Below are 72,089 nucleotides of genomic sequence, written 5' to 3'. Positions count from 1 at the left end.
AAATTCCTTCCTACCCACTTTTATTCCTTTTACCGCTTTATTTTCTCTGATATTATTCATTAGGATCTCCATCACTGAAATAAATAAAAGTGGCGACAAGGGACACCCCTGTCTAGTGCCCTTCTCTATATTTAAATCATCTGTTAATACGCTGTTGATTATTACGTTAGCCTTTTGTTCTTGATATACTGCTTTAATTCCTCTCAAAAACCTTTCCCCAACATCCATTCTCTCCAAAGTTTTTTCCATAAATTTCCACGATACGTTGTCGAAGGCTTTCTCGGCGTCTACGAATACTAAGGCTGCCTTAACATCAATTCTTAAATCTAGATACTCAATCACATCTATCACTGTTCTTATATTATTTCTCATTTGTCGGTCCGGTAAAAATCCTTGTTGGTCTTTATGTATAATCGTATTCAATACCTTCTTCCATCTGCATGCCAAAGTATCCGCGAAGATTTTATAATCCGTATTTAACAACGATATCGGGCGATAGTTCTTTATGTTTGTTGGATCAAGATCTCCCTTTGGTATTAAAGTAATGTAAGCCCTTTTCCATGAATTTGGAACTTCTCCTTTTACCAAGATGTCATTCATTAATCTTAACATTACAGGTGAGATTTCGTCTATCAACTCCTTATAAAATTTGGCTGCTAGGCCATCCGGACCCGGGGCCTTTCCTACTTTCAACCTTTTTATTACTCCTTGCACCTCTTCTATTGTTATTAATTCATTTAGGTGTTTTTTCTGTTCCTCAGAGATTGCTTTTGGTTTATGGTACTCTAGGTATCTATTCATCCCATCCTCGCTCTCTTTCCCTTTTTGATATAAATCTCTATAATACTTCTGAAATTCTCTTCTTATTTCTTTAGGGTTTTCAGTGATTTTCCCATTTGCCATAATTTTATTTATAGTGTTTTGTTTTTGTTGTTTCTTTATTTGCCAGGCTAACAGTTTACTGCTTTTATTTGCATATTCAAAATTTCTTTGTTTAAGCCACTTCAATTTCCATTCCACCTCCTGATTCACAAGTATTGAAAATTGGGTTTGTAACATTGAGATGTTCTGTTTTATCTGAGTACTCCCTGGTTTGCTAATTAATAATTTTTCATTTTCCATGAGATTTTGTAAAATTTCTTCTTTCTTCTTCTCTCTATCTCTTTTTTTAATGCTATTCTGCTGGATTAGGAAGCCCCTCATGACCGCCTTTCCAGCGTCCCAGACCGTCTTTAAGTCTGTCTCTTTATCTAGATTCCATTCAAAATACTGTTTCAATGTTTCTCTAGCCTTCTTCACTACGTCCTGATCCCTAAATAGACTTTCATTCATCCTCCATCTGAATGATGATTGTTCTTCTTTTAACTCCAAATAAATTGGGTTGTGGTCAGAGAGGGTTCTTGGTTGTATTTCTATCTTATGCACTTTCTGTATTAATTCTTTCGATAACCATACATGGTCAATTCTCCCTGCGCTTTGATTCGAGTTGGAGTAGTACGTAAATTGTTTTTTAGTTGGGTTTTTAAACCTCCAGATGTCTATTAACCCTAAACTCTCTACCATCTTGAAAAAAGTTTTAGGCAATTTACCTTCATACATATCCTTCCTCCTAGTAGTTCTATCCGTCTCAGGACTCACCACACCGTTCAAGTCCCCCAGAAGGATTATTTTCTGATCCATATACTCAAGTAGGTTTTTCTCCAATTTTTTGTAAAATTCCGCTTTTCTCTGGTTTGGGGCGTAAACGCCCACTATCAATACCTTTTCACCTGCAGTCAACATTTGTACTACCACCACTCTTCCCTCTTTGTCTTTGTACACTAGTTTTGGTTCATATTTTTCTTTAATATATACCACCACTCCTCTCTTTTTTTTTTCATCAAGCGTTGCAAAATCTATTCCCAATTTCTTGTTTGCTAATAACCTTTTATGTTTTTCAGAAATGTGAGTTTCCTGTAAACATATAACATCTAATTTTTGTTTACTCAACACATGTTCAAATTTGTTTCGTTTGCTCTTACAGTTTAAACCATTAACATTCCACGATTGCACCTTTAAAGCCATATTTTTATTCTGTTATTATCAATTTTAATATCGTATATTGTTTCTAATTATCTTTTTCCTTATCACTTTCTAACTCTATTTCCTTATCCTCTTCAGATGGTTCTTCCTCTCCACTTTCTCTTTCTTCTTCTTCCCCCTCCCCTCCTACTGCTCCTTCCTCTTCTTTCCTTACCCAACCTAGCTCATCTTTATATCTTCTTCTAAATTTTTCTAAATCAAGAGAATTTTTGATAATATGTCTTTTTCCCTTATAATAAAACGAAATTCCGTCCAGCGGTTCCCACCTGAAACTAATTTCATTTTTCCTCAAGATCCAAACTATTTCACGGTAATTACTTCTTTTGCGAAGAATTCTATTCGGGGTTTCCTTAAACACAATTATTTCTCTTCCCCCTATGACCAATTTTTCTATAAAGCTTTGACTCAGAATTGTGTTTCTAATATCCATCGAATTAAACATCACTATACAATCCCCGGGTAGTTTTTTTCTGTACTGTTAACCAAGCTATCCGTCTTCATGTAAAGATCAATAAGGTTTTAAAAGAAAATAAGATAATTAAACCCATATACATGCACTGTGCAAGATTAAGTTGCCTTTGGCGAGCTGACATCAGAAACCCCTCAGAATGTACAGCTGCAGAAACAACAAGTGCGGCGTAGTCAATAGTGTTTGAGAAGTGCTGGGGATAGCTGGATTCAAATCCTTGCTCTGATAAGATAGTCACTTATGCATTGCCTTAAAAGAGGACATAAGGGACATGAATTTGCATAAAATCTGCATGGTAAATTTATACATATAGATGTATATATACACCGTATATAATATATATATTCATATATTTAGAATTAAGTACTAAGGATGGCAAATAATAATAATAATAATAATAATAATAATAATTTTATTATTTATATCCCACCTATCTGAATGTTTCGGTATTAATTTTTCTCCGTTTCTCATTTTTCCAATATTACATCCAGTTCTTCACGTTTTCACATCAGAATGCCATTTTTTTAACAATGTCCTCATGAAAATTCATTACCATTTTAGTGTGGATTTCTCCTTATATCATAGCTGCCAAGTTATCCCTTTTTTTAAGGGAAATTCCCTTATGCTGAATAGGCTTCCTCGTGAGAAAAGGGGAAACTTGGCAGCTATGCCTTATATACACATTTTTGCTAAGTCGTTTCCCCTAACATAGTGCAATTTTTGTATGTCATTTGATTAGAACAAACGGGAGTGGAAACTGCCAGCATTTGTTTATTTGTCTAATGTCTAGAACGGACATCAACCCAGTAAATGTGTTCAGTATTTGCTGTGGTTGCTTTCAGTTCACATTGCATTTCCTTTGCGTTGAAATGAATAGTGTGGAATAATGTAACGACAACATAATTTACAAAATTAATTGCATAAATTATGTAAGATATGCAATTTTGCCACAGTGGACAGTGTGACGAATGGCATAGTCTTGGGTGGAAGACAAACCGCAGTGGAACAGAAGCAGTGCTGCAAGTAAGGAATACAGGACAGAATGGAGAATGGGACGCAGGCTTGGCCAGGACAGCTTTCCTGTTATATCTTGTACATTCATTGCGGCATCTGGGCTTGTTGAAGCATGTGAGTGTACTCCAGCTGATGAATCACATACCTCAGGCACCCCCAAACTGCGGCCCTCCAGATGTTTTGGCCTACAACTCCCATGATCCCTAGCTAACAGGACCAGTGGTCAGGGATGATGGGAACTGTAGTCCAAAACATCTGGAGGGCCAAAGTTTGGGGATGCCTGACATACCTCCTACCCGAGCTAGCGATCCTCATCTGGGCTGTGGGTCCTTGCCTGCCTTAGCCTCCTAGAGCAGGCTTGGGCAACCTTGGCTCTCCAGATGTTTTGGAACTACAACTCCCTGATCCCTGACCACTGGCCCTGTTAGCTAGGGATCATGGGACTTGTAGTTCCAAAACATCTGGAGAGCCAATGTTGCCCATGCCTGTCCTAGAGTGTACCTTCCGCAATCCTGAAATCAGAATAATTCCACCAAAATAACCAAAATTCCAAGCCCACCCACCCCCCAATCCAAAAGAATTAGTGCAAACTCCCTTTCTAGGTGTCATTTCCTAATTGCTTTGGGGACCTGAAGAACAGTGCCTGTCCTCTTAGGCAAACAAAGTTTTATTCCCGCCCCCCCCCCAAAAAAGACAGCTCATCAAGATCAACACATTTGGCCCAGAATGCCTATTTGCATGCTTTACATGTGATCTAAGCAATGAACTAATTAACTGCTTAAGGCTGCCCCAAAATAATGAATCAACCAACAAGAAGAAGTTGTCACCACAACTAAAGACTATGTCTTTAGCATGGCAACAGAAGTACGTTTCAAAATCCTCAAGTCACTTCCTGTGACTGAGCAAGAACCTATGGCTCAGGCTAGAAATAACAAAAATCAAGCTAGAAGAACACTTTGCAGTTTTGTGGCTTCCCAGAAAGAGAAGTTGAGACTTTCCTTTTCCTTTTTTTTCCAGCAGAAGTGCTTGGCTGAATCTTTTCCTTCAGGAACTCAGAAAGGCACCATCTTCCTAGAATGAGTTCACAGATTTACAGTACTTTCCCACTCAAAAGTACCTTTCATTTTGGGTGCCAAGACTTACAGATCCGTATTTCTTTGTGCTAGATCAGATTCATGATTTGATTTCTTTTAATGTCCATGAAGTCTCCACATTCCAAGATCTCTATACAGTGGAACCTCGGTTTATGAACACCTCGGTTTACGAAATTTCGGTTTACGAACGCCGCGGACCCATCTGGAACGGATTAATTCACTTTCTATTACTTTCAATGGGAAAGTTCACTTCAGTTTATGAACGCTTCAGTTTATGAATAGACTTCCGGAACCAATTACACCCATGCTTCGGGTTAAGTATGCTTCAGGTTGAGTACTTTGCAGACCTGTCTGGAACGGATTAATCCACTTTCCATTACTTTCAATGGGAAAGTTCGCTTCAGTTTATGAACGCTTCAGTTTAAGTACTCCGCAGACTGTCTGGAACAGATTAATCCACTTTCCATTACTTTCAATGGGAAAGTTTGCTTCAGTTTATAAACGCTTCAGTTTATGAACAAACTTCCGGAACCAATTGTGTTCATAAACCGAGGTACCACTGTACTTATTGTGGTGTTTTTTAAAAAAAGTAAAGTACAATAATTCCCTCTTAATCCTATTACAAAAGTCCTCCAACAAGTCGAAATCAAATACAGCAGGTGAGTTTTCCTATGAAAGCTTTTCCTAACTATACACAGATATGCAGGAGCATATTTCCAAGAGGAACTATCACTGCTATCTGAGTTAGGGTTGAGAGCTGGTGATAAGAATTTAACCTCACTACTGTATACAAAATCATATACAAAATCAACAAACCCAATTACATGAGCTGGAGTGCAGTAAAATGGAAAAGAGGAGTAAAGGGAAGAAGCATCTTCATTTAAGCCAAGCATCCCCAAACTTCGGCCCTCCATATGTTTTGGACTACAATTCCCATCATCCCTGACCACTGGTCCTGTTAGCTAGGGATCATGGGAGTTGTAGGCCAAAACATCTGGAGGGCCGCAGTTTGGGGATGCCTGATTTAAGCGTTTCAGCTTCTGTTCCACAGCATCAGCTGAGATCATGCTAAGCAACAGGTTTATGGACATAAGAAGTTCTATTCTTGATCTTGATGACTCCTGGAACTCCTAGAACTGGCATATCTATAAGTACATTGCTATTTCCAGGTACCTACATGGCAATTGAACTGATTGCACATGAAACGAATCCACAGGACTTGGAAACAAAATCTGCCTTGCTACAGTTGAAGAAATCACACACACACACACACACCACAACACATAATGTTATTAATCTAAACTTTCAAGATAGCCTACAAAAGAGAATCACAAAACAAATATAAAACAGATCAGAGACATCAGAAACAAAAGCAATTATCGTAGCAACAGTAAAAATATAAAAAACACCCAGTAGATATAGACACAGATATATTGCACCAAGTATCACTGGCAGAGGAACGGGATGGGGGTGGGGGGGGCGGGGGGAACGCACTGCCCCTGGCACCATCGGGGAGGGGGTACCATCGCAGCCGCCCCCAACACGCGTCACGCACCCCCCCCCACCGTGCTGGGCGCCAGCACATCACGCCCCCGCCTGCTCTCCGCCCCCGGGGCCGGAGCATGCAGCTTCGCCACTGCCAAGTATACCAGAGACATTCCTCCTGAGAGCAAATCTGTTGTCATTTAACCCCAGGATACTTGCTTTGCATAGTCAACTCTAGATAACATTGGAACGAATGCAGTGGAAGACTGAACACATCAAAATACTGAGGAAGCAGATGAGAGTTGCCGTATGTGGTGTAAATCTAAGTGAATGCCACAAGGTGGCACAAGCGCACAGAATATGTTGTACCCAGTGATGGGGAGTGGTGGAATCTATGCCATAGCAACAGAGAAAACCTCCAATTAAGTTTAAGAAAAGCACACAGAATAGGGAGTGCTGAAATATTATTCATTCAGAGTACAGGGGTAGCTCTAAGCATTTGTAAACTTCCTGTGACTGAAGGATCTATTGTTTTCCTATGCAGGAATGACCCACCCCAGTTCTTCCCATGCAGCTGACTCACTGAGAAACCTTTTTTTTTAATTTTTAGACTGATTTGAGTTCATTACCAAAAACAGGAAAAGGTTTGCAACTTTTATAGGGTGACTGTGTGTCTTACTGTAAAAAGGGCAGTCCTCTATTGGAAGGACTATTCAGTCGAACTCTAGAACAGGGGTCAGCAACCTTTTTCAGCCGTGGGCCGGTCCATAGCCCCTCAGAACATGTGGTGGGCCGGGCTATTATTGGGGGGGGGATTGAATGAATTCCTATGCCCCACAAATAACCCAGAGATGCATTTTAAATAAAAGGACTCATTTTACTCATGTAAAAACATGCTGGTTCCCAAACTTGGATCACCAGCTGTTTTTGAACTACAACTCGCATCATCCCTAGCTAGCAGGACCAGTGGTCAGGGAAGATGGGAATTGTAGTCCACAAATAGCTGGAGACCCAAGTTTGGGAATCCCAGACCCTCCAAGTGTCCCTTTTTTCCACGTGCGGCGAAAATTCCAAAGTTGAAACCTTTGGAAGTCGAGGCATTCGGAAGTCGAGGTACTAGTACTAACCAAAGTCTTCAAGACAGCTAGTTATCCCCAGATAAAACCATCATTGTTAATATGTTCAAACATGTCCTTGTCTGTTGAAGTACGATGGTCTGCCTACACAGCAATTCCAGCAAGACACAGGATCTAGATCAACCAGCAGCAGCAAACATTTGCCCCCTTTTGAGCACAGTGCAGCTCTTTTGCAGGCAAAAGGGTTCTGTATTTTACTTTTAACTTTTATTTTGAGCCAAAAATTGCTGTCTAAAGGGTTTGTTCAAGCAAAAACACATTTTATTTCTCTGTTCCAGTTGGAAAGATTATCTACCTGTTTAGAGGGATTCTGGCCAAATTATTGCTGAGTTTCCATAATAGCTGGCTTTCGTGCAATCAGATCTGGCAGTCTGGTTGGCTGAACATGTAATATAATGCCTGTGAAGTTTTATCTGTTGGAATAAATGAGATTTTGAAGCATTTATTAAAGTGTTGCCGGAGGAAGATTGTAGCTGCGATCGTCCAACAGCCTGCCAAAGCAAGCCCCATTCATTTCAATTAGCCTATTACCCACAAGTGTGTTGAGAAATGGCCTGATGTTTAAATGCTGAAACTTTGCTTTCTGTCCCACAGATCGTTTTGTATGCAGCGTTTTCTGCATATGTGTTTTCAGAAATTTGGTGAGGGGATCACAGCATTGCTGATATATAATTCACACAGAAACCACACAGCCCACCTCCATCCCCAACTATTCTTATATGTTTGCCTTTTATTGCCCTGCAGTATTCTTTTGTTTCTTAATTGTTGATAGTGGTACAATTAGTCTATCAGCCAAGTCTGATCCAATGCTTAATAAATCAAAGCTGGATTCCCCTGGGGATTGGAAGTTGTTTCTTTTTGTTTTGCAATGCATTTCTTATCAATTAAAAATTCCGTGTGGCTTGAGCAAATTTTTATTCTGAAAGCGTGGCCCAGAGAAAAAAAGTTTGAGAACCACTGCTTTAGAGAACACCCTCCTCAAACTGAAGCCATTTTAAATGTTTCATACTAATCTGTGCACAGATTGAATCAATAACAGCTATTTTAAGCCAAATATTCAAAGCATATATTCCTCAGAGCATACATTTCCTGTCTGTTTTTCGCTTCACTGGAGCAGTTCTGGGCTTAAAGTAAACAAATGTGTTAGCTTTTCAAAGTTTTTGCTTTGCTGAGATGATACAGAACAGCTGACAGAAAACAAACATAAAGTTTACAACTTTAATATTTGGGACTGATTTAGAAATTGCTTGCGTCAACTTATGGTCCTTTCATGAAGGAATACGTTTCTCAAGCACATTTCTTTTCCTTCAAGGCAAACTGTATATAGCAATTAACGCCATAAAAATCACTGGCTGAACACTGATATTTCATTCCCTGTGAACTGCAGTTCTGTGAGGAGAATAGGGAACTTTAACCAGATAGATTGCCACCCCCTGAAATAAAAAATTCTGGTTGATGGCCATACTTTCAGTGGGGCTTTTAAAAAATGAATGGAAAGTCAGTGATTTTCCCACAACCAACAAGAATCTTTTGCCCAGCATGGGGCTCAAACCCACAACCTGAAATTAAGAGGATCACACTCTACTGACTGAGCAATACCCCAGGAGTAGATTTATAACTAGACAATCTACACATCATTCCTCCCTTTATTAATCGTTCTGCAGTTGATTCATCAATGTTATTTTATTGTTGCTGTCTGGAGGAGCATGATTGTGGGATAGCACAAAAAGGTCACACACACACACACACACACACACACACACACACACATTACCCCACCCCGGGACATTTGTGCTATGAAAAGTTACTGGATTTCAGCAGGAAGCTATGAGACATACACCAGCTGGAAACGAAGCAGTATGTCTGCCCCAAAACCTTTGCAGGCACAAACAATATTGAACGTGGGGGTGCGTGTAAAGCGTCCCCAAGTTCATCATGAGCACAAATCATGAATACACAATAAAAGGGCCACCTGGAGAGGCCACTGGGTGGGAGAAACAGCATTCAGTTCTGTTTTATTTCTCCCGCCGGAACAAATATCTTCCAAGTGTCCCTGTTTTCCAGGGATTTACATAAGCCATCCCAGTTTCTGATTTGTTCCCAGAATGTCCTGCTTTTCCTTAAAAATATAAAGCTAAAGGACCCCTGACAGTTAAGTCCAGTCGTGAACGACTCTGTGGTTGCAGCACTCATCTCACTTTACTGGCCGAGGGAGCTGACGTTTGTCCGCAGTTTTTCCCGGTCATGTGGCCAGCATGACTAAGCCGCTTCTGGTGAAACCAAAGTAGCGCATGGAAACGCCATTTACCTTCCCGCTGGAGTGGTACCTATTTATCTACTTGCACTTTGACGTGCTTTCGAACTGCTAGGTTGGCAGGAGCTGGGACCGAACAACGGGAGCTCACCCCATCGTGGGGATTCGAACCACCAACCTTCCGATCGTCAAGCCCAAGGCTCAGTGGTTTAGTCCACAGCGCCACCCGCGTCCCAACTGCTTTTCCTTAGGATGTCCTTATTTTTATCAGAGAAATATTGGATGGTATGGAGTTATGTGACCCACGAGCCAAGGAGATAAGTTACTATACAACCTCTAGAAGATATTTGAAGGCAGTCCTGTATGGGGAAGTATTTTTAATGTTTATTATGCTTTTATATATGTTGGAAGCCTCCCAGAGTGGCTGGGCCAACCCAGTCAGTTGGGCAGGGTATAAATAATAAAATTATTATGATTGTGGAATAGGACATCCCTATTTTCATCAGAGAAATGTTGGAGGGTGTGGCATTTTTCTCAGGCTATTTATGTTAGTGCCCAAACTTACAGATAACTCTCTGGAACTGAGATGCAATGTGATGTTCTGTGTGCAAAAATTAAAAATCCCATTTCAATTGGAATTGTTGCATTTTTAAATGACCTATAAAGCAAAACTAGGTCACTGTTACAAAACAACAGAAAGTGTTAAAACAGAGTTTCGTCATAGCCGCTCGGACGTTGCTAGGTAGCAGCACCCTGCCTTCAGAAACAGCATCAGCCAATGAAACTATGCTCTGATGATGTAATCATATGGATTTTTTAAAATTCCTCCATCTCATTGGTGGCCTGTCTCACTGTTTAGTAGCCCTCTGGGAGGGCTTTTAGGGTTGCGGTTCTGTGCAACACAATCAGTAGCTGCAAGATGTTTGGTGAGGGCACTGCAGTTCTTGAATCTGCTCCTCTTCACATAACAAGCATATGTTTAAAATCATCTGTAGTCCCAGAGAGGAGACAGTATTCTACGTGGTTGTGAATTATTTTGAAAACACAGCAAGCAAAATGTCCAATATATGCTCAGTTACAGGTAGGTAGCCGTGTTGGTCTGGTGTAGTCGAAACAAAATAAGAAATTCCTTCCAGTAGCACCTTAGAGACCCACTAAGTTTGTCATTGGTATGAGCTTTCGTGCGCATGCAGATACTCAGTTAGACATTAGCATACAAGAAGGGAGGAAGACTTCTTCCAGGAATCTTCTTCACACCAGATGCCTGCTGAAGCTCACAAGCAGGACTATGTGTGCAATACCTGCAAATACGGTAAAATTTACAGAATAGTTTTATCTTTCATTAAAAGTTTGTTCTTACACAACCTTGTCGTGTCAAGCTTTGAACTAATGTTTACGCTGGCATTCCTAAAACAGCGTAAGTCTCAAGAAGTGCTTAATAAGTCATTGATTTGATCTGAACACTTTCTGACATTCCTATTCACGATGATCTCCTGGGTCATGGGACTTCCCCTGCAGGCAAAGACAGGCACTGGTGAATTGAGCAGACAAAACCAAGAGTGGGTCCAATGGTCAAGAAGGCAGTTTCTGCACATGCTGTAGAGGGAAGTGAGGGGCAGATGTGGCTCATGTTCCTCCAGGAGTAGGAAAACTCTGGTCCTAAACCTCCACTGCTTATCTTTGGGAGAAGAGGAGACTAAGGAGTAAACCCTAACCAAGTCTGGAGTGGCGTCTTTGTATCATCCATCTAATAACTCCTGCTGCCATGCTGGTGCCAAATGCATTGCTTCCCTTTCCTTTACCATAGGAGTGAGGCCAAGAGGGAGGTCTTGTCGTCTGGGCAGCCAAGGACCTCCGGACACACTGCCCAGAGGAGGCCACTTTGGTGCTGCTAATGCAGCGGTTTGACTTTACGCCCGGAGGAGCACTCCATTGTCTCTCGAGACAGACAGATGCCAGCAACAACCCGTGTCACGTCTTTGCATCAGAATAGAAACCTCTTACAAGAAGCACACCAGCCAGGTACCCCAGTCAAATTTGACTCTGCAAGATAAATAAATTAGCCTGAATGCTAATTTTGATAAATAATTCTCTTAAAGGCTAATTTCTTGTACATAAGTAACAAATATTTTCTATTAGTGGCATTTTAACACTGTGAACATTATAGCATTTTCTTGCACACCAATGTGATTTTTTTTAAAAATAAAAGGATTATATAATATTTTGAATTGCATATCCTGCTTGCCACAGTGATTAGATATTACTCTTACCATTAACCCCAATCCAGTTTGGGCATATGCAAATGGAAACGTGTTTCTTCTTGCACAAATTCCATAGCTGAATGCGGCACTCAGCACATATATACTGGTGTTGTACGAGTGGACCCTGGCTTGATCTGGATATTAGGGCCATCCATGTCTGCATAGCCCCAGACGGATAGTTGGTGATAGCACCTATTCTCTACTTAGAAAGAAGGGGGCTGGATTTAGTTCCCCACCCACAGATAAATGATACTTGCCAGTGGTGGATTTTGGGGGCTCTCAAAATTCAGTGGCACCCTGTGCAACACTATAATCCACCCCTCCCTGCCTCTCTTGCACTAAAAATGTTCTGTTTTAGAATATAAAATACTCATTTTACATCCGTAAGATATCAGTGACTTCCCTTCCTCTCTTTCCACGGTTCATTTTACATATCATAAATCCCTGCATATTTTACAAAAACTATGCCATTCAGTATTCCATTACTGCATCCATCAAAACTTGTTTACACTGTTGAGTTTATCTTAAGGCTGCCAGCATTTCCAGCTGTGCACAATTATTTCCCATATATTCAATAAACATTTTCCAATCTACTTTAAACGTATGTTTCTTCTTGTTCTCTTATTCTATATGTTTAAGTCTGTGAGTTGTTCATATTCTGTCAACTCAAGTTGCCATTCTTCTTTAGTTGGGTCGTTGCTTGTTTTCCATTTTTGGGTTAACAGAACACGGGCCGCAGTAGTAGCATACATAAATAAAAAAAATTGACACCTGCAAATTTCAGCATGAATTATCCCCAACGGAAAGGACTCTGGTTTTGGGGGGGAAAGTACTTCTGAACATTTTTCTTTCAATTCATTATGGATCATTTCCCAGTACTCTTTTACCCTTTTACAAGTCCACCACAAGTCCCTCCGCCTCTTTGCATCTCCAGCACTTATGTGATTCAGACTTATGCATCTTAGCAAGCCTACTCGGAATTAATACCATCTGTGAATCATTTTCAGGTAGTTCTCCTTCAAAGAATAACATTCTGCAAACTTCAAGTCATCCTCTGTACCTTTCTTACCTGGTAGTAGAGAGAACAAGCAGCAAAAAAAAAAGGCTGTAGAACCCATATAAAAGGGTTATATATAAATGATGGGTGGTAATAAGCAAGTGTTCTGGAATGTGGCACTTATAATCAGTCGAAAGCAATTGTTTTCGACAAGAAGAAGATCGCAATGAAGTTATGTGAAGTGCTCTGAGCCTTATGGTTACAGTATTTCATCCGCGACGAACATCACTTACATAAGCCATGCGGGAGGAATGCTAATGTGCCCACACTGTACAGTGTGCATTTCTGACCCCAGCAAGTAGGACAAAACCTTTGGCATGCCTAGCATGCTAGCAATGCCAAATTGGAAAACTTCCTACATTGCTGTTGCTTTTTTGGAAAATACTTGAACTGTTTCTTGGAAAAGTGGTCAGAGGGCAGACAGTGTTTATTCTAGGTTTTTTACAGTATTTGTTGTTGCATAAGAAGCAAATAATGGGACAGATGCGGCCAAATAATATCGATACGTCAAGCATGGAAAGGATCCTCTCTAGATAGCAAATTATGTGCTCTAGGCTTGATTTGGACTTAAAGGAGGACAATATCCTCCTGCTGGCAGTATCAAAGCACCCAGGGGGTTGTTTGAGGGCAGGGCATTGGGAGCTTCGTGAGCCAAACCCTGGCTGATCCCCTGAGGGGGCTAGTCCCCAAAACCCTCTATTGTGTCAATGCAGCAAAAGAACAGAGGGAAATGTCCCCACCCCTCACCTTTCACTCTGGCTGGCATAAGTCAGCAGGGACTTGGATATTGCAAGAGCTCCATCACCTTGTTCTTTCCATTTATGATGGTTCTGCCTTTTAAGTCCTTTTTTGTTTACACACACACACACACACACACACACAGAGAGAGAGAGAGAGAGAGAGAGAGAGAGAGAGAGAGAGAGAGAGAGAGGCTGCAATCTCATAACACTTTCCTGGCAGTAAACAGCATTGAAGGCCCTGTTCGTAAGGCCTAGGGGGTTGTCCAGTTGGTGTTGGTGTTGGTGGTGCTTCTCCACTTGTGAAGTATTTCTCCCTCATTACCAGCTTTCAGGAGGAACTTTTAAGAAGAAAGAGGAACATTCTGGTTTAGCGGTTTACATTTGAAGGTTAAGAGGTACTATTCCTGGTAGCCACGAAATCATTAGCAGCAATGAGTGTGTGTTTTGGATGTCTTAATGTTATTTCAAATTGTATATTTTTCAATCACCAATGTGTTTGCTGCCCTGGGCTCCTTTGGGAGGAAAAGGCAGGATATAAATTAATTAATTAAAGGCAAACCTTAGCTTCACTGGTTCAGCCCTGTAGAATGATCCTCTAACAGAGACTTAGTGGGTATCTTCTAGATTTCAATGTTTGCACTGTTAAGATCCGTCCTGTCTCTTTACATTGCCGGGGTTGGTCCAAGACACTTTTTGCCTGAAATGGCACCGCTCCCCATTCCAGCTAACTGGACTAGAACTTGACTCTTACCAGAGCACCAGTGATGAGACAGTGTCTTGAACCACATCTGAGGGCAAGAGGCTAATGTAGGGGCACAAAGAATATTCCATGGCACACCTAGTTCTGTCCTTGAACTAAGGGTGTTCTTCAGCTATGGGAGAATTCTGACAAAATGGAAATGAGAGCACAAATTGCCAGTGTTTGCTTATTCGTCCCATACCCAGAACAGAAATCAATCCTGTGAATATGATCAGTAGTCACTGTTGATGTTGTTGTTGTTGTTGTTGCTTTCAGTCTTCAAACAACACATTAAGTTGTTTACAGTTTCCTTTTTTTCAAATTATTTTTATTAGCATTTTAAACTTAAAATTTCCATTCATTTCTTCATCTTAAATCATAGTATCATAAAAGCAAACATCAAAAAAGACAAAAAATAAAAAAATAAAAAATAAAAAGCAGAGTAAAAAAGAAAAAAAGAAAAAAAAGAAAAAAGAAAAAACCAATCTAATATTCATAACAGTTTCGTAACTTTGACTTCCCCGCTCCCCCCATCCCGAGCCTAATTATAACCCCTAATTGGCAATTTTCCTGTTAAACAATTCTAAAAATCTAACATTATACCAAACATCAAAATTCCATATAACACATAAAAATTTCTTCTAACTCTAATTATTAATCCTCTAATTATTCCCCTTTAGCCTCTTAATTTTGCTAAAAATATTCTAACTTATAAGATCTAAAATTCTTTCACTTCAATTCATAATTAGAACCTAAAAATCCCCTCTCCTCCACCGGATGACAATCCCCTGGATATCCCAGCCAACTCCTGTGTACAGTCCATTTCCAAACCATTTAGTCAGTCCTTAAAATACAATAAACCTCTCATCCCACTCCATCTCTCACCCACTCCAGCCCATCTTCTTCTTTCCCCCGGCCCCTCTGCCAACTCCAGTCCAAATTTCCTTTTTCTTTGACGTCCCAATTGACATATTCTTCGCCTGGTTCTTGCCTCCCCTCTCTCACTAGGGAGGTTCGAATCCAGGCCATTTCTTTAGTCTTTGACACAGCTTGCCTGTTTCCCAGAACTTCCTCTCCCCCTCTCACTGAGAGAAACAGTTCCTGGGCATCTCTATACAATGTAGCTCTTTTGTTGCAGCCTACGTCCCGTGCAGTCTCTCCCACCGGCTGCACTTCATTCAGTGTCTGGAGCTCCTCTTGTACTTCTTCTCCCGAAAGATTTGTGTTGTTACTTTCAATTGTTTCAGACTGTGTCACAATGTCATCAGAAAGAGATCGGTTTAATGTTGCAATGCATAACTTTGTAACTCTTGTATATTCCTTAACTCCCATCATCACCTCTTGGACTTTTTCCCACACGCTTTGCATCATTTTCTCACACATCATGTCCGATTATTTTGACTAGCTCAGTCCTTTGTCTTCTCAAGTTGCAATATGGTGCATGGGCTGTTGTGACCAAGAGGAAATCCTTACTAGCTGGCCAGTGCAGCCAGGTTCCTGCCACCCCGCTGCCGGAGAGCTCGTTCTTTTTTTTAGACCCAGATTTTGCAGAGATCCAAATTAACAAGTCCACTCACCTCCCCTTGGCTCCGCTACCACCAGGGAGGTGTTTTAATAATTTTTTTGCAAAGTCCAAAGTCCCGTTCCAGCACTATGGCTGCAGGCTCGGCAATTGCAGATTAGTTTCTCGGTGGGGGGGGGGGGGGAAACGACCTCAGTTTTCTTTTGAATTCCCCTCCTGAGTCCAAATTTCTTCCAAATTAAAAGATTTCCTTACTTACAAGTCCAGATCGTTGCTTTGGAGGTATCTAGCGCGCGTTGTTGCCGGCTCGGAGCTTAACGCCTCAGAGGTAGTGAATTGACCCAAGGCCCCGTCCCGCTCTGCCTGCGCACGTCACCCTCTCAGAAAAAGGAGGTTGTCGGGCAGCGAACGGGGCTTGAAGGAGCTCAGCTGGGTATCCAGGTCCCCAAAAAGCCAAATTTGGGGGTTCTCAGGGTGGCCGCTTCGCTCGAACGGCTCAACCCCCCCTCTGGGGCACCGGGAATCTCGGAGCCCAAAAATTCCCCGCCAGCTTTCAATGGCGGCTAGACCGGAAGTGAGTTGCTTACAGTTTCCTCGCCATTGCGTCACATTTCCTTTGCATTGAAATAAATGGGTTGGAATAATTTAAAGACAATGTAATGAAGTAATTGATTATGTAAAGTAAAGGTAAAGGTAAAGGGGCCCCTGACCATCAGGTCCAGTCGTGTCCGACTCTGGGGTTGTGGCGCTCATCTCGCTCTATAGGCCAAGGGAGCCGGCGTTTGTCCGCAGACAGCTTCCGGGTCATGTGGCCAGCATGACAAAGCTGCTTCTGGCGAACCAGAGCAGCACACGGAAACACCGTTTACCTTCCCGCCGGAGTGGTCCCTATTTATCTACTTGCACTTTGATGTGCTTTCGAACTGCTAGGTGGGCAGGAGCTGGGACCGAGCAACGGGAGCTCACCCCGTTGCAGGGATTCGAACCACCAACCTTCTGATCAGCAAGCCCTAGACTCTGTGGTTTAACCCACAGTGCCACCTGGGTCCGTAATTGATTATGTAAGTTGCATACTTTTGCCACAGCAGACAGCAAGACGAATAATGTAGCTTTTGGCTGAAGACGAACTGCAGTGGAATGGAAACAGAGCTGCACAGGACAAATACAGGGCAGAACAATGCCTTCTGACATCCATGCCTCCAACAGAGATGAAAGGCTTGGGAACTCAGGAGGAAGGGCAGGGCTCTGCTTCTACCTCTGCCCACCATCCCAGTATCTGCCACTTGAGGCAGCCACTCTACTCCTCCTAATGGTAGCTCCGGCCCTGCTCTTTGCTCACTATTTGTCTGTCTCTCATACACAAACACACACATACAAAAGGAGGGACTTCTGCCTCAAAAGAAATTGTTGGTAAAGCTTCCTCCAGATTGTAACTTGATCAGGGTTGCTTCTATTGCCTTGACATCAGAATTTCCAAACAAGGACTGGGTTTCTTCTGCACTCACCAAAGCAAGTAGCAGTCCCTTAGCGAAAGACACCATAATAGGACTTAACATTCCCATCCATCCAAATAATTATTCATTTAGTTTGAGAGATCTATGAACACAAGGTTAATCACATTCAAGTAAACAGCAGCTTTGCAGAAGAAGCCTGGTGCCAAAAGGGAAGGGGGAGGGAAATCTTGGCAATTGTCACGAACAATATCAGTTAGTACTGCTTCTCATCCACTCATTCTTCGTTTGCATCCAAGCTCTAATGAGTTTTAGGTTTTGAAGATCTTAAAGAATTTTAAACTCTTAGTCCTCCCTTTCTTTGCTCTATTAAGGGAGAAAGAGAACACATTTTCTAGTCTCAAGAGCGTCATTTGTTTTTGTTTTTACATTTTGATTCCTACGTTACATTTCACTTTGAATCTTACTGTCAGCCACCTTGAACACCATTTGGTGAGAAGGCAGGACACAACTTTTAAAAGTAACCAAATAAACAAACAAATGCAGATCGTACAGATACGATCTGTAGAAAGCAACTGTCAGCAAGAGAGGAATATGTTAGAGAAAGTTTATAGTTAACCACCAGGGCTGATTTTGGAGGCATCATGCTGGGAATTTAATGCGAGGCTCTGAAGCAAAATTTAGAAGACTATAGACTCCATAATATCAGCGTTTGGCTGCTTAATATTCTACAGCCTTTTAAATGTGTTTGTGGGAGGGTGGTTATTGTTTCGTTGCTTCTGTTTTAACTATTTATTTGTGCTTTTATCTTGCATTATTTTATCTTGTGAACCATCCTCAGATCTATTGATGAAGGGCAGTATATAAATGTAATGAATAATAAGTAATAAATAACAAGGACCAGCCTGTTTGCAAAACTGGAGAAACTTGCAAGAACTACACAAAAACCACAAACAAGCACACACTGCAATCTATCCTATTGACTGTAGTCAATAGGATGCTTCTTTCTTTCTACAGGGTGGGGTATAAATAATAATAAATTATTATTATTATTATAATTATTATTATTTTCCCAGAGGGAGGGGATCCTGTGGGCATCAGGGAAGATGTCTGTGGATTCTTGTGTGCCTACAATAACCATGTTGGCGATCCTTCCTTTTTTAGTATATGAAGCCAAATGCGGGAGAAATTTGATATAGCTCTCATTTAAAGGCAAATCCACACTTTTCAAACAATATGCAAACCAAAGCACAGCCATCCTTTGATACCTGAAGCTCTCCTAATTTTCTCCAGCAAAGTAATATATACCAAAATGCATGTACTGGAATAAAATGTACATAAAAGTGCACATATTTATGAAAAGAATATATGAAACGCATTACGTTTTTTGGGGGGGAGTTCTGCAAAAAAGGTTTGCATTAGCCAACATTGCATAGAAACTATTGTTTAGCACCATGTGAATGATCCATAGTTATGTCTATGTAGTGCTTTTGTGTGTGTGAAAAATGAGGTGCTGGTACACCATCCCTTGATAAAAGTGCAGTGGGCATCAAAAAAAAAAAAAGTTACTCTGCACCAGTGAAAACCATCATAGAAAGAGTATTGTGTATATTTATACAAAGATCAACAATGTCTCTGTCATACCAATATCGCATGTGTCCAGCTTAATTGTAATTATGGGCACAACTGCAAGCTCAGATTAGTCAAAGCAGAAAGGCAGCATTCAGAAATGAGTGCGTCTCATCTCTCCAAGTATTTGCTCAACTTATTTATATACAGTATCTGCTTTCCTGGGCAAGTCACCATTCTGCCAGGGTTGGGGGGAGTTTTTAGCGAAAGTTGGAAGCGTTCTAGCCATGTTGATTCACAAGCCACTTTGATGTCCTAATGAAAAGGCCTCTTCCAAACTGCTGGAGTCACAATATTTCGACACACAGGTCAACATGAATTCACCTAAGATGACTCCTTCCTTTGCTGGCTAAAATCTTACATACTAACAGGGTTTCAGGGCGTGTAATAACTTCCTGCTGTGGCTAAATTAACATTCCAGAACCCAATGGAAATTTTTTACTGCTCCTACAATAACCTGCAGTTTCAGATAAGTGCTGTTTACATAGAAGAGTGGTATTCAGATGGAGAGACCTACCAGACTCGGGGAGGTTTCTCAAAGCCTCCTCTACTTTTGGATAAATAGTTATGGCTGCAGATGTGTGTGATCTGCTTGAGAACATACACAGGGTTTTAAAGATGTGCAGAGGATCCAGGTGGTTTTGAACAGGAAATTAGGATTGTGCAGGAAATGTGTGTGGCTTCTGAGTAGACTTCAACGGAGCAAGCAGACTTTACAAATGGAGTTAGTGAGTCACGGGCAGAAACATTGCCTTTAAGCATACAGGAAGGGGAGAACTCCGTAGGAGCCAAAATGACTCAGAGGGAAATGAAACAGGACTATATAAAACTCTTCTGTGAGAATTTGCTAGCAAACCACACTGTAACAACTGATGTGCACAGGGGTCAGTGGGGACAGCAGTAAAATTAATTTGCACGCAGTTTTCCCAGAAGATGATCCAAAGAGTCCCCCATCCACATTTTATCCATTTTGCAAAGCTCTGCAGCCCACACAAAATTGGTCTTAGTGTAATGTCCTCTCCATATTTGTCATGCTAAGTGCAATAAAGGATAGTGGAAAGAGAGACAAATTAAAGTATTGGATCTCACCTATCATGTGTGGTTTAACTCCAAAAAAACAATTGCTAAATGATGCCTCAATAACAAGATGTTTGAGCTCTAAAATGCACAACCTTGTTTAAGCTCAATCTTGAACTATGACCACCTGCATATTATTGTGATTATACTAGAAAATCTGAAAGGTGGCTGCACAGCCTAAGTACATAGAACGTGCCCTAGCATCCAACAAATGTTCATACTGCCATTTTTGCCACATTTCCTCCATTTTTGCCAGCCATTTTTGCTACTCGCATAGAATAAAAATGACATTTACAGAGATTAGGAATATGGCACCCACAGAGAGGGAGAGACAGAAATGGAGTTTTAAAGTGTACTGGGACTTTTCAACTCCCTCCTGTTGCAGCCCCCTTAATAACACTTCTTTAAATCTCCAAACCAGCATTTGATGTGGCACATGGGGCTGCAGCTGGAAGGGAAAACCAGCCGCCCCCTTATGTATTTATGGAAAAATCAGACTCTTTGTAAATGCATAATTTCTTAAACAGCTTTGAGATGACTTAAGGGGAACGCTCTGAGGTTACAAGTAGTACACACAGAGAAGTTTTTGAGATATCAAGAGTCAAGTGCAAGGGGACCTCAAGAGTTGTACATCACAAACAGGGATATTCTTTTTCAGCATATAATCCTGATGCTCTGAAATGAGAAGTCAGCATCTATTTATCTGCGAACCGCTCAGCCTCTTGAAGACCCTGGCTAACGTAAGAGCCCATTCTTTGGAATGCAGTATATGTGATATAGCTGTCCAAGAATGCCTGTGGTCCTATAAATGTGATGGGTCACATTCTCAATCTGGTGTTCTCTGCCAGGTGGTGATGGCGGGAGAGATACCATGGAGAAATCACAACATGGTGGGGTTTAGAAGCATGGAGACCATAACACCTCCACAGGGATTGGAAACCAGTTAAGATTATCTGCCTGCAGAGACTGATGGGTTCTTGGGAGTCTTTACTCAGCTGGAGAACTGTGTTGCAAAATTTGGAAAAGTGTAAATTTCAGTAAGTACCGATAGCTGCATTTCAGTCTGCATATTTTTCAGGAAATGCAGAAAAATTGGTTAAGTTTCAGAAAATGCAGAAAATTTGGTTAAGATTGCCTTTAAATGTGAATTGTTTCCCTATTCCTAACACCAGCATATACGTGACATTTCACCGTCCCAGTAGTCAGCAGCTTTTGGTTTCAGGAATTCTGTCGATTAATGTCGGTGGATTTGGTGGGTGCTGTTTTTATTATTTGTTTTTCAACATTCATTCTCGTAACCCACTTTCATAGTCCTCACAGGATAAGAAGAAGAAGAAAAAGAGACCATGGATGTTATAGTTACTCTTAGAGCTTGCATATTTATTGAACAAATCCTACTAAAATAGCTAAAATACATTGGGTACTTGTAGTGCATTATTAAAGATCACACTGTTACAAAAGCCTACATTTTCAGCAGTACACAACTGCAACTATACATAAATGCCACAACTGCTGAATACTGATTCTTGCTATATGTATATACAGCACAATTGACGCTATCTAATCTACCAGAAAGAAAGCGCACAAGAATAGGGAAAGAGGAGGAAGAGGAGGAGGAGGAGGAAGTGGAAAGAAAACTAAGAATTGCAGTGCATGCATTGGTATTTAACAGTCAGAAGCTAAACAGTTCAGGTCAAAACCTGCCCAGTCAAAGGAAGAGCTGAAAGACAGAGTTATATAAAAAAATCAAGGTGGGCTTCCAGACTGTGTCTAACACAACAACATTCCATGAGGAGATGGTACAATTTTGTATTGTATTTTGTTTCCTAATTCCCTGGGAGCAAGAACAAAAATGTAAAACCCACACATTGGAAAGACTGTGGAATTCTAGTCATTGCTTTTTAAAGAGTTTGTATTTTATACATTTAAAGGAACGATTATGTTTTTTAGGGGAGGGGGGGGGGCACCAGCCAATTTTTATTGATTTTAAGAGGACATGAAAAAAGCATCCTAACCCCCCCTTTAAAAAAAGCCTTCCTAATAAATAAAAAAGATAAAAAAACATTAAGACCCCTAAAGACCGTATGAAAATTATTGCTATTCTTTACCCAAATGATATAAGCAGGATGGCAGAAAGGAACTCGTAGTAAATTACAGTTTTGTGATTGCTCCCACTTGCCATTTCAAGTTTGTGAGCACACCCAGGTGGGAATCGGTTCCGCACTTGCTGTATTAGTAATTACTCACCCTACAACACTGAATAAGAAAGCCACACTGAAGACACAAGGAAACAAGTCAGTCCAGTCTAAAGAACGAGAACGAAGTACCAACACCTTCTTAGAACATGGAAATTAAAAATAACTCCATCAGAGCTACCTTGCCAAGGAGCACGTTTAAAGTCCAAAATAGCACCATTCATCAGTGTCTCAAATCCCGTGGCAGCATCTCTGTCACTTACCACAAGGAAACCATGAGTTTCATACTACTTCTATACATCAAAAGAGTACATGGATAAAATATAGAGATATACAGACAATCGATGAAAATAAACTACTAGGCTTGTTACATCTAAAATGAAATAAAAGGGGGACTCTCAGCCTCTGCAAGAAGCAGTTCGGAATCATGGAAATGAAGAGGCAGCAAAGTTGCCAGTTGCATGCGGTCTGTTGAGTTTTGAGTAGTGGAAGACATTGCTGTGGTAGAACCAGGCCTGAAGGCCCACCTGTAGAGTTTGTAAACTTGGATTCACAGTGTGAAATTCTGAGAGCATTTACTTGAGTCAGAATGGTTATAAACCGGTTTCATGATACGTATTTCCCCCCCACTGTTATTCTCTATAGAAAGGCTCAGAGTCCCATAATTTTCTTCGTATGATTTACACAGAAACAATTCCCGATATATGACACCATGATGACCTCATCAACACCCATACATCATATTTAATACAAATGAGGAGTTATGATTAAAAAGAGGAGAGGTAATTTATTTTGGTGAAATGGTGTCCATAGCGATTTGCTGGTGCCAGGAACGGAGCTTCCACTTTATCGTTCTTTTTGCGATTGACTTCCTTTGGGATGGGTAGGTTGTCCTACACAAGCAGGGTGGGAGGAGAGAAAAGAGTTAGCTGCATTTCTACCATACCAATGTTGGATTTGTTTGTTTGGCTGTTTTAAAAAAATCTTTTCCCTTACATACATTTGACTTGTAACAGATTTGGTTTAAACATTAAGTATACACTACTTCAAGTTTAAAGTATTAGGTGGAAGAATGTTGTTTAGGATATTGTTTTCCAAACATGATGCAATCAACAAAACTATGATGAATGGAGAAAACATCACACACTACAATTTACTTTCTAGAGTTCTGGGTCTTGGTAGGTGGAGAAGCCATGCCTTGGGAAATTTCCATCTTGGCTGTATACCATGTCACTATGGTACACACAATTATAGCACCAGTAATCCCAACATACAGAGATTGCCCTTTGGCTAGTGTAACAAAGTGGTAGAGCATCACACAGCTTTTTCTTTCCTTGATCTTGGAAAGCAAAAGGGCAGTATTATTTATTAGTTGCATTTGTATCACACCCTGCTTCCAAGGAGCTCACAGCAATGTACATGAGATTTCTTCAGTATTAAGTTTCAGACTTCTGGCCGGAAGGGAATCCCTACCATTTTCATAGTTAATGGCTCTTCCTCTTTCTGCAACACTGAAGAGTATGGCCCCATCTGTTGGACAGCTCCTTCCCAATAAAATTTTCAAGATCACAGGGGCATTCTCCAGGTAAAAGAACAATACCTAACCCCAGCTAGCTGACATAGGAGCAGCTGTTAGTCTTTTTCTGACCCAGAAAACAAGATAGATTGTTTGCACAAGGTAGCACAGAGGGGAAGACTTCCTGTTCTTAATGTATCTGCAAACCTCCACAACAAGTGCATTCCTTATTCTGCATGCTTTGGATTTGTTTGGACACAGAGATGCGTTTGTGCAAGGCTGATGCTTAAGGCAGTTAGACATCTGGTTGCGTGCTCTGCACACAAATTGCCAAGTGTAAGCAAGTGTGCAAAAAATAAACAAGGTAAAATCTGCTTGCATAAATTTGAGGATCATATTAAGTGCAACTAGTAAACATCTAAGGGAGATAACTTACTGATAATAGCATGAAGAAGATTGCTTTAAACCAGGCATCCCCAAACTGCGGCCCTCCAGATGTTTTGGCCTACAACTCCCATGATCCCTAGCTAACAGGACCAATGGTCGGGGAAGTTGGGAATTGTAGTCCAAAACATCTGGAGGGCCGAAGTTTGGGGGTGCCTGCTTTAAACCATCACTCAAAGGCACAGAATATTAATGCTAACAAGTCTGCCTGCCAATGAATTCATTTGGGTGTTAATCAGAGGCTCCATTTTTACTGGTACTTCTAATTTAGTGCACAGAAAATCCATTTGTGCTGCAAAAAATTGCCTAGTTATTGAAATGTACCTTTTTGCTGCCTGGCTTCTCCTGCCTTCTTAAATGGCTTGTTTCTTAGGCTCCTGGCACCCAGTAATGAACCCTTTTCCTGCAATAATTTACTGAAAGGCATATTTATTCTCTCAAAGTGGTAAGGAATGGTAGTAGGCCATGCTGCCAGAAGCAGTGCTTTACTATCTAGATCGTCTTGCTAATACTTTCTTTCCCACACTGTCACTTCTAATGTTTAGTTCTTAGTTCCTATAATATATATACCAAGTGCTTAAGCCTGGCTCTAATTTTAAACCACTGTTTAGCCTGTTTACTATTTAATGCCAGCGAGATTTAAAGTAAAGCCCATAATTATGCACTTCCTTGAGCAGAGAGACACTGCAGAAAGAGAGTCCTACCAATAAATTCCACAAAGTCCTAATCATTATAGGTGAAATCCAGAACACAGGTAGGGCATAAATCTGATTGGTGTATGCAGGGTTGCAACCAAGATAGTTAAACAGATGGTTTTTTTGCTTTTCTGTGGCTACATGTAAATAGGCTAGACTCATTAGTCTTGAAAATTAGGATATATTAATTCCAGTAAGTATTAAATGCTCACATTTCTTTCTTGAAATTCTGCATCAGAAAGCAGTTTTCATATCTCTAAATGAACCTTGTTTAGTTTCAGTCTTCTAATAAATTTATTTATAATATTTCTATACTGATAATATTCAAAATCCCCAAGTGGTTCGCATACCACACAAGAAAACAATTTTTTAAAATGAGTATCTATATACACAACACTATAACAAAAAACACAAAGCAACCAATGAGATTCTTTGGGGGGGGGATTACCCTCCCATCCAAAACAGGTTGCTTCCGTCCATTCAGATTAGCAATAGCACCTCCATCTCATCCAGTTTACGTTTCAACTTGCTTGCCCTTATCCAAGCTTGTCTCATTTTCTTTAACTCAGAAATAGCAAACTCTTGAATAACGGCAGCCTCCCGATCAGAATAAAATATTGGCTGCAGAATATTTTCCTAGCCTCTATGCCAAGCAAAAATGGGGAAAAGGGGGAAGGGGAGCCCACAATCATATCTCATATATTCACAATTTTCCATATCCAGCATTTTTTAGCTGTGCTAATAATTATGTTACTCTACGGCCCTACTGCTGAGCCTGTTCAGGCAAAGCTATCTTGAAGCTGGAATCCAACTGTCGTACATTATCAATTCAAGCTGTCTCTGCAGTTATACATACTCAAGAGAATATCCAGCAGCCCAATGCCATTTTATTGCAAGACCAGCAAAGGGAGGTCATTAGCTGGAGCACAAAGCAACAGTAGCCTCTCTCTATGTCAGGGGCTGGCAGAAGGCAGATTGGCACTGGGTGGAAACTGCAGCATTCTGGGGCCCTTGAACTATTTCCGATGCACTAAGGCAGGGCTGAGGAACTTGTGGTTCCTTCAAACTCCACCTCCCACCAGCCCCAGCCAGCCTGGCCAATGGCAAGGGATGATGGAAACTGTACTTAACGCAACATCTGGAGGACCACGGGTTCCCCTTCCCTGCAGTGAGTCTTCCACCTCACCCTGAGATCATGCACTCCTGCCCTGACGCCATGTGGCAACTCTCCAGCAGGCCATTTGTTCTAAGAAGAATAGGGAGGAGAAAAAAATCTTGGCAGGCCAGACGTGGCATATGGGCCCCATGTTGACTTTCCTGTTCCTCGTGGATAAAATGGAGGAGATGAAGTGGCTCATTTCCTAGTATTTTGCTGTCTTTAACCACATACTCTGTGGAGATTGTTTTTCTCCCACAGCGGTCCCCTACCTCCAGAAGTACTGATCGAATATGACCCCACGCCAGGAAGTGAACATTGCCAGGCTGCCTGCATGGCAATCACAGTCAAAAATGCTAAGTCAAGAGAAAGAACCTGCTCATCTCTTGCTATAAGGAAAACCCAACAATTAAGAAACTTTGCCTTTAGAAGTAGTACACATTGTGTGTGCAATACAATTTTCTCTCCCTCTCCCTCACACACACAGCTAAGTTTTGTGCCATGATCCTGTCTACTCCTGAGCTGAGAACTCACAGACATATTTCAAATTTAAAATGATGTATGTGTTTACGTTAAAGCTCTGCTTTACAGTTCATGAGAATTAGGCCCAAGATCTTTAGAGTTCAAAGCTCCATTTGTTGCATTTTAGAGAACATTCCCTTAAATAAGTCAATTGTTTCCTCAATTGTTTTTGCTTGTAGTTTGGTTTTATTCATGGGTTTTTTTTTACTCTTAAGAGGATATAGGAAGAAAACTAAAAAATTTAACATGCAAGCAACAGAGACAGACAGACAGATGAAAGATCTGGGCAGGGTGCCAAAAGTATTGTGTTGTGCAGTTCCTTTTCAGCTGTAAAAACAATCTCAACCCTGAAATTCTGCCATACAGTCATAAGATTAAATATATATATACCATGTGATCATACTAGGATCTGCAAATACAGTCTCTCTGTTCCTTGCAAACCATTTCCACTTGTCTAGTCCATGAGAAAGAGAAAGGACTTTTTGTCTGTAATTCTGAATTCATGAATCTATTCTTTTTTTATTGCTCCTTCATTATATAAGGCTGTTTTAGATTAGTAAGAGGAGTTCATAAAATTGAAAGACTGAGCCTTTCTCTCTATTTGTCTGTTATGTTCCATTAGCTCTGATTGTATAAATCTAATTTAAGATTGTGATTATAAAGGTTCTCTATTTCTATATAATATTCTAACGATAATATCCAGAAAGACAAATTGCATTGATTTAAGTCTTTAATAACATCCATAAGGTTGCAATCCTAAACATACCTACTAAGAAGCAAGGGTCATTGGGCACGGTGGGACTTACTTTTGAGGAAAAGTTTGAGTAAAAGCTTGCACTGCAAGCTTCTTCCTTGGTTAATAAAACTCTAGCCATGATCCCAAGAGTTGTATTGGAAGAGGCAATTTCTGAAGTCTCCCTAGGCTTCAGAGGTGGCTCTTTACATTGGGGATGGGAGATAAGAATCAAATTTTTGAGACTGCAACCCACAGGGCACTTTGCCAGCCCAAAGCATTCACCAGAGCCTTCACTATGGAAATAAATGAGCAACTCAATCCTATTGAACTATTGCTGCAGTGGCATGCTAGCAATCCTCTATTCAGCTTTACTCCCTACAATGGAGACTCTCATCACACCGTGGGAGTTAAGAAGGCTCCTCCCCCTTGCCAACACCTCCTGATGCAATAGAAGAGCCCATCATTCAGAGGGAAAAAGAAGGTGGAGAGATGAGCAGAGAGGAGAATCACAAGGGTAATAGCATGGCCACAGAGGCAGCTAGCAGCTGGTTCTCCCCATCAGATGGTCCAAGAAGAAGGGAGAGACTGAGAACGAAAGATTTCTAAGCTATCTGGCTACCATAACCAAACATGACCACCCAGGCCCAGCAGTGTGAAGGGGGCAGGTTGGGCTGGTCTAGGGTGCTTCAGAGACCTAGGCCTTTGGCCAGCGCCTGACCTCCTGGATTCCACATGGTCAGAGAGGAAGCCAGAGGGGAAGGAACTGAGTGACCCTTCCCACCAGCCAAAGCCAAAAGGGATCAAGCTTTCCTCTATACCCAATGGACGTATACGATAAGGGTAATAAAGTGATATTCACAACCCTGGGAACAAGGCTTCCTGTCCCTAGACCATACTGCCTGTGCCTTACCATAACTATCATGTTGCACAGGGGAGGAAAGATCCAATGGATAGGATAGCACAGTGGCAGCAATAGACACTGGAATACAGTCGTACCTTGGATCCCGAACCCCTTGTGACTCAAAACGTTTTGGCTCCCGAACGCCGCAAACCCAGAAGTGAGTGTTCCAGTTTGTGAATGTTCTTTGGTACCCAAATGTCCGGCACAACTTTCACGGCTTCCGATTGGCTGCAGGAGCTTCCTGTAGCCAATTGGAAGCCGCGCCTTGGTTTCTGAACATTTTGGAAGTCGAACAGACTTCCAGAACAGATTCCGTTTGACTTGACAATCTTCAAACCAAAGCTTGCGAATTTTGTGTGACATGTGAAAGTACAGTGGAACCTTGGTTCTCGAACTTAATCCGTTCCAGAGCTCCGCTCGACTCCCGAAACCTTTTGAAAATCAAGGTGCAGCTTCCAATTGGCTGCAGAAGCTTCCTGCACTCAAGCAGAAGCCGCATTGGATGTTCAGCTTCCGAAAAACATTCGAAAACCAAAACACTTACTTCCGGGTTTTCGGCGTTTGGGAGCCGATTTGTTCATCAACTAAGCTGTTTGAGAACCAAGATTCCACTGTAGCTGTTTCTTAATAAACACAGGGGCAATTTGGTGACTTGAGAGGAGTGGGAGGCTGCTTTGAATGCTCTACACATGAGCATACAATTGACTTGTGTTTCTGTGAAACAGCTGTACTCTCACATTGTGCATCTGTGTACACTTGCCCTTCAAGTGAATGTATTGCTATTGTATAGCTATCTATCTTATCTATCAGATAGATAGATAGATAGATAGATAGATAGATAGATAGATAGACAATAGCAATACATTCACATCTATCTACTATAATTTTTGATTAAATGGACAAAAGTATGGCATTAAAAATGACCATATTATTACAGTACAGTGGTGCCTCGCTAGACGAATTTAATTCGTTCTGTGAGTCAATTCGTTTTGCAAAAAAATTGTCTAGCGAATCCCATAGGAGTGCACTGGGGGGGGGGTTGCCCATATGGGAAACCGCGATTCGCTAGACAAATTTTTCACAAAACGAATTCGTCTTGCGAGGCAACCACTGCTTGAAAAATATCTCCGTTAAGCGAAAAATTCGTCTTACAGGGCATTCGTCTAGCGAGGCACCACTGTACATATTAATTTTAGAACTCCTAGTGCTGACTTTAATTAAGTACTATAATTACCTCCATTCTGCATGTGGCCTGATATAGCCTCAGGTCCATGAGAATACTAAAATATGTCAGGCTATCATAAAACCACTTCCATGTCATAATATAAACCAGCATGCAGCTCAGAAATTCTCTTCAATGAAGTGCATAGAAAATGTGCTATTGCCTGAATGACAGATTTGTTTGTGGGAATCTTCTAGGACTCTAGCTGAAACTATTTTTCATCCGTTCACTGTTTTGCTTACTTGCCAATTTTGCTGCCAAATATCTGAGTCATCAGTAAAGAGGGATAAGAAAATAACACCAGTATGTTTTGTGGCTTTGAGGAAACCATTTTTATCCTGTGCAAATTTCAGATCCAATTCTGGATATAATAAAACAAAAGTAAGGCTGTTTAAACTTGTCAGGACAACTTAAGACACCTAAAGCCATTTTAACAATAGTATTACTATTGATCAACAATACAACCAAAAACTTGTATTTAATTCCACTGAAGACTTCAAAGGTAGTGAAGATATAATAACTTTAGGGGCCATATATGTCTTGCATGTAAATATGTGTAGCCACTAATATTTCGCCCCGTTTTCAATTACCGGTATTCAAAATGCTGTTGAAATTCTGTAACATGTGTTTGTGTGTAATTTATGTGTGGGAGTGTGTGCAGCTAGCCCTAAGACTCTATGCAAACACACAGTTCAAGCTTTAAAATGCCAACTGAGATATTTTGAAAAGTACCTGAAGAAACCCTCCATGCTCATGGCTGATTGGAATGTGCTTCTGGCTTTCTGTGAACCTTGGATGATAAACCTACAGAAATATTAATACAACGAAACAAAAATTAATCATGAGGTTGTGGTTGTTTGCAGAATTGCAGTGCATAATTTGAAACAAAATGCAAACATTGGTGCCCAGTGGTTCCACCAACCTTCGGTTTCCCCAAAGTTTTTTAAAGCAAATTTCTAGTTTTTCTGACTAGCAAAAACTTGAAACAGGGTGTACAAAAGGAGTCACTGCGACAAATGTCCCCCTCTCTATTACTAAAATGCGACACAGGAATCCAGAGGTGAAGCCACCCACACTCTTCTCCCGCCGCCTCCAAATAAACCCCTTTATTCTTGTGGGTTTATAAGTAAAGAGACTCTCCTTCCAGCTCACGTGGCCTGGTATCAAAGAAAAACTATAGGCTGTTTAATAGAATAACCTCCTGCCACCAGTAAAGGGCCTCTCTCCCGGCTTGATTCCCCCTACTGTAAAAGTTTGCCCTTTCCACGCTGGCAACTTGTTGACACCCCATGTTATCTTTCTAAGCCTCCTCAGTGTTACAGTGGTGCCTCGCTTAACGAATGCCCTGCTTAACGAAATTTCCGCTTAATGAAAGGTTTTTTCTAGCGGAGGTTGCCTCGCTAGACGAATTCGTTTTACGAAAAATTCGTCTCGCGAATCGCGGTTTCCCATAGGAATGCATTGAAATTCAATTAATGCGTTCCTATGGGCCAAATTTTTTTTTTAAAAAAAAAAATTCAATGCATTCCTATGGGATTCGCTAGACGAATTTTTCGTTATAAGAAAAGACCCGTGGAACGAATTAAATTCGTCTAGCGAGGCACCACTGTACTCTAAGACACAAACTTTCGCCTCTTTTCCTGAGGTAAGTTTTGTTCTCTAATGAGTTGCCACTTCTGTGAGTCCCGATACCTTGCTGGAAAAATAATGACGATACTTCTTGGCACAAAAGAGAAGAATTTTATTAACCTTAGAACATAGTTGTTTCTTTAACTTTTCATGTGTTTATAAGCTACGTTTCGGTTGTAGATAATCTCTTATCAAACATTTAACATCGAGCCTTCCTGAACCTCATCCAGATCCCCACTATCCTGGCCTCTCAACTTTCTTCTTCACACCTACCCGCTCCCTCTCCCTCTCCTCAACTGACAAAACCGCTGCTCCCTCCTTTTAAACTGGGGGCAGTCCCGCCCCCACCAGAAGGTTATGTCAGTCAAGCTGGAGGTGGATTAACTCTTTCCCAGCCAGGTAGGAATAAATATTTCAAAACCGTGCAAAATCCGTTACAGTCACTAACTGGAGGTTGTGAGGAATCTCCTAGAAACACTGTGCAATGCTCAAACTCATTTTTGTATGTTAAAAATCCCAAATTCAATGCCCTGGCATCTCCATGTAGGGCTCAGGTGAGGGACACCCTCCATCTTCAGCCCTGGAAAGCCACCAATGTTTTAGTATTCACTTCTTTAGACAAGAAAGGCTCCCAGATCAGCTTAGATTAGAAAAATAACGAGCGACATAGTCCTCACACTCAGCCTTACAGTCTAAAAGATACAATGCCCAAGGGGTGGGGGTGGGGGGAACAGGATAAGGAATGAAGAAAAAGAAACATCAGGTACCAGCTCTTAGAGTTAACAGCTTTGATGGACACAGTTCAAGTAGTCTGATGAGATGATTGCCACCAAGTGACAGCCAAGGGAGAGCCAGAGACAGGTGCTGTCTCTCGGCAGAAGCGATGCAATAGGCCTGCTTCCCTTCTCTCCCTCTGCTCTGTAAACTGATGTAATAACTGCCACTGTGTGGAAAATAGTTGGATCTGAATTATTATTTTTAGAATCAGTTTGTAGTTGTAGGGAAGGGGCGCAAAGGACAAGTTTTTAGTCGAGTTTTTCAGGGAGTTTCTTTGCACAATTCCAAAGTTCCTCTTCATTGCTTTTTACCTGAAGACCACCACAGAAGCAATAGGATTAAGCATTTTTTTGAGATGTTGACCATCTGTCCACAGACTGCCTGCTTCTTCCAATCACTGCTTCTGGGGAATAATGCTATGACTGGGCTTCAAATTTTGTGATAAGGATGATGCGGTGTGAAGCACAAAGTCTGGGAGGGGAGAGGTAGGTGCACAGGGCAAAGAGGGAAAGCCACTCTGTCACCACCTACTGGTCTAAATTGATATAAAGCAGTTTTGTACGTTCGTCGGACATCCCTTAACCCAGAGAAGTGCCCTGCACCATCTTATCCACACACCATTTTGCTCACCTAGTTTTGAACTAAGCTGATACTGGAATAAGTCTGCTTTTAATACAGTTTGACTGTTGCATTCGAATGATCACTATGCACAATGTATGTGACACCTGTAACTTAATTTGCCATGCACTCACAGAATCTGGCATCAGTGGAGCTTAATTTCAACTATGTGAGGGGGTAAACTCCTCAGGCAGCAAAGGGTCTTACTTCCTGCAATACCTGCTGCATGCTTGTATCTGAATATTTACAACTTTGACTACTCCAAATCAGAAATGAAACCTGTCTCCCCAAATGCCAAGTTATTCTCAGGCATACTGAGCTACCCTCAGAGAGGTGATGGCATGACACTTTCTTCATTCTGCTCTTAAATCCTTCACAACCATCATTCCCACTCAGTTGGGCATCTATGCATAGCAGCCATGTCTGCTGTTTTTATTTCATTCATCTACAAAACTTTGCCTGCCAATCTTCGTTGTTGTCCATCACTATTATGGCTTAATTTCTACCACTGGAAGAAAGCTAATGGTGTAAAAGCCCTCACCTTTGGAACAGAAAAAAAAGCAGAAATCCTGAAGATCCCAATCTATCTCCTTTTGTTTTGTTTCTGGTCAGATACCACAAATTGTGAACCTGCAACCCTTTGCACACTTACTTGAGGGTAATCCTCATTGAACTTGGTGGGGAATACCACCTAATAAATATGCATAGGGTTTCACGGCATAGTAACTTAACGTTTTCCCTGCATCTAAGCCAAAGTCTCATATGAAAAAAAGAAATGTGGCAGGAAATCAAATGGAAAATGCAAGTGGAAGAACTGAGGGTTGGGTTTTTGTAACCAACCTGTCTTTTTTAACAGGGCTGTGAATGATTCCCCCCAAATCACACCCTTTAGTTCACTGGAAGCCTACAAGCACCAGATTGGGAAAAGAGAAGGTGTAATACGATGATGTCTTTAGCAAAAGTAGCTTCAAGTACCATCATTGCCAGAGAGAAAGGATCCTGGATAGTTGGACTAGGAAATCGTAATCATTATGTAATTTGTACCCCGCCCATCTGACTGGGTTGCCCCAGCCACTTTGGGCGGCTTCCAACAGATATAAGAACACAACAAAACGTCAAACATTAACAACATCCCTAAACAGGGCTGCCTTCAGCTGTCTTCTAAGAGTTGTGTAGTTCTTTATCTCCTTGACATCTGATGGGATGGCATTCCACAGGGCGGGCACCACTACCAAGGAGACCCTCTGACTGGTTCCCTGTAACTCCACTTCTCACAGTGAGGGAACAGTCAGGCGGCCGTCAGAGCTGGACCTCAGTGTTGAAGCTGAACGATGGTGGTAGAGATGCTCCTTCAGGTATACAGGGCATCCATAACTCTTGCCAAATAGATTTGGCAGCTGTGTCTGGGGTAGATTGAGTTTGACACAGGGATGCTTGAAGAGTTCATCTGGTTCATATTCTGAAGTGAAATGACCTGAACTGAATCTAATGTATGGATTGGAATGCGGCTAGCTATCTTTCGGATCCTGTCTTTTTCTAAGATTCTGCTGGAGCATATAGTTGTGCCTACTGTGTGGCAGCGAAAGCAGCAAAGAAGGCCTACACCACTGCTTCCATCATGTCCTCAAGAGCTCTTCAGGGTGGTCCATAGGCAGTTGACACCTATATTAGGGAATGGAGCCTTGAGCACCTCAGAGATGGTCTGTGAGTTGCTTCCTAGGCATTTTGAGGGCAGCGCCGTCTTAAGCGCCCCTGTCGCCATGGTGCGCCGGATCTCTCCGGCGCCCTATGGCGCCCGTCGCCGTGGTGCGCCGGATCTCTCCGGCGCCCTTCCGCCCTGTTTCCCGGCGCGGTGGGCGGGGCGCTGCTGCGCGGCGGGCGGGCAGGCACAGCGCGATCTCTCCGGCGCCCTCCCGCCCCGTTTCCCAGCATGGTGGGCAGGTGGGCGCCGCGCGCAGCGGACCGGCCGGCCAGCGGGCGGGCGCAGCTCACGGCGCCCTCCTGGCGGGACGGCGCCATGGTGCCCTGCGCCACCGGGGGTCTACGACGAGCCGGCCCTGTTTGAGGGGTAAGTTGTTTGTCTCCTTAGTGATCTAGATGTCACGACTAATTCAATCCAAAGTGAGGTTTCCAGTGCTCCATCAACCCATTGGGAGCAGTCATTAGAGCTTTTGGAGCAATATGTCATCAGTACCCCGATGATACCCTACTCCATTTTTCTGTAACATCTGAACTGAGAATACTTGAGAAGGCCCTGAACCAGTGTCTGGATGCAGCAATGGGATGGATGAGCGCTAATAGTGTTTGAATCCTGGCAAGACAGAACCTCTGTGGGTGAGTAGTTCCTGGGTCTGGGAAGGTGGATGGGGGTCATGCTTTCCTTGAATGGGAGAGGGTGCTGTTTGGAGGTGCTCCTGGATCTATCTCTGTCTTATCTATCTCGGTGGTGGTGTCCTTGGTGGGTAGGAATGCTTTAACCAACTTTGGTTGATAAGGCAGCTACATACATTCCTGGATCAGGTTAGCTTGACCACAGATGTCCTTGCACTGGTAACCTCATAGCTGGATTACCACAACACACTCTATGTGAGACTACCCTTGAGGTTGGCCCAGAGGCAGCGGCTGGTGCAGAATTTGGTGGCTAGGTTGTTTGTGGAGGCAAAGCCACCACAGAACACCCTGCTTGCAGCATTTGGCCTAGAGGCCAATCTGCTACTGGGCCAAGTTCAATGTGTGAGGCCTCATACACCAGGTTATCTGAGAGACATCCCTTACATATCCCAGTAAATTGCTGCGGTCGAGCTTTTCCTGCAAGTTCCAACAATCACAGAAGCCCACTCTGCAGTCATTTGGAACAGGGCTTTTAGTGTGGCTGTTCTGTGAATAGCATTCCTGTTGAGATACAGCACAGCTGAAGATATTTCTGTTCTGACAGCCTTCCCAGTTGGTCTTTTCCACAAGTGTTTCCTTGTTAGGGTTTCAGGTATTTGCTATTTCGTGTTTTAAACTGTTTTTAATCATCTTATGTGTAGGTCGCCATGAAACAGTTGTTGAGGTGGTGATTTGTAAATCGATGATGAGGATAATCTTGCCTTTGAAAATGTGCAGTGTTATGAGGTGGCCTTTAAACAAAATGGCTGCATTATTTTTTCCCCATACAGCATCGCTGGGAAGGACAGCATATGGACATTTGTAGCAGTATTTTTAAAGTGTGTGGCTGTCACAGCATCAGCCAGGCTTTCTGGCCACTTGGGGAAAGCTGTTACTGGTAGAGTAAGATGGGAACTTTTTTAAAAAGCCAATATGAGGACCACCTTATAAAACTGCAAGTACAGATTTAATTTTTAAAAATCACATGGTGTTTTTTTCCCTCAACAGCACATTAATATGGAATTAGAAATAAGAAATGTGGAAGTGGCGTGGTCCAGAGAGAGACTGTTCTGTCTGCTCCTTGGAACTTTAAGTAAATGTTGAGGGACAGAAATTTAAAAGCACAGAAGCTTAAATAACAGCACAGCTCAGAAGAAGGCATCCCCTCGTATCTTTCAGTTGCCATGCTTCTGTTAAGACACTGTATGTGGCTTAAATTCAGTTGCAAGATTACTTTAATGCAATCAGGAGTGGCGCAGCAACAATGGAAGCTGAGAAAGGAAAGGGGCTAGGAAGTGGAAATTCAGAAGCTAAGATTGGAAACAGAGAGGTATCTTATGGGTGAGACAACCACATCCTGTCAGATTTTGAGGGAAACTGGGCAATATGTGAAGTGTGTTGATGCATTTCATGTATCTACTTTTAAAAAACAAAACAAAATGAGCAGCAACCATAAGGGAAGATCAGAACCAGGATTGTGCTGCCTCAGGTAGAAGTTAAGACTTTCACACAGAACCATGGCCATTGAGAAGCTTCCCTACCTGAAGCTGCCATATGTCTCAGGAGGAAGACCTCTAGAGCTAATGGTAGCTTCCCTTATGAGGGAAAAGTTACATGAAATATTTCACATAGCATCTAGTTTGGACCTTGGTTATAGTTTTCAGCTACAATAGACCAGAAATAATAATAATAATAATAATAATAATAATAATAATAATAATAATAATAATAATAATAATTTATTATTTATACCCCGCCCATCTGGCTGGGTTTCCCCAGCCACTCTGGACGGCTTCCAACAGAAAAATAAAACACAGTAATCTATTAAACATTAAAAGCCTCCCTGAACAGGGCTGTCTTCTAAAAGTCTGGTAATTGTTTTCCTCTTTGACATCTGTTGGGAGGGCGTTCCACAGGGCAGGCGCCACCACCGAGAAGGCCCTCTGCCTAGTTCCCTGCAACTTGGCTTCTCGCAGATGATTAACTAGTTTGGTAAGGCAACAATTTGAATTAAGTCCCATCCTGTCTTATATTCATTATCAGGTAGCTAGAGATGGCAATATCTTTGACTTTTCTACACTGATAACTAGCTAGGTAATAAGGAGGTCAACTTTTTCTGGTTAACAAAAACATAGGAAAAACGGTGCCCTTCATATTTACAGAATTCTGCAGGCAGGATAAGATCCAGCCAACCAACAGAAAGCATTTTGTTGCTCTAGTGCCCTAGTGTATTGCTGTGACATACTAAATTTATAAATAGAACTTGCCGTCAGCCTGCAGGGGCCCCTATAGCTTCTCAAAGCACTTCAGAGCTAGATGCTCGGGGAGATAGGGAAGGACAAAAACATGTTCTAACACAGAGCAAGATGAAAGGGAGTGCACTAGTCGGCTGGTAGCAAGAAGCAAACACCATAGACAGAAACGCCCAGCAGCAGCAGTTGTCATGTGAAACCTGCATTGTTTCCTGGAGACCTATTCACAAGATCCACATGGGGTGCACCCAGATGTGATACAAGTATACCTGCACACGAGCTGGCATGATATGAACTGGTGTTTGATCCTTCACAGCAAGGCTGTCAAGCCAGTAGTTAAGGTGCCAGGGCCAGTTTGTGTAAGCATCCATTCTGCCCAAACCTATTGTGGATCACTCCTTGGTATAGAAAGCTTTGACTGTAAGCAACTGGTGATGACCAGGATCACAGGAGAGGAAGGCAAGCAGAAGTGGAAGTCTTAGCAACTTCAGTATAGCCGTGTAGACTTCGTGGTTGCCAGCTAGCTGTTGTAAACAAGGATGCTTTTCTGTCGTAGTTTTCCTTACTGGAAATAGGCCAGCGTTCTTTTTGGCTCAACTTTATAGTAGTAATCAATGCCCAGCAGTGTGTGGCTAGTGATTTATTTATTTATTATTATTTTAGTTAAGGAGAGCCAGTAAAGGTAAATGGCATTGCTAAGGCCTCCACGAAAAAAAACCCTCTCGTTCTCATAGCCAAATTCTCTGGCGTTGCATTTGCGCTGGCACTCTATAGATCTTCTTTGTTCCCCATCCCCATACGAAGTGCCTGCATAGCTCAGTTGGTGGCTCAGTTAGTGCACACAAGTCTGTGCCTCCTCAATTTAGCTCAAGTGACCTCATGTTTTGGTTGGACCTAATCATAGCTGCCAAGTTTTCCCTTTTCTCACGAGGAAGCCTATTCAGCATAAGGGAAAATCCCTTTAAAAAAGGGATAACTTGGCAGCTATGGACCTAATATACAAGCTTTACTTCCTATTGCAATAATATGGCAGTGCAGTACTATTTTCTTTGCTATCATTAACTCTTCCCACTCCAGCTCATTACTATAGTTATGTTGGTCGTCTTCCCCTACTCCAACTAAAGTAGCTAACTAAAAGCTACTTAATATATTAAAGAAAAGTCAGGGTGTAGACAGTGGAAATGCATTCCCATTTTAAATAGGGCATGAAAAGCCTAGTCAATAAATAAGAAAAATGCAGGAACTCTTAAACTGAAATGCTGCAGCTTTCAAAGGAAACTAGCTATACTACCTACACAGAACACACAAGCTAGAAAAAGCTTGCTCCTTACCATAACTTGTACAGTACTTGCTTATGCAGTGCCATAACCTTGGAAGGAGTTAAGAGCCACTTTGCAAAGGCAAAATCATTACTGTGAACAGGCATGGGGACAAACTGTCTTCCAAATAGACCAGGGGTTCCCAACAAAATTGTGACAAGGACCCCCATTAATTCCTAATCCTAAATCTAATTCCTAATCTAATTTTTCCAGTAAGCTTAACACTGATCTTGGAAGGGTTAGGTTCAAGGGACGCCGACGATTTAGGTTCAATGGACACTGACAAGATCGGTTCGAGAGTCACTGACTTACTTGCTTGAACATCAAATGCATTATCTTCCTCTTCATCTGTAGGCCTTTGTCGTTTTAACGAACCACTTTTTAACCAACGGTCCATTTTTAGCTACGCGAACTGTAGCTTCCGCGAAAAACAACACTTTGTTTACAAACACTATTGCTTTGCAAAGAGGCAGCGCGCGCCAGGGAGGAGGGAGGGGAATGGAGAAGACAGGGTACCTGCGCAATAGCGCACAAATGAAGCCGATGCGCCCAAAGCATCTTGGGGAGGTGAGCGTTAGTAGAATGTGCGCACTGCCTCTTTGCAAAACAGTAGTGTTTGTAAAGTGCCACCTAACGGCATACAGCAGAACTACTGCCTCTATCTAATTCTAGTTTTGCGCTAGACTCTGCTCATGCAGGAAGCGGCCAAAACAAAAAATCTGTTATCATACGAAATATATTTAATATATTTTTTATTCTAATAGCATCTTGCGGACCCCTCTGGCATAGCTCGCGGACCCCTGGGGGTCCCCGGACCACCTGTTGGGAACCACTGAAATAGACCATCGATGATATACCATCATTTACAGGATTACAGAATATTCTTGTTTACTTGGAAGAGCTCAATAGGACTTACTCCCCAGTAAATCTGTATAATATTGCAGCCTTATTTATATTTTGATTTTGTAGGAATAAGACTAAGGATTCACTCAGTGCATGGGGTTGCTCTTTTCTCCCAAAAAAGCGAAATTATTTTAATTGTTTTTCATTATTATTGTATTTTTAATTTATATGATTGTAGTTTTATGCCGTTAAAAGTCACTCCTGGTAGTTCATAGGCAAAACAAGAACGGGACAGAAATGTCTATATAAACAAACTGTCAGGGGGACTCCCTACAGGGAGCCTCCCCCCATCATCCTGACCAGCACTTCGCAGCGCTAGCAGCGGGTCAGGGGAAAGCGGAATGGAAGGGGGAAGGCTCAGTAAGGCATCAGAGCCCTGGCAGCGCTCTGGGGAACAGACGGTGGAAGAAGGGCTCAGCGACGTATCGGAGCCCCCGCACCACTCTGACCATCTAGGGGAGGAGGGACAGCTCAGAGAGGCGTCGGAGCCCCTTCCCAGCCAGCAAGGGGAAGAAGGGACACCGCTCCTTCCAGCGCCCAAACTGAGGCGTGCGCCCAAACTCAGGGCGAAGGGGCGCCATTTCGGGGTGCCCAGGTTATTATGCTGGCCCCGAAGCCGGCAGACGCCATTGCTGGGTTCTGAGAGTGACTAGGCGGTCATGTTTTCTGCTATCTCTGCACTGTAAATAGCGTGCACAATAAAACCTTTAAAGACACAACGGACTGGAGCATCTTTACTCGGGAGTAGCTGCAACAACTCCCTGACACAAACAAAATCACTAAACAACCATGCATTGTGCTTCTCTTCACAGTTTAAAGGTTCTACTTCTGCAGTGTAATCAGTTCTACAGCATGTGCAATAAGCTGGTCTTTCTAAGGTCTGTCCATTAAGATTGGCGAAAGATAATGTGTCTAGTTACATATATTTGCACAGACACAGGGCTATAGCTCAATGATACAGCTCCAACAAAAAGGAGCCCAGATAGCAGGATTAGGAAATATATTTAGTCTTTATAGAGCTTTAGTCTTTATAGAGATGCTGCCACACAAGATTAGACAATACTGGGCTCAATGGACCAGTTCTCTGACACAGTACAATCTTACAGTCATACCTCGTGTTACGTTTGCTTCACGTTCCGGATTTTCAGGTTACGAACGCGCCCAACCCAGAAGTGTTTACTTCTGGGTTCGCCGTGCACGCAGAAGCGATCTGCATGCTTCGTGCCTGCACAGAAGCGCTCTATTGCGCTTGCTCAGTAGCGGTGCTCTACTTACAGACTTTTCGGGGTGTGAACGGCACCCCGAAATGGATCACGTTCCTAAGTAGAGGTACCACTGCATTTGTAAACTAACAAAAATAAAAAATATCTATATATAGAGAGAAAAACAGACAGGCAGGTATTTTTAGACAATGGTGCCAAAGGGCACCCGCTTCAGGTTCAGTTCCTTCCATCATCCAGACACGCAGGTTTGGGGGGCTGGATGCATGACCCAATTCAGGCAGAAAGAGACAGCCACCACAGGCAGCTGCTTTTGATGTCATAAAAGGGCAGCAGATTGTCAGTTACTGCATTTTTTTATTGCCAGCAAGACAGAGACACAGCTGTGGAGTTTTCTGCCTCAGGCGCCAAAGTAAGTTGACAGGCCAGGAGTTCAATGCATCTAAACTTGTAAACGGATGGGGAGGGTAGGCTTTTCTACCTCAGGATTTTCTTGGGGACACCACCTGCAGAATCCTTTCAGTGTACACATGGCCCATCCGGGAGGGCAAATAACTCTGCTTCAGTTTCCATGCCAAACAAGCACATTAAACTTCATTTTTATCTGCAGAGACCACATGCGGGAGCCATGTGCCTTTCAGGAAATGAACCTGCTGCATGACCCTGTCCCCCAACCCACAGAAGGGGGGAAAACACTAAACGGACAGGAGCACACCTCAGTATTTAACATCCCAATGAATGTTGATTTAGGTTTGGCTCCACAGGAAGCAAGAGAGGAAATGGAATGTAATTAACAGGAAGTGAGGGGCAGCATACTCCTGCTGCCCACATTAGATTTATGGAATACGACTGGGCATGATGTACACTGAATCCCTCCCAAGGCCAGCCCTGCGGAGGCCTGCGGGGAACTAAGAACTGTGAGAGTGACCGACCTGCAGAAAAAGCAGCCATGTTCCATGGCAAGATGAGAATTAGACATACTGAGATCAGAGTTTGGGTACAAGACAGAATCAGAGACTACCGGGCAGCCAACGCCAAAGTGCAGGGCACAGCAGAAAGATGTAACTGGAGAAGAAAAGAGGGTCCAAGCCAGGGGCTAATTGCTGAAGCATAGTCAGGATGATGACTGAGGGGCAAGATGCAGATCAAAGATAAGACTTAAGACACTGAGTAGCATACAGTACAGGTGTTTCTACATGCGCTGCTCCGGATCAGATCAGAGGGCAGAAATTATAATAAAGTTAGCCAGATACTTCAGGGCAAAGTTTTTCAATAAAGCCAGATGCTGGTTACTTAAAGACACTAGCGCCCCTGCTAAGTAGAATTAGGTCATTTTTAAAACTTGACTTTAAAAACCATGGTGAGGACACCAGGAACTCCTTGCACATACACAACCACTTCCACCTTCATACTGGGGCTTTGCTAGGGCTGTTTTTTTCCTGCCCTTCTTCTCCTAATACAAGGCTCCTCATCGTGTTGAAGCTTCTTCTCAAAGTTCCACAGACTTCAGGAGTGGATTACCAGACCACAACTGGACTCCAATCAGGGGTGCCATCTTGAATAAAATATGGGGGGGGGGGGGAGAGCAGGTAAACCTCGCCCACATAATCGATCACACGATGCGGCACACATACACTATTCGAATGGGAGGCCCCCTCAAATATTTTATGGGGGAGCAAAGGGAACTTGGCCCCTAGGAGTTGGCTCCTATGACTCCAACACCTGCTCAGCCCTTTGGATCCGCTCAGTGTTTGTATGAAGTAATGAAGAATAGGGAATGTCTGTGGGAGATAGTAAGAATCCTTTTGAACAAGGTCGCAAGTTTCAGCAGTTTAGCAATTGTGTAGAAGCTCTGTGATGGCAGAGTTTTTAATCCATAGTAGTCTGTAATCCTGAAAAAACAGTTGGGCACAGATTGTAGGCATACTTAGCTGTAATTCCCACCGAACTCAGTGGAGCTTACTTCCGAGTAAGCATGTATAGGATTGCACCATGCTTTATTTGGAGACAAATGATATTGTAACCAGTGGACCCTCTTTCCCAGTGAATGTGCTTAGGACATACTGCAATATTTTATTATTTTGAGGGAAGGTTGCTGAACAAATTGCAGCTTTATGGAAGTTGCATGGCACCAGCCAATATACACAATGACTCTTCTGTGTCCCCAGTTGTGATGACAGATGCAGAGCAGTGGTTAGTTTTAATACACTTGTGGTTCAACTGGCATTTATAACCACTTGTTTGCTGCTTGAAAATTAATCTTCCCTAGTAAAGAACATGAAAAGTCTTCTTTGGCTTTAGTAAACTAAGACTCATGTCTGGTGAAATAAACTGAACAACCCCTAACTATATACAGTGGTACCTCGGTTTATGAACACAATTGGTTCCGGAAGTCTGTTCATAAACTGAAGCGTTCATAAACTGAAGCGAACTTTCCCATTGAAAGTAATGGAAAGTGGATTAATCCGTTCCAGACGGTCCGCGGAGTAACCGTTCATAAACTGAAGCGAACTTTTCCATTGAAAGTAATGGAAAGTGGATTATTCCGTTCCAGATGGGTCCGCGAAGTACTTAAACTGAAGCGTTCATAAACTGAAACATGGGTGTAATTGGTTCCGGAAGTCTGTTCATAAACTGAAGCGTTCATAAACTGAAGCGAACTTTCCCATTAAAAGTAATGGAAAGTGAATTAATCCGTTCCAGATGGGTCCGTGGCGTTCATAAACCGAAAATTCATAAACCGAGGTGTTCATAAACCGAGGTTCCACTGTAATCCCATATTCACAAAGCGTGCTGCCAAAGTTTCCTGGGGCTGTTATGGAGTTGTTGCTTTTTCTTCATTTCATTTTAAAGTATGATCTATTTGTTTGTGTTTTAAACAGCATTTTAAGTCACTTGGAGATGATCAGATTACAAGCAACTGATAAATCTAAATAATAATAATAATAATAACTTTCTAGCACAATGGTTAACTTAATACAGTAAAGGAGAAAAGTACCTGTACTTTATATAAATAAAAACATTTCTTTCTGGAATCCTTTCTCTATAAAGTACTAATCATTATGCTTTGGGAAAAGTTGAATCTGTCATGCAGTCCTTATTTTATTGGTTTAATTGTTTCACACTGCAAGACTGTGCATGTGTTCAACAGGGCTTACTACTTCTAAGTAATTAGTAAATTTATTATCTATATCCTGCACTTCTGTGGTTGGACTCAACAACTAAATAAACAGATACATTCCTAAAACACAATTAAAAAACAAATGATCACATTAACTGATATTTTTTTTTTTTTTTTACTTTTTTTTGTAAACCGCTTTGAGGTTTTGTTTGGTTTACAATCCAGCGGTGTATAAATTTTATGAAATAAGTAACAATTCAAATGAAATATATAATAAACAGCTTTTAGAAAGTTAATAGTACATAGGATTGTGGTGTTTGTTTGTTTGTTTTTCCTTTCCTTTTCCCACACACAAATCTCTTCACAACATCTATCCCGCCTGTTGTCTTTTATTTTGGAACCAATTTTTTAAACAATGTAATTGCAGTGTAACTGCAGTCAAGTTGCTAGGTCTGCATTACTTTCTTCCTTTGGTAACAGAGGAAGTTTCGAAGGGAAACGTGCTCAGAAGGCAATAAGAGAGTCACCCCGCATGACTTCCCATGTTTTTTTTAACAATGGCCCATCAGACTATGCTCAGACATTAAACATCTGGTCCCTTTCATTGCTTAATACCCACCCAACCCTTCATTCCATTGGTTATCATTATTATTTATTGGACCTTACAGTACAATATATTGGTTAATATATGTGGTACTGTTGAGGTCATCCTCTTCCCACCCATTTCCTCAGTTTGCAATCTTGGCATCAGAGTTTGCTATTAGAGGTCATTATGGCAATCTCTTTAATGTGAGAAAGGGATATAGGGAGGGGGGGGGAAGCAAAATTCCAAATACCTAAGTCATAAATGATACTGAAAAGAGAAACACATGGAAATTACTTTATAGCTGGTGTACTTCCACTGTAGAATTATAAACACCACCATGCAGGGTACATTTGAGTTAAAACTGCTTTACCCAAGGATGTCCAGATAAAACTTCACAAGAGGCTATGTAATTAAAAGTGTGTGGCAAGAACATATGATAGACAAAATATATTTATATTTATTTGTGCACCGGCTTTGATGACTTTTTAAAAGCAAATGAATAGATATGTCAGCATGCTGCTTTGCATTTTTATTTTTATTTTGCATATTTCAATGCTTGTGGTGTATTCAGGAGTTCCTCCTGTTCTGAGTAAGACTCATTTCATCAAGAGAAACTTCCAGGTTTCCTTTCAAAATGCCTGGAAATGGAAAATCCAACTCACAAGGACTTTTCAAGTGCATTATTCATTGCATGGCAGATCCTCAAAATTCCAATGGATGCATTTTTAAAGGCCATGTTACGAACATGTGTTGTAATAAGCATGTCAATTTCATTTTTATAACAGAAGCTTTTAAAAATAATAATAAATAAATACATAAAATACTAAAACAAATCTTACCATTCTCAGATTCAGTTAAGACTTAGGGCTGCACGTTCTTTCGAGCAGCACAAGGAGAACACTCTGTAAAAGATCAGAAAATGGCTATTTGTATTTAAAACTAAAAAAAAGCTATTTGACAAACAGCAAGGGAAATGCATGTCTAAGGCTTGCAAATCAATCTTCCCACATGTGCTTATGCATCCTGTTTCTCTGCAATTCAGTGGTCTATAGGCTTAACTACAGTATAGGATAGCAGCATCCCTGATGCTTGGATCTTCAAAAACTCTATGCTATTCTTAGCACACTGGACTCTTTGAAGTACACTACATCTAATGCTTAACCCACTTTAAAAACCAGACAAGAGGAAAATAGTGCATTCTGTGCCAACTGCATAGCTTGTCCATTGTTCTCAGACACATTAGCAGCTGGGTCCGCCCCCCTCCCTCCTTGAAGACAGCAGCATTACAGTCACACTTTCACAACGTAATAGCCCAGAGAGGGGATATTTTTGGAAATGGTACCGCATTACATAACCTCTAGCTCTCTCAAGCACTAACTGCAAGTTCACACCTCTTTCTCTGTGAGAATATTAACTTTCGGTGCAATTTTGTAGGAGTGTTTCATTCAATTGCCTACAAGTAAATCAACTGATTAACAGTTTTCTGAATACAGCTTCAATGACATACACAGTTTAGCCTGTAATGTCTGTTTTATTAACATGCAAAATTTCCTTAAGTGAAAGACTACAGAGGTAAACTTAATATATGGTTGCATGCTGTTGGTTTTTTTGGTGTGTTTTTTTAATAAGATATGCTACATAAAACATGCTAACCTTCAGTGCAAACCAAATTTCAACCTAACAGATAGAATCTGCACACACATACAATAAAAATTGCATAATTTAAAAAATAAAATTCACTCCAAGCTTAACTGCTGCACAAGCAAATGTGTAGAATGCTGTTGCAGGAAGAATGCCTGCTTCTAAAAATATACACCCAAGGCAAGGCAACCATTAATACCCCAAGCTTAAAAATCCTCCCTTTGCGCAGAAAGACAGAGTTAAATCTACATATGCTGCACAGTTTCTCCTTCTTCAACACTGCCTTCTTTGGAAGCGTTAAGCAATAGGGAAGGGGGGGAGTGTTACAAAAAGAAGAGTTAAAACCCCAGCAGAGTCAAGTAAAAGAAGGGAAGAAAGCGGGAGGGAGGAATAACCCTGAAAGGAAAGGAAATCAAACAAAGAAACAGGAGGGAAGAAGAAAAATCTGTGCATTTGGACGGGGAAACGTATATACTTACAGACAACAGCCCCCGCTCCCTCCTCACTTTCTGTCCTTTCTACATGATCTGAAACACAAATGTGGATTCAAAAAGGGCAGCATGCTACAGCAGGGAATTTATAGAAGGGGAGAGGGGGAGAGAGGGGGTTGGGCAAGGGGGTGTGGGTAGAAATGACTGCACCTCTTTCAGAGGCAGCCTTGCAAAAGGAGGGTGGGAGAAAAGAAAAAGGGGGTGGGGGCAACAGCAAGAGCTCTGGGAGGGGGGTCTCTCTCTCGCCCTCCCTCCTTTTCTCGCAGGCTTTGGTTGCCTGTGCTGGTTATATTGAACAATGAGCTAATTCTGATGGTAGCTGGCTGGGCGCCAAGCTCCCCCCCCCAGCTTGCAAGCACACACACCCTCCCCCTTCCCTTTGCTGCTGCTGCTGCAGCGCCAGACTGCTTAGTCTGCAATAATCTGCAGCTCAAAGTCTCCCCCGCCCCCCCACTTTTCCCAACCATCTCTCTCTCCCCCCCCCGCCCCTCCTCTGCTCCTGTCTAGCAGACGAAGAACCACCCGACCAATCACTAGGCACACAGACCGGGGAATGCTGGAAACCCAGCAGCAGGGAAGGGGGGGTGGAGGCAGCGGAGGCTTCAAACTAGTTCAGTTTCTCCTTCCCAGCCTCCCCATCCCCCCCCCAATCGCTGCTTTGCCAGAGGCCCGAAATTACCCAGCTGTGGGCAAAGCGGAGGGCACTCATTGGTGAACTCAGCCGCCGGTCACTCGCCTTATCCCCCCCCCCTACACCCACCCCCTTATCCGCGGATGCCGCCGCCACCGTTTACCAGACAAATAATAAAGAGCAGAGCTGGCGGGAGGGGTGCCAATCGCGAAGCGCAGCCAAGGGGATCTGCACAGCCGCGGCGCGGCGCCAACCCAGACCGGAGTGGGGTGGGAGAGGGGGAGGCGGGAGGGGAACAGCCACATACTGTAATAATAAACCGGCGGCGGCAAAGGGCATCTGAGGAGAATGGGCGGGAGGCGAGAGGTAGAGGCAGTAGCCGCCGCCGCCGCCGCCGCCTGCTGTGGAGAGGAGGGGGAAGTCGGCGCTCTGACACAGAAACACCCACGCAAGGCCGCGGGGAAAGAGGGGCAGGCGGTGTGGGGGGAAAGAAAGAGCCGGTGGCAGGGGCGTACCCAGGATCAAAACTAGGGGGGGCAAGGGGTGGGCCCAAGGCACGGGAGGGGAGGGGCAAGGGGCGGGGCCAAGGCACAGGAGGGGAGGTGCCACAAAGTGGGGACATGGGTGGGGCTACAGAGCCCAGGTGAAACTGACTCCAGTCTAATAACACCAAAAGGGGGGAAATCCAGGGAAATAATAAGGAGGATCAGAGAAAGGTCAGGACAAGCAGCTATAAAAAGGGACATTCTCAATGAGCCTGCTGAGGACCAGCTGTGGTTACGCAAGCAAGAGCAAGGACAAGGCATATCCCATACTACGCACATGGGCACTCATATTATGAATGAACAGCATCCTTTGCCAGCCTGGCACCTTCCACGTGCTTTGGACCACAACTGCGCTGCCAGAGGCAGATGGGAGTTGTAGTCCAAAGCACACGGAGGGGAATCAGCTTAGCAAAGCCTGCTGTACAGAAATAAATTAAAGTTTGCCTGCTTTTGCCTTATCCCATCTTTTGCCTTATCCCATTCTGGGCTGCATCAATAGGAGTATAGCATCTAGATCAAGGGAAGTAATAGTACCACTGTATTCTGCCCTGGTCAGACCTCACCTGGAGTACTGTGATTCTATGATTATATGAAAAGTATTGAGGGAATGGAGGGGGGGCAAACTGCAAGTTTTAATATTGTTCCATGCCACCCCAATATCCACAACAGTGAGATTCCAGGGGCTCAGGCACTTACCCAGGGTTCATATTTCCACAGTGGAGATAGTGGTGTCTTTATGATGTATTGCTTATTTACACATATTTATAAGCTGAGCCTACAATACAGGCGCTACAGAATTATACTTTGTCCATAATAATTTTCACACAACCATCTTAAGAAATCAATCTATGCCTAGGTAAGCCTGTATAGGATAGCAGCCTGAAGCACAGAAACTATCTACAGCCGCTCCTTTCACTCGAACCCCTCACAGAAATCCTGTAGAGCTGGCCTGAAAGGGACCCCCAGGGTCATCTAGTCCAACCCCCCCAGTAATGCAGAAATCCTGCCCACAGCAAGACCGACCCCTTTCATACGTCCGGATTCCTGTAAGCCTAGCAAGCTGAATACACCAAGGTCCGGACTCTTCTGCCCTGCGAAATGCAACCCAATCGTCTGAATGGTGGACAATGTCAGCAAAACAAATAGGCAAGTTTGAAGACATGGCAAACAGTGGCAAAGTTCGTTATGAGAGGGAGATGGAAAGTTATATTCCTCCTAAAGGAGAGAAGAAGAAGTAAAAGGACTCCAATTCCCCCAAAAGTCCACCACCTGCTTTCTTCCTGTTTTGTTCTGAGCATCGCCCAAAGATAAAAAGCGACTATTAGGGCAAAATTCTGGGTGCGAGAATGCTCAGCCACCCAGCTCATCAGGTAAGGGCCTGTGGTCATTGCAGAGTATAAAAGGAAGGAGTCCAGCCACGATCCGGAGCAAACAGCAAGGTTTATTACTGCGCAGCAGGTTCAATGCCAGACTGAACACCATGAACAGGGCTGCAAGAACTTTTAAAAGTTCCCACCACCATCCCATAATGTACATCGAAAGCATCAGTACATACATCACTTGTGACAGGGTAAAACGTCAGAAAAGGGGAAGGGGCAAGGGGCATTAGCATACAGGTAAACAGGAGGTAAACAGGATTAACATACGGTAACAATGCACGATGTCCCAGGACATTGTTAAGCAAGTACCAGTAAGTATCTGGGAGGGGATCCTTGAGTACCTGGCAGGGGGGGGGAACAATGGGTCCAGGTGTGAGTATTGCCTCTGGCTTCGGAGGGTTGGGAATGGCAGGAGATGGTACCTGAATGGATTATGGATATGCAGAGGAGCACCACCCTGGCTACCTGACCTCTTGCTTAAAGGATTATGGCTGTTCCCTGCATCCCTGAGAGCCCTTGGCCAGAGTAGCAAAAGGGGGTTTCATTTAGAAATAAAGATACACTGTATTCATTCATAAAGAAATATGGTTACATAGAGTCTCAGGCAACAGAGAAAGGGTAGGAAAGGGAGCCTTTATTACACAGGGCTTGATCTTGAGGTGGTTCGTGTTAGTTCGATACTAGAGTGGTGTTGTAGGATCAAATGGGGTCCCCTTGAGGGCATTTGTGCCAATCTTGATTCCCAAATGAAGCCTTGTTTGGGTGCCCCCCCTATAAAATTCCCTAACAGTGACCACCCAGGTTTTTCTATTGGTGAGACAGCAAAGAAACTAAAAACCGTAATACATAACAACATAAAAAATATCTGTTGTCAATGCCAACATACCATCGCTTCCAATGAAGCTACATGCAGACTCTTTATAGCAGGGGTGGCCAACTTCCAAGAGTTAAAAACTGGCAGTGATTGATCTACCCCCTTTTGGGGGGTTCAGGTTGAGGTTGTTGAGCTTTTTTTAGGAAGGAAAGCCACCCATGTTTTAGGGGGTTCAGGTCAAAGTTTAGCTTTATTTAGGAAGGAAAGCCCTGTTTTGGGGGCTTCAGGGCAAAGATGTAGAGCTTTTTTTAGGGGAGCCAAAGTTGCTGAGCTTCTTTGGGGGGAGCCAGTGATCTACCACAGACGTCCAGTGATCTATTAGTAGATCATGATCTACCTGTTGGACATGCCTGCTTTATAGCAATAAAGGGGTGCTGGCCCTTTAAGGCTGAAAGAGAAAACTGAGACATCCATGCCCACCCTTTCTAACACACATCTTTTAAGATCACATCACACAGTGGCTGCCCAAACAGCTTGGATGATAAAAGACACAAAGGAGGGAGGACAATTGGGAAAGATATAACACCATTGCATTCCCATGCCTTCCAAGCCTCCTTATGCAAAACCACCCAGTTAAAACGGAACTCCTTTCACACCTCATTATCGCTGGAGGTTTCATTAAACTGATAAAGATCCCCCCTCCCCAAGGACAAGAGTAAAAGCTGTGGTGCCGACCATTTGCTACCTGAAACAAGGAAACAAATTGTATCTTAAATACTGGCACAGGAGCTTTGGAAGGCTCGCCCTGTCCAGCCTCCTCTCTTTGCGCGTGAGAGAGAGACTTCAATCCTTCAGCAGCCAGCTTCAAATTCTCTCTCTCTCTCTCTCTCTCTCTCTCTCTCTCTCTCTTCCCCCCTCCCTCCCACCGCGATCCCTGGGAGGAACATCAGAGTGAGTGTGGTGTTTTACGTACAGTGTTTTAATCCACACCCCATCTCTTCCAATTCTGGTTCTCCATTCCCCCCTCCTTCTTTGCTCTAGTAAGAGCAGCAGCAGAATGAGCTGAACGAGCGAAGGCTGTGGGGAGGCAGCCCGGGCGAGCTCCAGCAGGAGGGTGTTGCGCTCTCTCCCCTTCTCTCCCTCGCTGCGTCCTTTTGCTTCTAGAGAGGGGCAGCTGCCAGCTGGCTTCTAGAGTAGGGCAGCTGCCCTAACTTGCCCCATGGTGGGTACGCCCTTGGCCGGTGGGGCTGGCGCACGCAACCCGAACACACCCGGAGAGCAGGAGGAGAAGGAGGCCCCGACGAAGACTCGCAGCTCGGAGAAACCCCAGGCCCAGGCCGCCCTGAGGCGGGAAAAGCGAACGGCGCCTCCTTTTCACTCGCCTCAAGTTTAAGACTGTGAAGGTCGCGCGGCGAGGGCCGAGGAGCCCACAAGCCTCTCGTACGCCTGGAAGTATAACTAAAACGCAACAATAAACAATTCGACGACCTTTCGTGACTTTCCCCAAACCCGCTTGTCTTGTGTGCCTTGATAAGCTTATCTTCGCCCCCCCCCTTATGTTTTATTCAGATTCAACATGTTTAACATACAACAGTCAAAACACTATTTCGTCTCTTCTTTTTTTGACGCTTTCCTCCTTTTTTCCAGAGTTGTTTCTCCTCTCCTGCCTTCTATCTATCAAATCATCATAACCACAGTAGTACAGCATAATCTAGTTACTTCTGTTGCTTATAGGTTCCTGCTCGCTAGTTCATTGTTTAAATGCTCCAAAAAGGGCATCCATTCTTCCTCAAAACACTCATCATTGGATTCTCTTAATCTTGCGGTTAATTTTGCCAGTTCCAGACCCTCCAAGTGTCGCTATTTTCCAGGGACAGTCCTGGATTTACAGAAGCCGTCCTGGTTTTTCCGATTTGATCCCGGAATGTCCCATTCTCCCTTATGTCCCTGTTTTCAACAGAGAAATGTTGGAGGGTATGGAGTTATCTGACCCCCCCCCCCAGCCATCTGAAGGCAATCCTGTATAGTGAAGTTTTAAAAAATGCTTAATGTTTTATTATGTTTTTATATATGTTGGAAGCTGCCCAGAGTAGTGCAACCCAGTAAGATGTGTAGGGTATAAATAGTAAAATTATTATTAAGGAATGGGGTGTCCCTATTTTGATCGGAGTAATGTTGGAGGGTATGCAGTTCTGCATAGTTCATAAGCTTCATATGTGTACACACAAACGTTCATGTAATAATAATGTAATAATAATAATAATAAACCTTTATTGTCACTACACCACCTGTGTGCAGTGAAATTAAACAAGCCCCCCTCCCTCCCCACATACACTCAGTCTTGTTCGCACTCTGTGTGCTTGTCGGAAGTCAATTATACACATAACCTTTTGCCCCATTGTTGTCACCTGCAGAAAAGGGTTATTGAATCAATACGAAATCCTCTTTAGAAGTTGCTAAAGTGGGGTTGTACAGTGGTGCCTCAGGTTAAGTACTTAATTGGTTCCAGAAGTACGTACTTAACCTGAAGTGTACTTAACCTGAAGCGAACTTTCCCATTGAAAGTAATGGAAAGTGGATTAATCCGTTACAGACAATGAAAAACACCCCCTAAAACAGCAATTTAACACGAATTTTACTGTCTAACGAGACCATTGATCCGTAAAATGAAGACAATAATCAATGTACTGTACTATAAAATAAATAAGACAGTATGGTAGATGAAAAAAATTAACATTTACAGTGGTACCTTGGGTTAAGTACTTCATTGGTTCCGGGGTGCCATTCACACCCCAAAAAGTACTTAACCTGAGCTGCGACAGAACGTGTGCGCGAAGCGCCGATAGGGCGCTTCTGCACATGCATGAAGTGCGCAGATCGTTTCTGCTCATGCGCACGTGGCAGAACCCGGAAGTAAACACTTTCGGGTCCACAGAGTACTTAACCTGAAAGTACTCAACCTGAAGCGTACTTAACCCGAGGTATGACTGTGCATGCCAAGAGCAGTGATCCCTCTTTCAAGCTGCCTTCAAATACACACACTCGCACACACACAAAATTACCTGTCTGTAGACGGCATGGTGCATTGGTGCCGTTTACTGCAACAGTGCATACCGAAAGAGAGGACTCTGTGATGCACATGGGAGGGACCAAAAGAAAAAAGACCCAAATTTAATTCAGTAAAAGGAAAACAAAGAGGGTTAAGGAGGTACAGTACTGGTACTTGTGTGTATGCGGCTATAGAATTCCTTCTGCATGTGCTACCCAACTTCAAATATTACTCATGCACATCCAGATTGGGTTGGACATGGAATGGCCTTAGCTGCCCAAATTTCCCATTTTAACTTTCCTAATAATGATTGAAAGCACTTGAGAGACAGTTAATATAAAGTTGCACTTGGGAGTTCAATCTATATTGAAGTCCTATCATGTGACATCTTCAAGCAGATTTACAGCAGCAGAAACTTTCATGGACTGGAACCCCCTTCTTCATGTGCATGAAGATTTGCAGTGGGTAGATATATACAATAATGGAAAAATATAAATAGCAGAGCCCCACTCACCATGGCCCCCCTCCACCTCCTTCCCTCTTTTCTTCCTAATGTAACACTAATGTCTCAACAAATGAAACTGATCTGTAGAAAATGTAACTTGAAAAAAGAGACATTGCACATACCATACTTTTGTAAACCAATAAATATTTAATAAAAAATATGTAAAATAAAAAAAATTGCAGAGCCCAAAGGGGATGAAATGCAAGAGTTACCAAATGTGCCATTTCTATACATACAAAGCTCTAATGTATACAATATAACAACAACAATGGTTGACGGACTCCTTGATGAAGCCAGTCCCCCTCTTCTCACTGACCCCAATCTGCAACATGTAAATATTCTGGTTGTATCCTGGTGTAGTGGTGCATAGCATTTATTATCATGATTTAATACGTTTATTGTAGGCTACTTGCATTATGTGGAATTTTATGTATTTGTACACCATCTTGCGATCAACAGGTAAAGAACAGTTTAGAAATGAAATAAAGTGTTGTGAGGACAAAATTCAGCAATGCATGCAGATTCCCAAAGGCATATTTGTGGCCACTGAGCAGAGCAGACCCACTGATGAGGTGGGGTGAAACACCTGCCTCAGGCAGCAGAAGTGTAAAAGGCAGTGCCCCACCTGCCCCACCAATAATTTATTATTTATACCCCGCCCATCTAGCTGGGTTTCCCCAGCCACTCTGGGAGGCTTCCAACAGAAACATTAAAATACACTAATTTCTTAAACATTAAAAGCCTCCCTAAACTGGGCTGCCTTCGGGTGTCTTCTAAAAATCTGGTAGCTGTTTTCCTTTTTGACATCTGATGGGAGGGCGTTCCACAGGGCAGGCGCCACCACCAAGAAGGCCCTCTGCCTGGTTCCCTGCAACTTGGCTTCTCGCAATGAGGGAACCGCCAGAAGGCCCTCGGAACTGGACCTCAGTGTCCGGGCAGAACGATGGGGGTGGAGACATGGGGGTGGGCTTTCCAGCAGTGGCAGAAGTGGGGAGGCGGAGGGAAGGGGAGGGAGCAGCAAATTCCCATTTTGCTTCAGGTGGCGAAACAGGACAGGCCACCCCTGCCTATGAGAACAGAATACTGGACTAAATGGACCAGCAGGCTCTCCTTATGTTCTTAAAGCAACTTGCATCAAACGAAAAGTCTGCAAATTTTGTGAATAATGTAACTTTTCCAGATGATCAATTGTTACTGTGCTACAAAGGTTTATGCGTTGTTCAGGTCTTGTGTGGGAGGAATCCAGACATCTCTCAGATGAAGAACTTCTGTTTCAGACCCAACAATCCACAACATACTGTTGCTATGAAAATGGTTTTGCTTCATGATCTAATGGAGCCATTGTAATTTTGGAGCACCCTCTAGAATAGACTTATGTAAGTAAGTAAATATCCCTGGCAGTATTTGCAACATAAATGGAGTTGAACAATATGACCCACCCAGTTATCTGCCATGCTGAAGCCATAGAATGGGCTCTGAGCATCAGCAAGCAGCTTGTGCCTGTTGTAGGAGCTGAACTTCAGCAGTCTCAAACAAAGACAATCTATCACTGTTGCTCTCAAAGTAAGCACTCTTCAGACTTTGATCTTGGCCAAGTTCTTAACTAAAGTGAAACTGCCAAGAGGCTTCTTCATATTTTTGTTTTGAGACTGGTCACTTTCAACTCCCAAGCTAACCTACTCTTCCTCTTGTGTAGCCTTTGCCAAACTGTCTGGTGCCCTCCGGATGTTTTGGATCAGTTCCTATCAGCCCCAGCCACCAGCACAGCCTTGTTGGCTGGGGCTGATTGGGAATTGTAGTGTAAAACATCTGGAAGCCGCCAGTTTGGTGGAGGCTCTTCCTGTGCATGACATTCACACTTCTTTTAAAAGTGGAGGGAGGAGAAGCGACAGAGCTCTTCCTCAGTGCAGCAAAGTTAGTTCTTAATCTGTTATGTGTGGGATTTTAAACTGAGACTTGCAGGCCTGCCTCCAAAAGATTAAACTATGATAGGTGTACACTTTGATATTTATCTTCTGAGTAAGTTCTACGTGCATCAGTTTCAAGTATATACTGAAGCAGTGTCTTACTAACCTTTCCAGAGATGGATTATCACCACCCAAGATAAGCAGCTTACTCCCACCCACCTTCCTCCAGTTGTTGAATTCCTATGCTTACTTGTTGTAAATTCACTTTTTCACATACTCGGACTGATTTTCTCTATCATCTGTATTTAAAGAGCAGTGCCTCATGAGCTTACTCTGTTTTGTCCGTGATGGGATGGGGAAATGTTGTGGAGCAGTAAGGTAACTATGGATAGGCTCCGTCCAAGCCACTGATATTTGGATCACCATAGTTTATTGGGTTTCTTTACTTCCAAGCAGGCATGAATAGGATTGCAGATATCATTCCTTATAATTCAAGCCTATGGATGCCTCTCCCATCTCCACCAATTATTGGCTTAAATAACCTTCACAAAATATGGTCCCGTCCCGTCCCCCCTCGGATGGGCAGATTTCAGATCCTAAGTCTGTATTTTTAATGGGAGGTGCATTATTGCAAGGGAAGATTAATGGAGAAGGAAGAAGAAGAAGAAGAAGAAGAAGAAAGAAGAAGAAGAAGAAGAAGAAGAAGAAGAAGAAGAAGAAGAAGAAGAAGAAGAAGAAGAAGAGTTTGGACTTGTTATCCCGCTTTATCACTACCCAAAGGAGTCTCAAAGCAGCTAACAATTTCCTTTCCCCTCCTCCCCCACAACAGACACGCTGTGAGGTGGGTGGGGTTGAGAGACTTCATAGAAGTGTGACTAGCCCAAGGTCACCCAGCAGCTGCATGTGGAGGAGCGGAGAGTGAACCCGGTTCCCCAGATTACAAGTCTACCACTCTTAACCACTACACCACACTGGCAGTACCCATCTGCCACCTACTGATTATTCCCGGCAGCTCCCACTGCCCAGCTCCTGTAAAAACATTATAAGGGAAGCATGGAATTGGGGACACCCACATTCTGTTCCTAACTTCTAGTTTGTCCTGAACGACAGACAGACCTTCGGACTTTAGAGTTCATTCTGGTGTTGTACAACAGCAGCATTTCATGACTGTTATCCCGTCACAGTTACTTTAGTTACAAGTCAGCTCTTAAAACCAAGAAAGGAGATCAATAATCACATAAGTTAGTAAGAGCCGCATTACTAAGTGGTGAGCATTTGCCTTGGCTTTGAGCATGCACTCTCCATAAAGTTGATAAGTGCTGCAGCTTCGTTGCCAAAAACGTTCCAGGAATTTTCTGCATGCCAGGAAACTAGGATCTGCTCGGTTCAGCAAGAAGAGATTGTGTGCACACTGATTCACAGAGACTTATCAGTGGAGGAAAGATGTGCTTGCTTCACAGCATAAAACACACATGGCTGCGATCCTGTAAGATGAAGGGAAATGAAATGAATAATAAATCTAATCTGCTATGCTTTCTTTTCTTTTCTTTTTTCTTTTCCACCCAACTCTCTCTGGGTTTGTCCAGATGTTTTATGTTCTGTTCTGATTGCTTGTTCCTCTGTTGCTGCACGTCTGTGAATATAATATTCCAAACAAGGGAATAACCTCCTCTCCTCCTTTAAGTTCTTTCGTTATATAAAACAGCAATGAAGCCAAAGCTCCCAGAAGACAGTACTGTTGTGTACTCTCTTACTGGCAAGAAAACCTAATTATTGTACAAGGACACACAGAAAAAAAATCTATTTCTTGTAATGTGACCAAGAAAGCCTGACTCGAGCAACTTTACTTGCATTAATACCCCAGCGTGTGTGAAATCTTATTCCAAAATGTTGTTCCTAAAATAACATTTTACTGTTAAAGCTATTTATTTAATATTGCATTAAATGAATTTCATTTAGTAATCCAACCCCATAATGAAAACATAAAATTGTTATTATTTAAATTTCTTACCCGCCCTTAACCCCAAAGGTCCTAGAACGGGTTACAACAATTTAAAATACAGCATGAAAACAGTTTAAAAAACACAAAACAAAACTTAAAAGAAAACTCAGTCACCAAAAAGGTGGGTTCTGAAAACAGACACCTCAAATGTCAAAGGCCAAGGTATATAGATCTGTCTCCAGCATTCATTGAAAATGGTGTAATGAAGTTACCAGATGTACCTCTTTGGGGAGAGAGTTCCACAACTTAGGGGGTGCTATCCCCTAGACCACCATCCCCGAAGGTTCTGAGGGCAGTGGAACCACCAAGAGGGCTGCCTCCTGCCAAGAAGGTCTGTTGGAAAGGAGGTGGTCTTCTATTTTTTAAAATTGTTTTTATTTGATTTTCAAATATAGATTTATAACCAAACCAAATACCATATAAAGAGATTTCTCTGAATCTCGAGACCTCCCCCCATCCCCCCCCATGGGTCCTAATGTCAGCGTTTGCAGCATATTATATCAAATCTATCTTTTATATCTATCCATATTATCCACAGAATTTGTTACATTACAAGTGAGATTAAAATCCTGCTAATGTTTTCATCTGCTTACAGTGGTCTCCCCATTCTTTCTTGAAGCTTTCGTCTTCGTTCCTGAGCTTTCCGATCAGTTTTGCCATTTTGGCGTAATCCAATAGCTTCATTTGCCATTCTTCTCTGGTAGGACTCTTTCTTCTTTTCATCTCTGAGCAAGCCGCATCTGTGCGGCTGTCGTCACATACATAAAAAGTCTTTCTGCTCCTTTAGGATGTCGATTCCTACAATTCCTAAAAAGAGAGCTTCTGGGTGTGTTTTTTTAACAGAAGTTGTTTTAATCAATTTTTTTTCAGTTCATTATATATAATCTCCCAGAGAGCTTTTTATTACCTTACATGACCACCACATATGATAAAAGGAGTTGGTCTTTCAGATATGTAGGGCCTGAGTCATTTAGGGCTTGTGTCAATGGGAACTTTCCCCTCTATTGTATTGTTAATTGCAGCACAGGGCATACCTTCCAACATGATGTGGCCCACATCTGGGACGCCATCTTCCGGCTTCACACATCCGTGCTTTTAGGGGCGCTGTGCAAGATCGCTATCCTAAAAAAGCACTTTCACATTTTTGGGTGCCATGCCCAAAAACAGTGCAGCTCAAAATCACGAAAGATTGCGGTGGCCGTTTTGGCCACTGTCCTCTTGTGAGAAAAATTGGGGTGTCCTGTTGTTGGCAGGGGGCAGTTGACAGGTATGACAGGTGTGTGGGTGTGTAGAATTTTGATCAGCATTGAGTTAAACTGCCCCTCCCTATATGTTTCAGTCCTGATTAAAATCAGGAGCCCCCACGCTTGATATTAAATAAACAATTAACAATGACTTCCGGTCAAGGCGCGCTGGTGTTGAGACGCGTTCGGAGGAGTCTCGCAACTGGAGAACCTCCCGACAGCCAAGAGCAAAGCGTGAGGGGGGGTAGCGTCAAAATTTCCCCCCCTTGGATTGAGCGATAGCACGGGGCTATCGCGGAGGGGGGAAAAAGCAGCGCGTGAGACTGAACTCCACCCTCCCGGCACCGCAGTTTGGTGGAGGGGGGGGGAGAAAAGCGAAGCGCAAAACTTACAGGCGGCTCTGTGGCAAGACGCTTTTTTTCTGAGGTCTCAACCAGCAAGCGCTGAGGCACTTCGACCGAAGAAGAAGTTTGAGAAAGTCCGCTAAACCCGCTAACGGGGGTGAGAACACGTCAGAGGCGGGAGAGGTGAAAGGAGAGAAAGGCGGTAAGCAGGAAGAAAGGTCGGAGGGTTGCCGTGCGATACTGAGAAAGAATACTTGTAAAGGAGAGACTTTGTACAGACTTTTACAAACATTTAATTAAGGGGAAGCATTCACCAGGTTGTTGCCAAGCAGAGGAAATTTTAGCGAAGCCTGTAACAAGCCTGTGCCGGCACAAGATTGTGGAGGCAGCAGGCGAGTGGAGGCGTGATTGAAAGCAAGGCAAGTTTGGCGTGTGGGAGGAGGAGACTATTTTATTTTATTTCCCTGACTTTGGAGCGGAGCCTGTTAAAGATGGAGGATTAATTTCAGCAGACTCATCCTGTTTGTGAACTTCCCCCTTCTCCAAGGAAGTGAGCTGCGACGACACACCCACCTCTGCCATTAAGAAAGAAGAGAGGAGTTGGAATAAGAGGTTGAGAGCGACATCTAGAGGAGGGAGGAACCCTCACTTCAAAAAAAACTGTGCTTTAAAGCCATGGAATTTCACTCTCTGCCCAGTGACTGGAAACTAATGTTATTTTAAGACCATTAGAGGGGAACTCCCAGTAAGAGAGAATACATCAGGGCATCTACGAGAACAGGAGGTCATAAGTCTAGCAAGATGAGCAAAACCAAAGCCCAGACAACAACGACAGCAGCAAGCCAAGCGAGGAGACAATCATCATCTCCTGATAATGACGCCCTAGCAGACATTAAAGAACTTATTTCAGAGATGAACAAATCCCTGTGCGATAAATTAGACGCGGTTGAGTCCAAAATGGAATCTGTTGAATCCAAACTAGAACAGAATTCCAAAATGATTACAGATATGTCTGGACAAATTGCGGAGCTAAGCACCAAAAATAAAGAGCTGGCTAAAGCGGTAAATGAAACAAATCAGAGAGTAAACAAACAGGAGGAGGCTATCAAGAAAGTGGTGCAGGAGACCAAAGAATTGAGAAGGCTGCAAAATAAGGAGGAGGATGATCAAAGGAATTGGAAAAAAAGATGCGAAGAACTAGAGGACCAGATAGCACTAATTGAGATGAGGCAAAGGGCTTTGATTCTCCGAATGAGAGGCGTCCCGGAGGTCCAAAATGAGCGGATTGAAGAAAGGCTGGTGAAGGAACTGGCTGCGTGGCTTAAAGTAAAAGAAGAGGACTTATGGATGGATGTGGACAAAATCTACAGAGTGAGGATGGATAAAAAGACAAAATTGACGGGAGACTGCATGGTCCACATGAACTCATCATTACTGAAAGACAAGATTTTACAAAAGAAGAAGAAGGAGGAACTTGTGATAGATGGGAAAGTGATAGCTATCTACAAAGAAATCCCGAAAAGATTTAGATTAAAAAGACAAAATTATAAAAGTTTAACAGATGCTTTGAGGAGGAGGGGTATTTGGTATACCTGGGAGTACCCTGAGGGTGTAACCTTTTTCTATAAGGAAAGAAGGAAGACAATAAAAACAGCTGAAGCGGCGGAGAGGTATAGTAGAAGGCTTAAGAACGAAATAGGAGGGGAGGAGGGTGAGAACAATACTGAAGAAGGACAAATAGAACAATAGAAGAGGGAGGGGGCAAGAATTTGGTTGTATACCCCCCTTATGCTTTGAGTATGTTTTGAGTCTGTGAAGCTTTACTTTTTCCGTGTTTTTTTTTTTGGTTTTGTTGTTTAAGTTCTACCCTAGACATCGGTAGACATTTAAAGGGGTGGTTTTGGTTTAGAAATTATCAGAAGAACTCAGCGATATAATTTAACGATATAATAAGTCTCTTTGCTATTTTTATCCTTGCCTATTTTTGACTAAGTGTAAAGAGTAAATATCTTTTTCCTTTGGTTTTGGTTAGTTTGAAATATTAAAGTGTGATATTAAAGTGATGAATTTAAAGGTGATCTCATGGAATGTGAACGGGCTGAATAATAAACTGAAGAGGAATAAGGTAGAACACATTCTAAAAAAAGGTGTTTGGGATGTGATCTGCCTTCAAGAAACGCATGTAGCTAGTAGACATAAGAGAGTTCTAGACAATAAAAGGCTGGGAGAGGTACACACAGCGCTGGATGAGAAAAAGAAGAGGGGGGTAGCCACTTATGTAAGGATAAATATTAAGTCAGAGAAGATCCTCCAGGATGAAGAAGGAAGAATGGTAGGTACAAGGTTGTTCCTGCCAGGTGGTAATGTGATAGTGATTAACATTTATGCACCTAACGGTTGCAAATCAGGATTTTACAGAAAGTTGAAAGACCAAATGGGCAAGTTAATAGAAGGGGAGGAAATTATATTAACGGGGGACGTTAATGGGGTCTGGAATGCGAAACTGGATAGAACGAATAAAGAGAGAAAGAGTAATGGAGAGTTACCAAGAGACTTTAGGGATTTAATAGATGAATTTGAGCTAAAGGATAGTTGGAGAATAAGTAATCCTAAGGAAAAGAAATTCACTCATTACTCAGGTCTTCAAAAGTCAGCAGCCAGACTGGATATGATGTGGCTATCAACAAATCTGATGCTAAAATTAACAAAGAGTGAAATCTTACCGAAATCAATCAGCGACCATAACCCAGTGATGGTAAATCTGAAAGAGAAAGAAGGAAGGAAGGGTAGGTGGCGAATGGATGAAGGGCTATTAAATGATGAGGTGTTCGTCGCAAAGGTGAAAAAATCATTGACGGAATTTTTTCAAATAAATATGAGGGAGGACACGGATATTACAACAGTTTGGGAGGCGAGTAAAGCTTTTGTGAGGGGCTTGTATATTCAACAGAAAAGTAGAATTAACAGAGAGAGAAGGGAAAAAATTAAAAATATAGAAAAGGAAATAGAAGAAAAAGAGAAAGAATTGGGGAAAAACCCAAAGGAGACGAAAATAGCAAATCAGATTCAAATATTACAGAATAGTCTGTCAATGGTGATTGGGGATGAAATTGAAAAGAAGATAAAGTGGGCAAAGCAAAGACAGTTCGAATTAGGAGGGAAAGCCGGACGCCTTCTGTCATGGCAATTGAGGAAAAAACAGGAAAACAGTTTAATCACAAATATTAGGGAGGGGGAGAAAAATTGGACAAAAGGGGAAGATATCCAAAAATGTTTTTGGAAATATTATAAAAATCTATATAAAGAGGAAGATATAAATGAGAGAAAATTAAAAAATTATTTTAGAAATTTAAATTTGACCAAATTAAAAGATGAAGAGAAAAAAGAGTTAAGCAACCCAATATTAAAGGAAGAAATATTTGGCGTAATTAGTAAATTAAAACAAGGAAAGTCTCCCGGGACGGATGGGTTAGCAGGTCAACATTATAAAAATTTTAAGGATGAAATAATTGGGATATATCAAAAACTTGCTAATGAAATTTTGGAAAAAGGAATATTTCCTAAATCCTGGCAACAAGCATTAATTGTATTAATCCCAAAAGATAATAATAAGAAAGAAGAAGTTGGAAATTATAGACCGATATCCCTCTTAAATTCGGACTACAAAATTTTTGCGTTGATTCTGGCAGATAGATTGAAGAAAGTATTGAATAGGATACTGGGTGTCGAACAGCAAGGTTTTTTGCCCAAGCGAAAAATGTGTAATAATATGAGAATACTTTTGGATGCGATCGAGTTTTTGGATTGGAATCCGAGTAAAAAAGTAGCTTTTATTTTCCTTGACGCTGAGAAAGCGTTTGATAATCTGATCTGGAAATTTATGAAAAAAACAATGGAGGAGATTGGGATAGAGGGGAATTATTTAAGGGCAATTAATGCGATATACAAGGAGCAATCAGCAAGATTAATAATAAACGGCGAAGTCACAGAGGAATTTGAAATCAAAAAGGGAACGAGGCAGGGATGCCCTTTGTCCCCCCTCCTTTTTATTTTATCAATAGAGTGCCTGATAGGAGAAATTAAAGATGATAGAGATATTAGAGGATTAAAGGCTAGAAAGAGTGAAATCAAACTTAAGGCCTTTGCGGACGATATTTTGATAATATTAGAGGAACCAGTAGACTCCGTGGGAAAGCTGAAATCAAAATTAGAAAGTTATGGAGAGATAGCAGGATTTAGGGTCAATAAAGAGAAAACAAAAATGATTGCTAAAAATATGAGGGAAAATGAAGCGAAAAAATTAGAATTGGCCACGGGTTGGGAGGTGGTAAAAAAGGTAAAGTATTTGGGAATAATAGTGACCAAAACTAATGTAAATTTATACGAGGATAATTATGGAAGGTTGTGGAAGGAAATTAGAAGGGACTTAGAGAAATGGGATAACTTACAGTTATCAATAACGGGAAGAATATCGACTATAAAAATGATGATATTGCCAAGAATCCTATTCTTGTTCCAGATGTTACCGATCATTGGGAAAAATGAGATTTTTGATAATTGGAGACGAGATTTAAGTAGATTTATATGGGGCAAAAAGAAACCTAGAATCCAATTCAAAATTCTAACAGATAGCAAAGAGAGAGGAGGTTGGGGTGTACCGGATTTAAAACTGTATTACGCCGCAGCAAATCTGTGCTGGCTAAAAGAATGGATTATATTAGAGAATAGAGAAGTATTAGATCTAGAAGGTTTCAGGAACTCTCTTGGCTGGCATGCTTATCTCTTACAAGAAAATGAAAAGATCTATAAGGAATTTTCAGATCACGTGATTAAAAATTCAATATTTAGAGTATGGTTGGAGTATAGGAAATTGTTGGAACCGAAGACACCGTGGTGGGCATCGCCCCTCGAGATGACGGCCCTGGGGGGGGGGTAATAAAGATAGATGGTTAACATATCAAGACCTGATAAAAGTGATAGACAACCAATATATTCTGAAATCATATGAGGAAATCAAGAATCACTGTGCAAGCTGGCTGCAGTACAATCAAATTCAAAGTTTGTTTATGAAACATAAGGGAATTGGCTTCCAGGAAAAAAGATCAAAATTACAAGAGATATTAATTGAAGGTGGGGGAAGACAATTGGCAGCATTATATAAATTCTTATTGGAATGGAATTTAAAAGATGAGATAGTCAAAGTTGTTATGGTAAAGTGGGCACAGGATTTCGACAGGGTTATTGATTGTACACAGTGGGGGAAATTATGGACAGAAAGTATAAGATTCACAGCCTGCACAGCGATAAAGGAAAATATTCTGAAGATGGTATATAGGTGGCACCTAACTCCAGAAAAATTAGTAAAGATTTATAAAAAAAGGCTCAAATAAGTGCTGGAAGTGCCATGTGCAAGTAGGATCGTACATGCACTGCTGGTGGCAGTGCAAAAAAATTCAAGGGTTCTGGAATATGATTTATGAGAAGCTAAAGAGGATGCTAAAGTGCACATTTGGAAAGACCCCAGAGCTGTTCCTGTTAAGCATGATACCCGAGGGTATACCCAGTGACAGGAAGAACATCTTACTGTACGCGGTGGTAGCGGCAAGGACTCTTATAGCACAGAGATGGAAAGGGGAAGAGATACCGACATTATGGGATTGGCAAAATAAATTAATAGAGTATATGAATTTAGCAAAGATGACAGCTTACATAAGAAACACCCCAAATCAAAAAATCCAAAGGGAATGGAAATTACTAGAGGAATATCTAACAAAGGAAGGATTAAAATCGGAGTTGGTGATTTGCTTAAATTAAAATCTGTACAAATGGACAATACATTTCAGGTTAAAGTAGGTAAATCTACCCGGAAGTGGCCGGGCGCGAAAGTTGGAGTAAAACAAGTACAGATAAAATTACAACACAAGGTATCAGTACGCAGACAATTGGAAGTATTTTGGTTTTTGTTTTTTTCCTTTTTTTTTTCTTTGTGTGTGTGTCTCCCTGATTTTCTGGTTTCTGTATCATTTTTTGTGGGTTTTTTTCTCTTCCCTTTTTTTTCTTTTTTTCCGCATTATGCCTGATGGGTAATGTGCGAATCAGTTAGCTTTTTGAGTTAGTATATATATGCATGTAGGTACATATATATATATACACGTTATTTCTGATTACTATGTTTGGTTATTATGATTTTTGTATGTTTGGTTTGGCCTATGTTCGAATTTGAGTTCTGGTTCACGTATATTGTTTATAGATTATTTGGTTTTTTCTTTGGGTTTTTCAGTTTCTTTTCATGTTTTCTAGGTTTTAAACAAAATTGTTTCTGATTTTAATGTGCTATATAGCACAAGAGTTAGTGCCTTAGCAATGTGCCAAAATGTATCCACTTCTTTGTGATGTAGCCAGCCCCACATACTTTATTTTGTTGCCAAATACTGGTATTCCTGTGTGTTTTTGTGGAAGAGAGTAACCGTTTAACACAACAATCATCACAGGCTGAACATAAATTTTTTTAAGTGCAAAAATGAAAGTGGAGATGATGGGAATGCATACGATGGAATGGGCTGAGTTAAAATGCGGGTGCAATAATGCAGGGACACTGGGGAAATATCTCATAACTGATAAAATGGGGTGATATGTGCATGATCCAGTATAAACTGCAAATGTACTATTAATGTGTCAACAACATGTTGGTGCATGCACACCCACACAAAATAAAACTCTGGATGGGCCCAGGTGTATTGACAAGTATTATTTCTGTAAAAACCTTGTCATATCTTTTCACATTATACAAATGTTGTCTGAGATAATTTATATTTCTCCTCATGGAACTGTCCTTTTCTATTCTTGTTCCCATGTACATCTGTGCACAGAAGTGAACAAATGGAGCAGAAATCACATCCGCATAAATTATCTTCCTATTTATTATGGCATAAGCTTTCATGGACCACAGGGCACAGAACATGATGCTATGCTTTCATCAGGTGTGTGTTTGTGTGTGAAAGAGAGGGAGAGATCACAGCCCAATGTACTGGTGCAAATATTTTCAGTTGCAAAGTTAGTGTTTACCCACATAGATATTCACTGTCCTGTAGAAACTAGATTTCTATACCTGTATATTTTTGTCTGTGTATAGTATATAAAGCACAAACGCTTTTATCATTTCCTGCACATTTCAACTTGGCAGAATCTTGTTATGAGCAGAACACTATGATAAATTCTTCCAATGACATTTTAAAGTGATATATTGTGTGTTGAATCCCTGTACAGTGGTACCTTGGTTTAAGGACAGCCCTGTTTACAAACTATTCGGTTTACAAACTCCGCAAAACCGGAAGTAGTGTCAAACTTTACCTCGGTCTAAGAACGGAATTTGAATGGTGGAAGGGCACCGGCGGCAGGAGGCCTCATTAGGAAAAGTGTGCCTCAGTTGAAGAAGAAGAAGAAGAAGAAGAAGAAGAAGAAGAAGAAGAAGAAGAAGAAGAAGAAGAAGAAGAAGAAGAAGAAGGAGAGGAGTTTGGATTTGATATCCCGCTTTATCACTACCCTAAGGAGTCTCAAAGCGGCTAATAATCTCCTTTCCCTTCCTCCCCCACAACAGACACCCTGTGAGGTGAGTGGGGCTGAGAGACTTCAGAGTAGTGTGACTAGCCCAAGGTCACCCAGCAGCTGTATGTGGAGGAGCGGAGACGCGAACCCGGTTCCCCAGATTACGAGTCTACCGCTCTTAACCACTACACCACACTGATTTTGATTTTGGTTTAAGAACGGACTAAGTGCGTAAACCGAGGGACCACTGTATAGTGGGACTCTTTGACGCAGCTGGAATTGAGACTTGATCTTAAAAGGCCAAATTACAAGATGTTTAATCTTATGTAATATACATAATCCTACAGTCAAATCTTACCTAATTCTTCCTTCTCTGTCTTTTTGGTTCATTATATAATTTGGGATGAATTTATTTGTAATTATTCAGGGTACTCTGGGATATGGAAAAGGACCAAAGTAGGGATCTATCACAAATACAAGGCTATAAGAATATTGCTGACTTGTATGCCACATTTCCTGAAAGTACCCTTGTTTACCAGAATATTTGTTGTTACTGTACTGTATTTGACTCAGCAAAGATGTATAAACATTAAAGGAGGAAGTTCTAGACAATTGCATTAATCTCCAGGGAGCACTTCAGATCTTATTGTTTGCTGATGCAGAAATGCTCCCATTCTAGAAGGGGGGGACCTGTTTTAAGAAGAAATGCAAGAAATTGATGGAAATCAACATATTTAATATGCTAAAGCAGTACCACCTTTCAAAGAATGATGGCAAATCAAGTCTATGCAAGCATAGACTAGAGACCTGTAAACAGTTTGAAAACTGCACCTGAATCATAGTGAAGTAGGAGATAAAATACTATCAAACCTGATGATTGCTTATTGGAAAAATGTTGAGTTCCTTTTCTCCCTTTTATGTGTTAAAATAGTTTCTGTGGGCATTCTATACTTCCTCTGAACACTTATCACAAGAATAGCTGCTGCCTTCAACAGAACAGGACTCCCATTACAACTGCAGTACAATCAATAAGAACGCTCCGAAATGCTAAATATTTCAACAGCCCAGCATGGGCCTTCTTCACTTTACCTGTCATGTTCATTTTCTCATCTTAAGCATGATTCTTTTGAGTGATCTTAGCATTGGGGGGGAAGTAGAAATAGTTACAGATGAGCATTCACTGGAAGACTAATAAGAAACATTCTGCAGCTAGGGAAGAAACCATATATTAATTTGTTTAGAAAAGATTTGGGCATAGCCCACTCAGTGCAGACCTTGTGATGAAAACCCTATCAAACCAATAGTTACGTAAATTCAACTAACAAATATACCCACAACATAACTGGCTGTGTTTGATTATATAAATTCTTTATACATCATATAAACATAACTCACACAACTCTTTTCACATTATCTAATTGGGTAAAAGCAATTAAGGACCAACATTTCAAACAGGAAATAAAAACAGATCAGTTATTATATACATAATGTCCAAATGGAAGCTTTTGTGTACCACTTATGTACAAATAAATCAGTTTTTTAAAAATGTAATGTCCAAATAAAAGTTTTTTTGTTCGACGTATGAATACAAGTGTCAAACGTAACGACTTTAAGGAGCAGTGCTTGCAAAAGATGAACTTTTCTTTGTAATGTTCCACATCTGCCTTTGCAAAGTATGGTTGTTGTATATGATACCTGCATACAGCAGCTGGATACAACCACCATACTTTGCAAAGGCAGATGTGGAACATTACAAAGAAAAGTTCATCTTTTGCAAGTACTGCTCCGTAAAGTCGTTACGTTTGACATTTGTATTTGCTAAGGCATACAGCAGTCACGAAATTCAAAGACGCCTGCTTCTTGGGAGAAAAGCAATGACAAACCTAGACAGCATCTTAAAAAGCAGAGACATCACCTTGCCAACAAAGGTCCATATAGTTAAAGCTATGGTTTTCCCAGTAGTGATGTATGGAAGTGAGAGCTGGACCATAAAGAAGGCTGATCGCCGAAGAATTGATGCTTTTGAATTATGGTGCTGGAGGAGACTCTTGAGAGTCCCATGGACTGCAAGAAGATCAAACCTATCCATTCTTAAGGAAATCAGCCCTGAGTGCTCACTGGAAGGACAGATTGTGAAGCTGAAGCTCCAATACTTTGGCCACCTCATGAGAAGAGAAGATTCCCTGGAAAAGACCCTGATGTTGGGAAAGATGGAGGGCACAAGGAGAAGGGGATGACAGAGGACGAGATGGTTGGACAGTGTTCTCGAAGGTATGAACATGAGTTTGACCAAGCTGCGGAAGACAGGAGTGCCTGGCGTGCTCTGGTCCATGGGGTCACGAAGAGTCGGACACGACTAAATGACTAAACAACAAGACATACATGGAACACAAAAAGTTTTTATTTGGACATTACGTATATAAGAACTGATCTGTTTGTATTTCCTGTTCTAAATGTTGGTCCTTAATTGCTTTTACTCAATTAGATAATGTGAAAAGAGTTGTGTGAGTTATGTTTACATGATGTATAAAGAATTTATATAGCCAAACACAGCCAGTTATGTTATGGGTATATTTGACCCTGTGATCACAGCAACTCTTCTCAGTAGGTCTTGCCCCAGTGAGACAGTTGTGAGGACCGAAGGTCTTCCCACCACTCTCTAAGGCTCCTCCCCTGGTTCCTTCCCTAGCAGCCTAAGGCTCCTTCGTGTTGTCTCTCTTTCCTCCACCCTCTTCATTTCTCTGTGTGTTCTGGGAGACTAGGTGGGAGGGAAGCTGGCCACAGCAGGAGGGGGAGATCCCCTGGCTCCTTCAGCAGCCTGCCTCCACTCTGTCTCTTGACCCCCACTCTGCTTCTGCCTCTGTTTCTGTTTCTGAACTGCTCTCTGCCCCAACCTCTTCCTTGCACACTAAATCCCGACACATCTCTCTCCCAGCCTGCTCCCTCTTCTCCCTCTGACCACTCATTGTTGTCCCACCAACTATCTCCTGGCTCTGAGCCTTCTTCCCTTGGGGGTTCCCTTGGGGGTTCCTCCCACCATTCCTCTGCGTGCAGCTAGTCCATGACAGTTGCATCTCAACACTTCCAGCAGGTGGGTAGAGATGGGCTAAGGGTGGAATGGGCAGGGTTTTTTTTAATATCAGCGGAGCTGCAGGTTAATGTTAGATAGAGCTCCCCCAATTTAGATGCTATTCAAAAAAATAAAATCTAGCACACCACCTAACAGCTGTAGAGAATGTTCCCTCTGAGAATAAAGACCTATCTTCCAGTATTATATTTAGAAACCTGTTGTTCAATGGCTAAATTCAGTATTCTCCAAGTAAAGCAAAAAGGCAGAGGTAGCCAAATTTGGCAACTTAAAAATAATTGGGATGGAATATTCATGGTGTTCAGGTCTGGTAGCATTTATGTAACATGGTATGAAATGCTATCTTTTACATAATTGCATCTGACATCTATGAGAAGTTATCCATATGGAATTTATTTATAGCAGTGTAGGTAACTGTCTTTGGCTACCTTGCTTCATGATCCGTTTATGTTGTTTAAGTAATTACAGAACATGGCATCTAATAAATGTAAGGATGAATGAGATCATTGACATATAAAAGGGTAAATAAAATGGCTAGCAGCACTGCATTTATTGTACAGTTCAAAATCATCACAATACCAGTAGAAGGATTCCTAAGCTCGCCGTACATAAATCTGTCTAGATTCCACAATATACACATGTCTAGATTGGTATAACTAACCTGTCACATGCACAATAAGCATTTCACAAGTTTTCATGCAAACTGGATTTAAAGCTAGCATCTAATGCCCACATGAGAGCCATTGCTCTCCATGAAAACCACCCGACCTTTTCCTCAACACACCTGCATAAAAGTGAGGCCAGTTTTCCATCTCAACCAGCTTTTTGATGCACTAAAATAAAATCAGGGGGGGGGGGCTTTGCATCAGTTTCCTGCAATGAACATGGACATGTGTTTGGTGTTTGTAGGCACCCTTGCAGGGCATTCTTGGTTCAAATGCCTTCACAGATGTGAAACCCAATGTCTTCTTTCCCCCCGCTTGTCTCTCATCATGTTTACTGGCTTTCATTTATGCATTCATGTTTATAGTTAAGGAGGGGGATAGTTAAGATGCTTCATTTGGTAGAAATTGCTTCAAACACTTGTCATTTATTGTAGGGTAATTCCGCTGCAGTCAATTAATCTGCTCCAGAATTAGATGTCCTTCACAATCAGTAGCTTGCAATTTGTAGACATAGTGTGAGCTAACAGCTCTTCTTTACTTGTCTATATAATTTTAAGGCTTAAAAATACGATTACAATTACAGTACTGTATATGTATTTGCCATTGCTCTTGGTAAGACAAAATATAATACAGTGTTTGCACCTGCCTACTTCTGTTCTATGTCAGTGTCACATGTGTTTAGTCATAGAGGTCCATATGACTTACCGGTATATAACTTCTAGGTGATCCTCACATATCAGCACCAGAACACATTGTTCTCTTAAGTGCCAATCATTTGCATTAATATTACAATACTATCCAACGTATGATAGCATTAGCTTTCATGGGCTAAAGTCCACTTCAGCAGATGCTTGAAATGTTATTCTCAAATAATTGCCAAACATTGCCAAAGTGGGATCAAGCAGGTTTTGGATCACTTATTATTTTTCACCAATAAAGACTTAGGATGGCACTTTGTCCTGGATATTTTTGTATACAGTCATACCTCGGTTTAAGTACACTTCTGTTTGAGTACTTTCAGTTTAAGTACTCAAGTACTTAAGTACGTGGATCCGTCTGGAACATTGATTATTGTCTTCTTTTACAGATCAATGGTCTTGTTAGACAGTAAAATTAGTGTTAAATTGCTGTTTTAGGGGGTGTTGTCTGTAACGGATTAATCCACTTTCCATTACTTTCAATGGGAAAGTTCGCTTCAGGTTAAGTACGCTTCAGGTTAAGTACGGACTTCCAGAACCAATTACACTCATACTTCGGGTTAAGTACGCTTCCGGTTAAGTACTCTGTGGACCCGTCTGGAACGGATTAATCACTTTCCATTACTTTCAGTGGGAAAGTTCGCTTCAGGTTAAGTACACTTCAGGTTAAGTACTCCGCAGACTGTCTGGAACGGATTAATCCACTTTCCATTACTTTCAGTGGGAAAGTTCGCTTCAGGTTAAGTACGCTTCAGGTTAAGTACAGACTTTCGGAACCAATTGTGTACTTAAACCGAGGTACCACTGTACCGTATATATATAAAAAAGCTCAACAACTTTATTTTTTGAAATATGGCAACCCTAAGATGGATTCTTTAACATATTTGATGAGAGACTGTAGGTCTTGTCTTAAGAAACTACAAGAGGTAAAACTCAACCTTGAATCAATGGCAGGAATAAAGAGCTGGATTCAGGGAACATCAAAGTAAGCAAGTAACCAATCAGGGAGCCAAAGCACCGTCAGGGTATGGCTTTTAATATAAGCTGTGTATTTATATTTTGGAATTTGTGTTCTAGACCACAGCAACTTTCTCCTAGTGGAGAAACAAGTTCATTTCTCTGCATGTTCTGGGAGACTAGGGTCAACAACTTCAGGGTGTCCTGGTTTTTACTTTTTGAAATATGGCAACCCTCCATTACACTGATGTTCTTGTTATCTCTTGTGTGAAGAGGGGATAGCTAGGTCAGAAGAGCTAATATGTCCCAGGCAATTAAAGGAACAATCTGAATTTCAACCAGATTTTAGCACTCTTTGAGTGAGGCACCCCACTATGCAAGCATGTTTGAAG

The 72,089-nt window shown here is 42.0% G+C and overlaps 1 protein-coding gene across 5 annotated transcripts; it reads right to left on the bottom strand.

The window, feature by feature from the left end:
* Positions 1–21,363: 21,363 nt before the first annotated feature.
* NREP (neuronal regeneration related protein) lies at positions 21,364–47,452 on the bottom strand. 5 transcript variants are annotated; one of them, XM_088653110.1, is made up of 5 exons: positions 47,263–47,452; positions 46,313–46,360; positions 45,032–45,094; positions 30,130–30,201; positions 21,364–23,098 (listed from the first exon to the last, which is right to left on the bottom strand). In XM_088653110.1, the coding sequence occupies exons 3-5, from the start codon at positions 45,032–45,034 to the stop codon at positions 22,973–22,975; spliced, it is 201 nt and encodes a 66-aa protein (XP_088509236.1). In that variant the 5' UTR covers positions 45,035–45,094; positions 46,313–46,360; positions 47,263–47,452; the 3' UTR covers positions 21,364–22,972. The 5 variants fall into 5 exon arrangements, with proteins under 5 accessions (XP_088509236.1, XP_088509233.1, XP_088509235.1 ...); XM_088653107.1 differs by lacking the exon at positions 47,263–47,452 and adding an exon at positions 47,119–47,182; XM_088653109.1 differs by lacking the exon at positions 47,263–47,452 and adding an exon at positions 47,085–47,104.
* Positions 47,453–72,089: the final 24,637 nt, after the last annotated feature.

The sequence above is a fragment of the Zootoca vivipara genome, chromosome 10, assembly GCF_965207765.1.
Source record: "Zootoca vivipara chromosome 10, rZooViv2.hap1.1, whole genome shotgun sequence".
In the NCBI taxonomy this organism is placed as follows: Eukaryota; Metazoa; Chordata; class Lepidosauria; order Squamata; family Lacertidae; genus Zootoca; species Zootoca vivipara.
The sequence above is the reverse complement of the archived record's forward strand: the minus strand, read 5'-3'. Positions and strand labels throughout refer to the sequence as shown.

Excerpts from the sequence above, each read along its gene's own strand:
- NREP (XM_088653110.1), bottom strand. Across the intron at positions 23,099-30,129 it reads AGCATGGAGGGTTTCTTCAG|GACAACCTACCCATCCCAAA; the intron begins GTACTTTTCAAA and ends CTGCTTGTGTAG.